Source organism: Ambystoma mexicanum, chromosome 1p (assembly GCF_040938575.1).
Source record: "Ambystoma mexicanum isolate Mex_15411 chromosome 1p, UKY_AmexF1_1, whole genome shotgun sequence".
In the NCBI taxonomy this organism is placed as follows: domain Eukaryota; kingdom Metazoa; phylum Chordata; class Amphibia; order Caudata; family Ambystomatidae; genus Ambystoma; species Ambystoma mexicanum.
In genome coordinates, this window is record NC_090921.1 from 946,035,366 (window position 1) to 946,107,454 (window position 72,089).

Here is a 72,089-nt window from a genome sequence, read left to right on the forward strand (position 1 = left end):
CACCTTGACGGTGTGCGCTCTTGATCGTGTCGTGGGCATGTTCCCTTGTGGAGTGTAAGGGGAGTTGGTGGGCAATCGATGGTATGATTACTTTTTGGAGAGTATGGCCTACAGGTCTAATGACACTCATGCAGTCTGTTATACTTTGAGTTGATTATGTTCTTGCCAGAGCTTTTTCTCCTTTTGAGTCCATACATAGAGACTACAGTGCAAATGAATGCATTCAGAAGGTATTGCTTTTTTCAGTCGGCCGAATTAGCCCTATCAACCACAGATTTTGGCAGTGGTTTGGCTCTGATTTATCTTCAAATTCGATCACACACAGCTTTTCAAGATACTGTTCACCATTTCACCACTAGGTGGCTCCTTGCCATTCAATGTGGGTGGGAACGCTTGCTTCTTCATGTGCTGCCCCTGGCCACAAGTGTATTGCAAGCAGGAGGAGAGTGTGATGTAGGCAGGATTGAACGACTACTTGGTGTGCCTGTGGTAGAATGTGGATCATGGTTGGATCCTGTTGTGAGCCTCATCAATATTGCTTATTTCGTTTACAATTATTTTTAAAGCGTAGAAACTCTGGCCCAAAGGAAGCCAAGTGCCGCACAGGGCAACAAATACAAAATCAAAAGTAATAAAACAGTTCAAATAAAAATAAAATAACATTGAAACAACATAAGAACATAAATAATATTTACACAGAAGCTAAGTTAAATAAGCGAGCTTGAAACCGTTCTATCAATTAGGTGAAACTACATGGGGTCCCGGGATTCGATTTGCATTTGCTACTTTTAACGCATTCATTAAATTGTACTTTTTTAAGGCTGCAGCATTTATTTAGAATGCAGTGTATTTGTGCTTTCCGAGTTTGATTTGCTGCCTGTTTTTCATGTTTTTATACTGAAGAAATGATTACCTTCTTATTTTATTGCATTGCAATTGCTTGAGGACAGCATGCAAAAGCTTAAACATACATTTTTTATAAAGGCACACTCCAAAAGCTGTTGAGGATGCGGGAGCCAAACCTAGCTCTTTTCTAACAGAACTAATCCCTCTCGCCGCTTCACAACTAGCACTGTGACGTTGAAGCCTGGAGAAGTGTAAATGAGCTTCAACCATGTGCATCTCAACCTACTCGGTTACAATCTGACAGTACGTTGAGTTACAGACGGACAATGGCTTTCTTAAAGCTACAATATAATGTGCACTGCCGTCACCTCCCAAACTCACCAACACATTCGGGACCGTTTTTGAGTGTTATCTTTAAAGGAGAGTTCCGGGACTTTTTTTTTATTGTCCCTACGGTTCGGCCATGTGTTTTTAAGCATAACTCGGTAGATCGTGGAAAACTTTCCTATGGACCTTACCCGACTTTTCGTCCATTAACGCACTCGAAATCAGCCGCCATTTTCTGATAATCCTATCACTTGCCGCATCGCCCTGGCTCACCTGCTTTTGCGGCACTAAATCAAATCCCCCGCCCCCGAGGCTGACATCAGCAGACGCGTACCGCCCATTTCCCAACGCCAAAGCACGTTTCGTGTCAACAATCGCTGCGCCTCAGCTAATGAAGTGTCGCCATGGAAACGGCAGGACGCCTCTTTCCTCAATAAGTATAAACACACCGTTTCACAACACACAGCAGCAGATTTTCGATTCCATTACTCTCGCTGTGTTACTTTGAGTATTCTGTGACTCGTTTCTGTGCTCTGGTCAGCTACCTTCGTTGATTGTAGCCCGTGTGAACAGATACCAGTACCACCGCTATAAATTATTTTACTTTCTTTACCACACAATGGCTACAATAATGCCGTATATGTACGAGCCCGAGTACACCGAGGAAGAACTACTGGAAAGGCAAGCACGCGAAAACGATGGGGATTCGGACGGCAGTTGGGAGGACCAGTCAACGGATGAAGAGCCTGGACCATGTCGCATGGACGGCGTCTCCACCTGGTGCACGTGCAATCGTTGCGAGCTAATGCCAACTGAGGAGGAGAACTGCTGCTGCCGTGAAAATTCCGGGTGCTTGGCCTACATTTCGGAAGGCGAGCCAAGTCCGCAATGCATCACCGAGCTGCCAGAGTTCAGGGAAGCCTGCCTCTCACGGACAGTGTTGAGGATGATGATGGTGCTTATGCACGAACTTTGCGGCACTGTTCGTCCGCGTAATCCGAGTAACGAGTAAGTGTACTCTGTTTGTGATGTCAGTGATGCCACTACTATTTCATGGTCGTCTCCCACATATAAAACTACATCTACATATCATTCGAATGCATGTAAATTGGTTCCATGTTGTGCATTTTCTAGATAGAATTTTTTTCAAAGCAGAATGACATTTTTGTACCTGAATCGACAGTGATAAGAAAGTTGTCATTTTAATACAGTTTGCATCTTTCATTTTCACAGGTGGTACAGGCTGGTGGCCTATCGTTGCTTCACTTGGTGGCTTCACGGGAGGCTCGGACACCGCGTTCGGAGAGTAATACCTGCCTGTGCGGTACTTGCCATTAGACAACATTTCCCCAGCGACAGTGGACAATACCGCGGCTTTTCCCGGGATGTGCTGCAACCGCAACTTTACAATGTGTAATGTTTATTATTTATGTTCAATTGAAATTAAGATCTAAAATAAAACCCAACATATATTTTAACAATGGTTGTTTTGATTTTTTAAATGAATCTAGTGTGTCTCCATTGAATAGTCTTCCTGTGCCTTGTCTTGTCACACCACATGTCTCCGGCCAGCATCCTCCCTCACGCTGGCCGCCCACCTTCAATCCACATAACCGTTGAACCCATATGCAGCAGACATACATATGTTATTTTGCGGGTTGGCATCAAGCCTCCCGGCCTTGCCTCCTCCCCCAAAAATACTTACCACACCACTTTGTTCAGGGTCTCCAGGGTGAACTGCACCCATATATTCTCCTGGGAGGCTGAGGTATTTATAAACTCACCCCCCTGCCTTCCATGTACTAGAACCTGCAGCCTGCCTCTTACATGCAGTTAGATGGCCTCTCCTTGGTGAGGCCCTACGGCAAACGAGTCTTGTCTGCACGACCACCGCCCGCACCGGGGTACTTGCGCTGGCAAGTGGAGCTGTCAGGGAGCGATAAAGGCCAAGAGGTGCCAAAGACCATGTACACTTCAAAGTGGTCTATAGAGCATGGGTTGTTGTTCCCATGTCTACCGCCAGACCCCGTGTCTCCTGCCAAGCATCTCCCCTCACGCTGGACGGCCCCCTGCAATCCACATAAGTGTGTCTCCATTCACGAGTCTTCCTGTGTCTTGTCTGCACGACCACCGCCCCAATCCACCCCCCGCCCTATCAAAGGCAGTTCGCACCGGGGTACTTGCGCTGGCAAGTGGAGCTGTCAGGGAGCGATAAAGGCCAAGAGGTGCCAAAGACCATGTACACTTCAAAGTGGTCTATAGAGCATGGGTTGTTGTTCCCATGTCTACCGCCAGACCCCGTGTCTCCTGCCAAGCATCTCCCCTCACGCTGGACGGCCCCCTGCAATCCACATAAGTGTGTCTCCATTCACGAGTCTTCCTGTGTCTTGTCTGCACGACCACCGCCCCAATCCACCCCCCGCCCTATCAAAGGCAGTTCGCACCGGGGTACTTGCGCTGGCAAGTGGAGCTGTCAGGGAGCGATAAAGGCCAAGAGGTGCCAAAGACCATGTACACTTCAAAGTGGTCTATAGAGCATGGGTTGTTGTTCCCATGTCTACCGCCAGACCCCGTGTCTCCTGCCAAGCATCTCCCCTCACGCTGGACGGCCCCCTGCAATCCACATAAGTGTGTCTCCATTCACGAGTCTTCCTGTGTCTTGTCTGCACGACCACCGCCCCAATCCACCCCCCGCCATATCAAAGGCAGTTCGCACCGGGGTACTTGCGCTGGCAAGTGGAGCTGTCAGGGAGCGATAAAGGCCAAGAGGTGCCAAAGACCATGTACACTTCAAAGTGGTCTATAGAGCATGGGTTGTTGTTCCCATGTCTACCGCCAGACCCCGTGTCTCCTGCCAAGCATCTCCCCACACGTCATTCATTCACAAACACACCCCTGTTTCGAATTCTTTATAACCCACTTCATATTTCTAATGAGAACTTCTTTGCGCTTTGCAAGTCAACCCGTGAAGGTGCTGGTTGTCTGCTCTTCGTCTCTGTGAACTTCCGTGACCACTTTGAGCAAACTCATCAGTTTGCAACCTGTGAACTGCTCCCTGTTCTACGACAAGAAACTACTCTGATCCCTGCATCTAACTGTTTGCTCGTCAAGGTAAGGCCATGTACCATACTCATTTTGCGTCCAATTTCTTTTCGTTCAAGACAGTACATGCAAGGAACTAGTCACATGTTCTGAGTTTAGTCAAATTATTTTTGTATTTTTTTAAAGTTATTCAAATACTTATCCGCATGTGAATACCGTGTATAGTTCCAAAAACCAAAACATACCTTGCATTGAACCTTTTATGTATTTAATTTTTTAACACATTGGTATTCATAGAGAATTGTTGATCTTTACTTTTCAGAACTTTCCACAATGCCTGCCTGTTCCATTGGCGGTTGTCCTTCGAAGACCCATAATAAATCTGAAGGTACTATAATGCATGTTTTCCCTAAGACAATAGATCAGATAAGAGAATGGGTCCGATATTGCGGATATCCACCCTCTGAGCTTGAAAGTAGAGTCCTAGAAGTCTTTGCGGACAAGAGGGGTGATCGATACCGCATCTGCAGCAGGCACTTTACCTCTGACATGTACTCCACATCATTGCTAATAAAGAAGAACACACCGCGAGCGAGGCGAAAATTGCTCTCAACCGCTATTCCCACTCTATTCGTCCACATCCCTCCACTGGTGAGTCAAGTTTACGTATTTATCTCTCGGCCTTGCGGTAGTGTGTAGCATTAGCTAACAATAATTTCCCCATTTATGTATCCACTCAATATGAAGGCGGAAGATTCTCCATCCGTGTCGTTATTGCAGTCATCAGCCACTTCAAGCGCCTATCGGGTAATATTACTAGGCTATTCTGCCACTGACTTGTTTTAGGCATGTAAATCAATAGTTTTAATTTATCGTGTAATTATTTTACCTAATGGTACACCCTTGTACTCGTCCTCTAGTCTTTGTTTTCAGTTATAATTATTGTTATCCAAAATAATTCAAGTACTGTCTTTCAGGGAGATGCTGAGGAGTCCAACGTATTGACGACTACCGTTGATGTCACTCAGATGCTCGAGGTACGTTTCAGGACAGTTCCATCGATGGAGATCATCAGATCTTGCATTCTTGTAGCGTGATTGTTACACACAATGTTTCTTTCGTTTTTAGCCATTGATATGTCCTTCTGTCGTCGCCCTCCTATGTGTCTTCTTTTTTCAATATTGTGTTCATTACTAATGAAAGTCCTATGTTTCAGGGAGTCGATGGAGCATTAGTCCAAGAAGAAGGGGGAGCGTGCAGTTACGGGTCGGCGCAACAGCTTGCAGAAGTGTGCACCGCAGTTACATCGTCCCTTGATGTTCTTATGCATTTCGAGGTATGGATACTGACAGCTCGATCAAGCGAGATCATATGACGTGATTACATCCGCTATACTTCCTTCTTTATTAACGCAAGTACTATGTTTCAGGGAGATGACGGAGCTTCTTCTACAAGAACATCACCCCTAGTAGTTGATGCAGATCTCTGGGTGGTGACACTTCCAACGATCGAGCAAATCGAATCATATTTAGATATCCATTATTTATTTTAGACAACTGATCATTTGTGCAGGTCTATTTAGATGAGCCGTTGACGCCTGCACAAAGTGTATGTTCTTTTTAACAAAATAGAAAACCATACTAATGCAATTACTGTGTTTCAGGGAGTTACTGAAGCATCATCTTCAATAATATCATCAATGGAAGTCTATGAGGAGCCCGAGGTATGGATCTTGACAGTTCCATCTAACTAGATCAACAATGCGTGAATAATTGTCGTTTGAATGTTCTACACAAAGCGTTCATTCGTGTTTTGCTATTGAGATGTACGTGGGTATTGGTCCCCAAGTACATTTTGTGTTTTCGATATTATTATACATACTAATGAAAGTTCTATGTTTCAGGGAGTCCATGGAGCGTCAGTGCGTGATGGATGTGCTTATCAGGAAAACATAGTCGTTGCAGCGCAAGAGGAAGTGGAGACATGCACACACGAGTCGGAGCAACAGCGTCCTGATGTTGAAGTTCGAGGCAAGAAAGTTTCAAAGAAAAGAAAGCAAAAGAAGGTTAGTGTCCTGGTCACTATATTATGTTGTTTTTCACTGTTAATAGTTCAATACTGTAAGTTGTGTTTAAACTGAACACCCCTTTTCCAATCTGTCCTCTAGTTGCGAGTGGGTGTACGAACTAGATCTACACAGACAGTGAAGCGAACGAGAGATGTTGCTTGTCAAACCTTTTGGCAGGGACTTGAGACTGGAGAAGCATCGTGCCAATGGGAAGAATATGAAGTGATTGACAACGGAGCTATGCCACCACCAGCCATTGATAGTGAATGTCCTCCTGGTAGTTCGGATGCAGTCGGAGATCAATTCACAGAATCCACACCCGCAAAAACTAAGACGGCGAGAAAGTTGAAGAAATTGTTTTATTCACCCATCGCCGGAGAAGGAACAGATGTTGCAATGGAAGAGAATGAAGTAGACGACAATGAAACACCATCAATATCACTGAACATAGCGGAAGACGATATCAGAGATTCTACCTTTCATGTGAGTGACATGTCCTCAACGTTACAGGCCGAACCAGCTGGGATGCAGAGTGACAGTATAAGGAAAGAGGCCAAATTTATTGTATTCGATAGTTGTTTGATTGATATTATTATTCGGATTAAATGTGGGCATTTGGTAGGTGGGGAAGTATGTGGGGAGCCATTGATTAATGTGACTCGTGCAATTCGAGGCACTAACCTTAAAATACATGCCACCTGTACAAAATATCATCCTTTCACATGGTCTGCACAACCTATGCTGGGACAACTGCCAGCAGGCAATCTACTTTGTGCAGCGGCTGCACTTTTTAGTGGTTCAAGTTTTAAAAAATTAGAGTCTTTCTTTCAGTTTGTGGGAATCCATTTCATTGCGAAAACTCAGTTCTACAAATACCAAACCGATTATCTATTTCCAGCCATTAGCGAAGCTTGGAGAATGGAAAAAATGTCTATTGATAGTACATTCGCGGGCAAACGGTTCAGGCTAGCCGGTGATGGACAGTGCGACAGCCCAGGATTTTCAGCCAAGTACTGCACCTACCACTTTCAGGACATGGAAAGTAAGAAAATTGTGAGTTCGGTGGTCGTGCAGGTGTCACAAAGTACATCCTCAGTGGCCATGGAGAAAGTTGGCTTTGTAGCATCATTGCAAGAACTACAATCGCGGGGAATGGTGATCGACCTGATAGCCACGGACAGACACGTTTCAATTGCCAAGACAATGAGAGAACAGTACAAAAATATAAATCACCAATTTGACGTTTGGCATCTTGCAAAATCAATCAATAAAAAATTGTCGGCTGCAGGTAAAAAAAAAGAATTGCAAGGTATTTCACAGTGGTCCAAGTCAATCAGCAACCATCTTTGGTGGAGCTCAAAAACATGTGGAGGGTCGTTGGAAATTCTACTGGAAAAATGGCGGTCAGTAATGCCACACTGTACAAATGTTCACCGATGGAACACGAACCAACATTTCCACAATTGTGAACATGGCCATTTGTCCACAGAGGAGGCACGGAAGAAGAAGTGGTTGATTCCTTCATCACCCACTCACAAAGCCATTGAAAAGATTGTATTTGATAAAACTATAACAAAAGCTTTGAGGGGACTCACGGAATTCTGCCACACAGGAGATTTGGAGGTGTTCCACAATATGTGCCTAAAGTACAGGCCAAAACGATTGCATTTTGGCATGGAGGGCATGATAAATCGGACTCTTTTAGCGGTCTTGGCACATAACCATAATGTTGGCCGTCAACAAAGTAGGACGACCGGAACTTTAGGGACGCTTCGCTACAATAAGGCCTTCACTAAAAGAAGTAAACAATGGGTGATCAAACCAGTGTTTGAGGATATGCAATATGAGTTTATTGAGAAACTTATTGTTGACGTCCTAGATAGGCACATAAATGGAGTTGTGAACGAACCTGTGCAGGGGACAACTGCATTGCCACCCAACATTGCATCTGTTCCATGTCCACCTAAAGAAGAACTCATTGAGAAATACACATCACGGTTTAAATGATTGTAATTTGATTGTCTGTTCTCTCAAGTCTCCTCATGTCGCAGGCCCATTGAATATGAGTATCTATGTATTGTGTAAATAAAAGTGATTGCTCAGTGTACATGCAATGTGTCTCTCCACCCTTGTTCATTTGCGCATTAAATTAAACCAAACAGTAATAGAAATCATTTTTCAATAAATATAGAATCTCTCCATATTTATGGTTCTGTGTGGCTGCAAAGCACGCAGACAAAATGCAAAGATGGAGTGTAAATTTCAAGTCCTGTGAGAATGCCTTACACTGAATGTAGCTAACTTGGAATGTGTGCTCGTTCGAAGTGAAGGTCCGCTGCTTTGATTTTTTCTCGGGTGCCAGAATGGCCCACGACTCAGAATAAGGTTCTATTGTATTTTGACCTTGACAGGCCTGGACCACGTAAGAAACGATAATGAATATAATTTCAGAAACGAAAGCCATTTCATGTTCGTTCATTAGAAGAAATAACGTCGGCATAGAAGGAGTGGTATTTCGGGGCTGCCCTACGCACAGACGCAATGGAAAATGCAAATATAATGTAAGTAACTCTTTAGATGAGTTTATACCGCAATTTAATTACTATACAGTTGCTTTAAAGACGGGTTAAGTTGTACTTGTTCGTTCTATGTGGCATGTTGTTTTGTACCGCACACTATCTTGGGGAGAACCGTCTACTTTTACGGAAGCACCTCAAAACCTTTGCTTCTGCTTTCTCTCTCCCTCTCCCCTGCAACAACTGGTCCACTGTCTGCGATCTCGGTCCTGGGCCCTTCCACTCTCCACCTGCACTCCCTGTCAACCCCTGCACTGAGGGACTGTCTCAGTATCCTACAGCCCCCCCTTGACGTTTAAAACCCAGTTGCACTGTCCTAGCTATGAAATAATTTACCGACCGAATATATAAAATGAATAATTTTAATAAAGATCTGATGGTGAGACTAATTTCATTGTTTATGTTTTTCAAACAGGTACATCATGCATTACTGCATGTGTCACGAGTACCAGACACCGGCGGACGGCTTCTTTAACCGCCAGTTGCTTCTCCGCGTGAACAACGTTACCACCCTGACCATTTTATGGGACGATCGCCAAGTACAAGTATGCCCTTACGCGGTACTAACGGCTAGATGCAACATACAGACCGTTGTGGTGGCCTAGTGCCTCGTTGTTGGAACAGCCATGCGATTATCAGTGCGACCGAAGAGCTTATTTTATCGTAAACCAACACCATGTCTACTGCACACGAACATCGCTTGCCTCAAGACGAAATATTTTGGATCGAGAGCAAATAAAAATTCATTTATCTAAGACCCTGTGTACAGCAAAGGAACATCGTGTGCCTCGAAACGAACTTTTCGGAACGTGAACAAATAAAAATGCAAATCGCTGAATATTCTCAAAACATTTGATGTCAAATAAATGTACTTTGCCAAATGTACAATCTTGCCGTTTGCTTTTAAACCACTGTTTCATATTCCGAATTGTGGCGCTGTATTGTGAGATGATCTAAGACCCTGTGTACAGCAAAGGAACATCGTGTGCCTCGAAACGGAACTTTTTGGAACATGTGCAAATAAAAATGCTAATCGCTGAATATTCTCAAAACATTTGATGTCAAATAAATGTACTTTACCAAATTTACAATCTTGCGGTTTAATTTAAAAGTACAGTTTCATATTCCCAATTGTGGCGCGCTGTGTTGTTTGAGCTCATCTGTGTTGATTTCCTGGTTCTGTGTGGAGTCGCGTAGAAGACGCCTGGGCGCGTTTGCCTACGCAGCTCAGTCACGTCACGGATAGAGGCGGGGAATATGAATGTTTTGATCAAGTCTGTTTCAGGGGCGGGGGATTTGATTTAGTGCCGCAAAAGCAGGTGAACCAGGGCGATGCGGCAAGTGATAGGATTATCAGAAAATGGCGGCTGATTTCGAGTGCGTTAATGGACGAAAAGTCGGGTAAGGTCCATAGGAAAGTTTTCCACGATCTACCGAGTTATGCTTAAAAACACATGGCCGAACCGTAGGGACAATAAAAAAAAAGTCCCGGAACTCTCCTTTAAATACAGCATTGCTGAGGAGGCAGTACACTTTTTGTTTCTTGCCTCTTGCTATCTGCCCGACCCACTGGCCAACACTTGCATTCTTTTGCCTCTCTACCCATGACGGCTCTGACAGCAGAGTGGTGCATTCACACCTGACTTTAAGCTGCTCCCCTGCCATGTACTTGCTAATGGCTGTATAACAGGACTGTAGTGAGTGAGTGATTGTGTCCAGGGCACCAAAGACTTTGTTCCTGCCCTAATGCACCTTCAAATTGGTGTCCCATGAAAGTGATCATATAAATTGCTATACCTTTTATGGCAGACATTGAAGTTGCTTCGAGCGCCAACCAACTCCCTAATGGGTGTTTGGTGGCAGCTCCAAGCTAGCACCTGTGGACCTACGGGGCATAAATGTCATTTCGACGTGCATTCAACGCAACATTGAAATTGAACAATTATATGTTAGTTTTATTTCTGAACAGGTCTTCATTACCATGGAAAATGCAATATTAAAAGTTTAAATCACAGAGTCTGTGATAATGGCAAGCTGATCTCTCAGACACACAGCTTCTGTTCTGTCAAAGAATAAGATTTGCATAGTCGTTCTCAGTGGCAGATTTATGGTGCCACATAGATGCTGTTGGGATTCAGGGACGTAGGAACTGGGCGGGGTGAGGGGGTTAAACCCCCTCACATGCCAGAGAGGAGGTATTATGTTGACTTGACCTCGCACGTCCACAGAGCTGTCGGCAGGCGGAACAGGGCACAGATGATGCACGTTGCATTGTTAACAAAGGCGTAGCAATTACTTCTGCAAAACATTTCATTGTTAGTAGCAACTGTACTTTTTGCATGCATTTTTAGGCAATTGAAATCATGATGGGAGGTTAGCACTTGCATGTCAGGGGAGTGCTTGAAAGTTACAATAGTGGTGAAGGGGAGAGTTAAATGCTTTTAAATCTACTTTTCAATGAATATTGAAGATTCGCCAAAAGGATCTCACTAGAATGTGTAAAAAAAATGTGATGCCCCAAATACCACATTTGGTCAAAAATATCTACAGATAGAAAGTTTCTAAAAAAAAAAACGAAGTTACTTTTTAATGCTGAGTTTATAACCATCAGGGCTACGAGTTTAATATTAGGCTTTGCATATTGTAAGGTTGCTTTGGGTGATTTGTGTACTTGGTAAAACAACACTATAAAACCTTACTATTGTGGTTCTTGAAAGCCAAAACCAAGATGTGCACTAACTAGAGCTTGGAAGGTATGTGGTAATTTGCCTAAATTGCTTGGTTTAAACCCTGGCTTCACTGATTAACTAAAGTGTGTGATCCTGGGCAACATATTTTATTCAAGTATTACTGTGCTGGCAAGTGCCACTAGAAATGTGCATTTTGTCCTTCAATTTTATCATGTTTAGAGGCAGTGGCCCTCATTACGACCCTGGCGGAATTCGCGGTGCTAAATGCACCGCGGAGCACGGCGGAAAGCCGCCGATAGCGCCATGGGGGTTGGCGGATTTACCACCCCATGCCGACCTTGGCGGAGCGGTAAATCCCCAATCCCCATTTTGCCCTTCCCCATTCCCATTCTTGCCCCATAGGGTATAATGGGAGTGGGGAAGGCGTTAATTACGCCACCGTAAAGTACGGTGGCGTAATTAACAACGAGGTCCCTTAGCGCCATGGATTTCTCCGCCCGGAAAAACCAGGCGGAGAAAGGCTCCATGGCGCTACGGGAACTCGTAGTAGGGCGGACGGGTCCGCCGCGAATAACGCTGGCGGAAACCCACTCCGCCAGGGTCGTAATGAGGGCCAGTGTCAGTGGCCTAATTTTTTTTTTATTACGTTTTTTATTCCAAATGGGGGGGTTCCCCCACAACCGCCCTTGAATTTATTTTTGTTTTACCCATTTTATTTATTCCCGGACCCCAAAATAAATATATAACAATAAAAAAAATCGATTTTTTTTCTCGATATTATTGTTTTGACATTATTGTCTTTTGAATTTTTTTTTTCGAAATTATGACTGACCACCATGGTGTACACTGTAAGTAGGCAGAGCACAATCTCCCACAACTGGGAGTTGGCTCAGGAAGTCCTTCTAGAGATCTTCACTATTTGGCAAACCACTCACGTGGATCTGTTTGCATCCAGTATCAACAGGAAATGCGACCTGTTCTGCTCCAGGGAATTTCCTCCGCGAGGAATTCTGGGGCATGCATTCGTAGTGGACTGGGAATTTCCACTTCTTTACGCGTTCCCACCAGTCCCTGTCATTCCTTATGTCATCAGGAGGTTAAGGAAGTTTGGGAAATCCATGATCCTGATTGCTTGGGATTGGGCTATTAGGGCGTGGTACCGGGACCTTCTAGACATTTCCACCTGCTCTCCATTCTGTATTCCCTAGAGAGTGGACCTAGTCTCCCAAGAGGGAGGCCATCTTCCTCATCCAGGCATCAGAACACTGAACCTTCGCGCCTGGTTTCTGAGAGGTTAACAAATAAAGATTGAGACCACCCGGAAGATGTTATGCAGGTGTTGCTTTGTGGTAGAAGACCAGCAACAAAAGCACTATGCCGCTGCTGTTGGAACAAGTTTTGCAGCTGGTGTTGAGTTAAAGATATAAACCCTTTCACATGCAATACACCAGCAGTGCTTTCTTTTTTACTACACCTAGGCCATCAGGGGCTGCAGGTGGCTAACGTTAAGGGATTCTTGGCAGCGTTATCCATTTTTAAATGCACACCAGAACAAGGCTCTTACTTTAAGATGCCTATTGTCACACAATTCTTAAAAGGACTTACAAATGCATTCCCACCGGTCCCTTTTCTGGTCCTGTCCTAGGATTTGAAACTGGTACTAACTTTTTTAATGGGAGCTCCATTTGAACATCTCCATTCTGGTCTTCTCAAGTTATCAACCTTAAAAACTCTCTTTTTTGTGGTCATCACTTCTGCTCGCAGAGTAGTGAGCTACAAACCTTGTCATGTAAACCCCCATTTACTATATTCTCCAAGAAGAAGGTAGTTTTGAGGGTTCGTCCCTCCTTCCTTCCCAAGGTGGTGTCTGAATTCCATCGGGCACAGAAAATTACACTAACAGCTTTTATCTACCGCCTCACCCTTCTAAGGATGAAGAGAGGTTACACATGCTTGATCCAAAAAGTGTTCTTAGCTTCTACATTTCTAGAATGGCAAATGTCAGACAAGATGACCAACTATTTATTGGTTATACCGGCCACAAGTTAAGCCACGCTGTGACCAAACAAACTTTATTACATTGGATCATTCTATGCTACTTCATTGCAGGCAAAGATTTCCCTGAAAGCCTAAGAGCCCATTCCACCAGAGGAATGACAACCACTTTGGCTTTTTAAAGAGGTGTACCAGTGCAGGACATTTGCAATGCTGCAACTTGGTCCTCACTGCACACTTTTTCAAAGCATTACTGCTTGGACACACTGTTGGGCCAGGACGCTCGATTTGGAAGTGCAGGTCTGCAGTATATTACGTGCAAATAAAAATATTATACAAACAATCCAGTGCTCCCACCTCCATTACAACACTGCTATGTGAGTCTGTTAAAGATGAGGAATCCGTGGGAGGACACAATACATTAGAACAGTAGTATTCAAACTTTTTCATTCCAATCTCCCTCCCTTCTTGGTAAAAGGGTTGCCCCCCTAGGGGTTCCAAAGGATGTCCAGGAGGGGGCCAGGCTCTTTAAAATATAATCAGACTGTCTACTGCTTACATGTTCTATTACACGCAGCCACCTTAATCCTTTTTTTTAATATTTAAAACAGTCATAGTAATCCCTTTTTAAATAGTCTGGGTACCCCCTGGGCATCCTTTTGTCTCCCCTGGGGGTGGGGGCAGCCCCCCCAGTTTGAAGACCACTGCATTAGAAAAACGATTTCATGGGGGCGTGGCTTGCGCGCAAAGCAAATGGCCGCCTGAAGGGAGAGCTCCGGCTCGGCCAGAAAATCCTTTGAATAAATATCCTTCCTGAACCGTTCTACACACGAAGAAGTTGAAGTTTCCAGTGGCGAGAGATCTCCTGCAGACACCCTCCAAAAATTGGACAAAATCGCAGCTGTTCGGCCGAGAAATCCTGAATCGAAAGAAGCACCGGCTGGGAAGAGGCGGCGTCGCCGGCCGACGGCTCCGCGGCAGAACCACTAGAGGCCGCAGGAGGGACAGGCCGCAGTGGGGGAGGGGCACGGCGGAGAGGGAAGAGAGGCGTGGAACCTCCTGGAAGAACCAACGACGGCCCGGTTTTGCTGATCGGTGCTCAAGGGAGGAGGGGGGCACGACTGGGGGCACGCCGTTGGAGTGCTGGTGAGCACAGCGGCACGAGACCCGGACCTTCTGCCTAGCGGCCTCTTCCGGAGTCGTGAGGAGCGCGGCCGATAATACCGCCGTTCCGGCGACGTAAGTGAGTACGGGCCCCCATCGCCTCCCTCATCCTCTACAGGCACATTACGTGGCCCAAAATACACGGAAGTAGCCACGCGTCGCAGAAAACAACTCGTAGTGCAACTGGCCTCCAAGGGAGGACATAACCCACTTTAGGGTCGCTCACCATCCTATATGGGCCGCACTGAAAGGAAGGGGGCAGGAGGCAAAAAGGTGGGCCCAATGGACTCCTTCGCTAATTCTCAAGCATGCGGGGTGTCTGGTGGGTCGCAGCACCCCCCGGACAGGCAGGAAGAGGACCCCTTGGAACGCCTGGCGACGATGGTCCAGAACGGGTTCATGGCCGTCAATGTCAAGCTGGATGACATAGTGGCAACGATTGGATCCTTGAAGGCCAGAGTAGAGAAGGAGAGTGCGCGAATAACGGATACAGAAAACAGAATCAGTGCAAGCGAAGATACGATATCCCAACATGGCCGAGATATAGCCCTACTCCAATCTGAACTGCGGAGAACCCAGAGTAAGTGCGACGATTTGGAATCCAGATCCCGCAGGAACAACATACGAATCGTCGGAGTAGCGGAGACCTTCGGCAAAGGGGACATGGAGCGGCAGGTGGAACACCTTTTGAAAACTATCCTTGGTTCTGACTCTCTCTCGGAACATTTTCTGGTCGAAAGGGCCCACCGCATCCTGGCGCCACCGCCGAAGCCCGGAGCACCACCGCGTACCATTATAGCACGCATCCTCAACTATCGAGACAGAGACGCAATCCTCCGGCTCTCCAGGGAGAAAGGCACGTTACACTTCGAGCATGACAGGATCCACATTTACCCTGACTTCTCCGCTGGAGTGCAGGCTCAACGCAGATCCTATGAGCCGGTAAAAAGACAACTCCGGATGCGGAATGTGCCCTATGCCCTGATTTTTCCCGCGAAGATCAGAATTCAACATGGAGGTAGGGCCCATTTCTTCGAAAACCCCAAAGAAGCCATGGCATACGTGGAGGCCTCTATCCCTCTCCCTCCCAGGGACAGAACACACGATAAAAACGCCGGAAACCAGCCAGGGGCAGAGGGACTGGAAGCGGCAGACTGAAAGGCCTGCACTGTCGTACTATGCCGCCGGGAAACATGTCTCAACACAAAGAATGGCCTGGACATAAACTTAAGGTAGGACCGGGCCGTGAGCCCCCGACAGGGTGGTCGGACAGCGACGGCAGCTACCCTCAGGAAAGTTCCAAGGTTATTTCAGGGGTATGCCCATCGGGGAAGTCCCGAATGTTATTGGGCAACATCGTCAAGTTGGGGTGGATGATGTGGGGAGGGATCCAACAGGGTGGGATAAAACCATTTATGTTGGGATATACGGGACTCATGTAAGGAGCTTGGGGAGTTGGGGGAGCTCAGTTGGGAGGGTGTTTCAAGTTAAAAGTGGTGGACACAACGCTACACAGGACATCCGTTCTGGGACGATCGGAATGAATATGATGAGTCTAACACACAGAGATGGCATGTAACGGAGTAAAAGATAAGAGATTGAAGTTGAGACTACTTACTTGGAACGTTAGGGGCCTGAACAATCTAGCTAAATCAAGAAAGTTGGGAGCCTATATTACTAGACACTGCCCACAAGTGATCATGCTGCAAGAAACTCATGCACTTCGCAAAGTTAACACGGCCTTCTTGAAGAACTGGGGTCATAACCGATACTATACGGAATACTCCACACAGGCGAGAGGGGTCCTAACCCTCATACATCCCTCGGTTGGGTTTCGATGTGGGAAAAGTAAAGTGGACATGTTGGGTCGTTTTGTCATAGTATGGGGGAGTATAGCGGGAAGGGAGGTGGTGCTGGTGAACACGTATGGGCCAAATCTGGACGATCCCGACTTCTATGTAACTGTGGCACTTGAAATAGGATGCACGGGTAATGAACACATTTTGTGGGGGGGAGACTTCAACACCATCCTTGACACCACGCTGGATCGCTCCAGCACAAAACGCCGGACACCCTCCAGAGCGGCAGAGATGCTGTCGCAGATCTTGTCACAAATGGCACTGGTTGACTCCTGGAGAACACTGCATCCATGTAGGAGACAATACACATTTTATTCGTCGGTACATGATTCAGAGTCCAGGATAGATTATTGGCTGGTTTCTCTAAGCCTCATACACCAGTTAGACAGCTGCGAAATACTTCCCCGTACTTTTTCAGACCACTCCCCTGTTATGATGACAATCACGCTAGAAAACATAACACCCCCCGCCAGAAGATGGAGGATGCCACCAAATATCCTCAGCGACCCAGAGGTAGTGGAGTCTTTACATATAGAGGTGGGGCATTTCCTCGACACCAACAGGGGTTCAGTGAATAGCTGCCACACTCTATGGGAGGCCTTTAAGGCTTGGGTGAGAGGTATACTGCTTTCTAAGTCCTCGGGTATGTTGAAGGCGGTTCGGATAGAGCTCGAGGAAGTGGAGAAACGCCTGACGAACCTGGAGGCTAGATACACTAAAAAACACGATAGAGAAACCCTTTCGGACATCAATCGTAATCTGCTAGAATTCAACAAACTGGCTAACAGAGAATTATTGTACATGTCAACCCCCAGCAGAGCACGCAGATATGGTGAGGGCAACAGAGCGGGACGCACTCTAGCCAACTTGTTGAAAGCTGAGAGGCAACACACACCGATTTCCAGCATACTGTTGGAGGACGGTTCAGTGGTCACCAGTGAGGAGGGGATAAATAGGGAATTCACCCGGTTCTACTCTAATCTATACTCTAATCATGACTCGAAAACGCCCGAGGAGGTGGAGGCATACCTCCGTGGCATCACCCTCCCGTCGCTACCCTCCGAATACAAGCTGGCAATGGACCAACCCTTGACCACTGAGGAAATCGCCGATGCGATAAAATCTTTGGCCAACGGGAAGGCGCCGGGCTCGGACGGGCTTGGTGCAGAATTCTACAAGGAGCTTAGTGAGGAACTAACCCCGGTGTTGCTGTCGGTGTGGGAGGAGGCTGTGGAGGTGGGTACTCTCCCGCCATCAATGAGAGAAGCCATAATCACAGTATTGCTGAAACCCAGGCGACCATCCAGTGAGATGTCCTCTTACCGCCCCCTTTCTTTACTTAATTGTGATGCAAAAATTTTTGCTAAAATCCTGGCCACTAGACTTCTCCCACACATGCCCACGTTGATACACCCTGATCAGTGCGGCTTCATCCCTACCAGATCGACGGCCCTCAACCTTAGGAGGCTGTTCGGTATAATGGCCCAGATAAAACCGGAGGCCCAGGCAGTGGCAGTCTCACTAGACGCTGAAAAGGCGTTTGACACGGTGTCATGGCTTTACCTGTTCAGGGTGCTAAATAAATTTGGTATAGGTCCCTACTTTCTAAGATGTGTTGGGCTGTTATACTCGGACCCGGGCGCCAGAGTGCTAACCAACCGCGTGCTGTCTGACTGGTTTAAGCTGGGCAGGGGCACGCGACAGGGATGTCCATTTTCCCCTATATTGTTCGCCCTCACGATGGAACCGGTTGCAGCAGCAATCAGGGAGCATCAGGGGCAGAGGGGCATAAAAATGGCAGGTCTGACTCAATCCATATCCTTATATGCAGACGACACACTGTTATATATTAGAGAACCAGATGTACATTTAGGCCCTGCGATAGAGACAATACATGAGTTTGCCGAGTACTCGGGCTACAGAACCAACAGGTCTAAATCCGAGATATTCCCCTTAACCCCCGCCACGAGATGCCCAACCAACACATATGGTTTGCAATGGTCCCCCGCCAAGCTGAGATATCTGGGAATAGTGGTGTCCACTGGAGCAGCCTCTCTTTATGCTGACAACCATGATCAGCTATTAGACAACATATCTGCTAAACTTAAGTTGTGGACACGGCTCCCCATTTCTCTCGTTGGTCGAGTGGCCATACTAAAAATGGTAATACTCCCGAAATTGCTATACATATTCACCAACATTCCGCTGTGGCCGGGGGCACAGTTTTTTGCAACCCTCCGATCACTGGCGGTGGAATTTGTCTGGGGAGGGAACACGGCCAGGATGAAATGGGAAAAGATGGTGGAACCTTATGACAAGGGGGGAATAGCTGCCCCGGATTTCGAATTATATTACCTTGTAGCACAGGCCCAATTTATCAAATACTGGTACGACGACCTGGACACCTCCCCACATGTTGTTATCGAAAAGCACGCCGCTCTCCCTACCGATATAAGGTCCATAATCTTTAATAAAAAACATAAGGATGACTGCCCATTCCACCCGGTTAGCGTTACAGTACACGCGTGGTCTAGACTCTTCGGCAGGCTTGGAATAGTAGCCCCTTACTGCCCGGAAGCACCCTTCTGGAACTTTCCCGGTATAGCACCGTCCTACGATCCGGGTATCCGCACAAACTGGGACCCAGATGGTGAGTTTAAACTCCGGGACATATACCCTAATGGCAAGTTCATAACTTTAGAGGAATTTAAAGTAGGGATGGGAAGAGATCCGCTGAAAATATTGCAATACCATCGCATGCGACTATCTTTTAAAGCTAGATGGCCTCTGTTCCCGGAGGAACCACCTACCCATCCATGCCTGGATGTGTTGACTGCCCAAGGGGGAGTTAGTGTCTCGGGGCTATATGCAGTTATGCAGGCAAACACACCCACAACAAACAGGATCAGACTGACATGGGAATCTGACCTGGGGATCACGATCCCGAACGAGAAATGGGAGAAATATTGTGCTCTGACAAAAGGAGTCTCCATCAACGCGGGTCTCCGCCAAATCCAATTTAAGGTGTTAAATAAGTTACATTATACCCCTCAGAAGGTAGCGAAATTTATACGAGATGGATCGAGCAGGTGCCTGAAATGTGGAGACGAACAGGCCGACTCATTCCACATGTATTGGAGGTGCCCACTCATATACAAGTTCTGGGGTGAAGTGGCATCCATCCTAGAAGATATTACACAGATTCCAGCGGACCTAGCTCCTCAGAAATATATATTTGGTGACATTGGTAAGATCTCAGTAGTGGCCCGGCGATTATTCAACGTTGCGTGCGCAGTGGCCAAAAAATGTATATTGCAACAATGGAAAAGCACGAACGCCCCGAGTGCAAACCACTTCCTTAAAGAGCTGGCCTATGTCAACGAATGTGAAGAACATTACATAATGTCCTTGCCAGGTACATGCAAACCCAAGGACATATGGGGCCCATTCAGGGTATACTTGTGTGAATTGGGGTCGGCTGGAAACAGCCCCGGGGGAACTGTTACTGTGCCAAGTGTGTAAAATCGTTCCACTGTAACCAAGTTCCGATATTGGAGAAACGTAATGTGAAATGCTATGGTATGTTATGTTGTGTAGTAAGTGTACCACCACGATTGTTAAATAAAGTTTAAAAAAAAAAAAAGAAAAACGATTTCACCCTTGTCAGAGGAGTAGGCTGGGAGGGTGATGACGAATCCGTGGGAGGAACATTCATCAGAAAAAACAGGGGTAAGTCATTTTTTCTTTGCTGCCAAGTTAACACCAGTTCCCACAAACATGCCTTGGTCGGGAATGCCCCCACGGAGGTATGTTGGCTCCCTCCCCACACTCTGAGAGTTTAGCCCCTATCCCAACATATGAAAAGTTAGCCCCCAAATTGTAGCCTAGTTACGCCTGTAAGAACGAAGCAGCTTGTGAATGCCACACTGAATCACGCCGGTCTTTTTCTGCTGTTGGTCCAGGAGCTCCCCACCCCATGACCAGTGACCAGGTTAGTAAATAAAATAGATTAATTGAGCCCATCCTGAGCGCCAAATACAGTGAACACCTGTCAGATGCCTCTATAGCAGCAACAGCACACACTAGCATCCCGCAAAATGGGATATAATAGAATCACCAACATTCAGTCCAATATCACCAAACCATTTGATGTGCCCTCCCCAGTCCCTATCACCACCCAAACCAGCCCAGCCCTCTTGTAAAACATAAGAACCCAGACACGTGGCGTGTGGGAAGTAGACGCTCGCTGTGTCCTTTATTAGGCAGGATTTAACTTTTAAGTGCTCTGTCTAGAGACATCACAGTGTAAGGATGCTGCTCTGAACTGGCATCCTGGATGCGCCTGTGAAGAAGTCCATAACCTCTTCCTGAGGTCACTTGTGCACCATCCCTAGGGTCGGCCGCTTGAGCACTCTGCTCAGAGGAGTAAATCTCTCCCAAGTAAGCTGCTGACCATTCCCATTCCGTCACTAAAATCTCTCTATAGAACCACACCACACCCACCTCTCCCTTCTATTTACATATTTTTTATTTGCCTCTTGTGTTCCTGATCATCCTCACAGCCTGTCTGCTTTCCTTTTGTTCGCCTCCTTTGTCACTTAATTCTTCATGTCGCTTAGCACACGTCCCACCATCCACCCTCATTTCATGCCCAGTCGCCTCCCAAAAAGTCTTGTACCCCAGCGCCTTCATCTGGCTCTGGGCAGTGCTGTACCTCTGTGCTCACAGCCAGCTCTTTTTCTGTGGATGCACCATGTAACTCTGGCACAACTCTTGGGTGGCTGCCATCATCGAAGAGTCTTGCCCCTGCGATACGCTCGTTTGCACATACTGTCCATGGCCCACCTTGGAAGTGAAGAACAGAAGCTGAAAGATTGCATAGACGGAACAATCTTTATTACAACACACAACCAAGAACAAGGCACTTTGAACAGCTGTACCTCATGTTGTGAATGTGCATGAGCAAAAGCAAAGTGCTGACATCAGACACGTGCACCCAGCCCACTACAGGGTAACCAAGGGTCCTGAGACTGATCACAGGGTGCCTGATCCAGCCCATATACATAGATTTCATAAATGTCCCCATCTCTGTGTTAATCTGCATCCTGGACCCTTTCATCACCTACTGGGATCTGCCCCCCTCCAATTCTGCCTAGGCATAGTTTCAGGCCAAGCTTTTTCTGAACCAGAAACAAAATTGTGCATTAATGGCCCCCACATCTGTTGTAGTAAGTTTTTCCTTCGCAACTGTATCATATCGTTGCTCCCCAAGTGCTGTACCAAAATGTGCAGCTGTCTGAAAAAATGCACATTATTGAGCACCTCAATGACCGATTCGTCCCACTGCATCCCCCCCCTTTCCCACCCAGCGAATGCTAGTACACACTAGATCCAGTTGCCATCCATAGTCGACACCCTTGCTCCTCTAGCCGCCCGCCATGTGAACGAGTGTCCCATGATCCAAACTCCTGGCGGCCTGAAAAGGAACGCACATTACATTGAATTGGAGACAGTAGGCAAAATGTACCCCTGGGACGTTAAAATGCTGATGTGCCCCAAACCCGCTTATGTACACCACCCTTATCATTCAGTGAAACTCTTGGGTACCTGAACAACCTGTAGCCATAAGCACACGTAAATGAGAAAGAGCAATGCCAAAATGGAACCGCATGACACTAAAGTGTTGTAAATTACCTGAACCCTTAACACAAAATGAAAACATTTAGATTCCCCGGCAACTGGTAGCCATGAGCACAAGTAAATGGGAGAGTCAAGCCCTGACACTGGAACCACCCCATGAGAGTAGTCTGTCATAAGACCAACATGCTCACTTTCACAAGCCCACCCCAACCCGCTCAATAAAAAACCCTATCATACCAGCCAACCTGAGCCAAATAAGATGCGCACCCCACCCTCCTGTTGGGGCCCAAGACAGTTGCCTGTCGTAGGTGACAGACAATTGGTTTTGCCACCAGCCTGCCACATGTTCGAGAGCGTTGGCCTTCCTTCACATTGTTAGCACCCTAGGTCTATACCCATGCCACGACGCATGTAGAACATGACCCTGTCAGATTTCTGCATCTGGTCTACATTCGTTACCAGCAAGGAAAGAGCCAACCAAAAACCTAGTTAAAGAGAAACCTTATACTTTTTTCCTAAGAGTCAAAAATCCTAGGCTCGTTAGGCTAATAGGTAAAGTGTTCCAAAGGCTCGGCCCCCAAATAACGAAACGTCGATCACCTTGAGAAATGTAGCATAAAGTGGAAACATCTAACAACAGACTGGCTAGATCTGAGATTTCCTGTAGGCTAATAAGGGTGAATCTTTTCAGCAAGAAACTGTGGTCCTAGATCATGCCAGCACTTAAATGAGACGCAAGATCTTAAAAACAACCCTATGATCAACTTGAAACCAGTGAATGGACCTTTCGGAATTGAGAAATTGATGAGAATTTAGATAGGTGGTGCATACACTAACAGACACCTTTTCCGCAACCTGAAGCCAAGCAAGTTGCCACTATGGGATACCCATATAAATGCATTAGCGTAGTCTAACCTCTAGTTAACCACAGCTCCAACCACATGATCTAGAACTGGGACAAAAGAGAGAGAATGGTGTAGCAGCTGAATCCTGTAAAGAATGGACTTAACAATCTCACTGACCTGTTTATTTCAGTTCAGATCTGACTGCAATTCCAGCCTACATTCTTTACTGACCGAACACAAGATGTTGAAAGTTCCAATAAAGGCAGGGAAGGTGAAATTTGTGATAGGTTTGTGATTAAATGCTTAGGCCGAAACATAATAATTTTAGAGGGATTTAGTTGTAATTTGTCAAGAATCATCAATTCTTTTACTTCCATCATTCAATAAATTATATTTTGAGTTGCATCATGTGGCAATATTGGCTCACAAATATGCTTGCGTACCATCTAGATATGAATGATACTGCAGGTTAAATTAAGAGAATATGGTCATTATGGGTTGCATGTAAATATTAAACATTGGGGCGAGCGAAGAGCCCTGACTGGCCCCACAATAATTGGGGATTGAGTCTGACAAACAGTCTTCAAGTTGACCAGTTGAGTATGATTTGACAGATAGGAGCGGAAACAGCATAACGCATGTTGGGAAATACCTGCAAAACCCGACAGCATAGACAGGAGGACATCATGCTCCACTGTGTCAAATGTTGCTGATAAATCCAATATGACCAGCATGGTACAGGCTCCTTGGTCTGCATATTTCAGTTTAATATCCCATACTGCAACCAATGTTTTCTCTGTTGCATGAGATGGTCGAGAACCTGATTGTAAACAATACAGAATCTGATATTTTTCAATGTGCTCTTGAAGTTATAAAGTAACCACTTTCTCTAAAAATGTTAGCTAGCTCAGACAGGCCTGCTATAGTTTGCTAGTTTTGTGAAAACCCTGGATCATGATGGTTTCTTCAAAAGAGGTGTAATCATAGAAGACTTTAGGGCCTCAGGAGTGACCCCCTGTTCAAGAGACAGGTTGACAAAAGTCATTACAAATTTGGCCATTTAAGAAGCTTGTTTCTGAATAACGCAGTCCAGTGTCGGGGTCTCCATTTAAATTGGTTCTTTTTAAAGCTGAGAGATGATCGAGAATTACTTCCAAAGAAGAGAAATTAAACTGAGTTTTAGTTTCCGAAGCCATATTAACAAGAGGCGAGCTCAAGGACTCTGGTACTTGCAATTTCTTGCTGAATTCCATGTTTTATCTATAAAAAAGTTTTTGAAATAATTTGCCAGTTTTCTCATAGTGGAATTTCTACGAGTTACATCATGAGGATTGCAAAACGTTTTAATAATAGAAAACAATTCCCTACATCTATTTCACGCACTGTTGTTTTATTTTGTAAAAACAGGATTTTGCCATAGAAATAGTTTTTATAGGATTTTAAGGCCAATTTAGACGTATCAAGGTATTTCTATGTTTTTGGCATTTCTTTTCTATCCTGTAATAGTCTTTTTTTATGCATTCTCGATGTTACAGCGTTATAAAGTGTATTTAGTTTTCTACATTTGACTTTCATAGGAGCAAGAGTATCACAGACAAATTAAAAACATTTTCGAATTAGTTGCGAAAGGACCACCTGCCTAGATCCTGAAGAGTCAAAGTGGGCAGGCCTTCAGAAAACACAGTTGTTGCGTCGCAAATACTGTGCGAGTGGGTAGTGTAATCTCTACTTGGTAGGCGGCTCCGTTCACTGCCATTTGGAGCACCCTTCTAAATTGGGACTGGGTCAAAGGTGAACCATCAGCATAAAGAAGCAAGTAACCCTTCACCGCTGCCCAGGCAGTCAAATACCTTTTTACAGCAGCGAACGAATAGTACACCTCAAGTACACCTCACCACCAAGATTCTTGAGACACAGAAGCATTAAAGGCAGTCCAGTTAAAAAAAAAAAAACGTTTTGGCTACTGCCATAGCTTGGTCCAGAGGTCCAGAATAGAAAAAAAAAGTTGTCTGCTGCAGCAAGAGACAACCTGTTGAATCACATTACGAGCAGCATGCCTGGACAGTAGTAAAGTGCCTTAGTGACACATTTGCCCAGTACGCTATATGCCTGCTTTTCTCTCCACATATGTCATCTGAACTTATATCGACCGAAATAGCACTTTGTACTCTTGAGGTTTATCAGAGGAATTTGTCATGCTTTTAATGTGATGAGAGGAAGACATGGGCACCACATTGGGGAGGTCCACAGTTATGTGTGAGGGTAATAGGGAGTGAAAGAGCAGGCTGGATCGTAAATATCAAAGTAAGTAGCCAAAGCAGTGTTTAATTTGACAAAGGCAAGTTTGATGGAGTAGAGAGAGTTTGTGAGGTGGTCCTCGCTTGGTCAGTGTAGAGGGCCATGGAGTTGAGCATGAATCTCTTTTTGGTGGTGGATGAAGGAGATAAAAGTGCAAGCGGGGCGGAGAAGGTAAAATGAATGAGTGACTGGTTAGAAGGTGAAGCATCAAAAGTACATCAGAGGACATGAAAGTATGAGAAAGCAAGTGTGCACTTTTATTTGAGTACACGTATGAGTATGAGATCAAGTGTGTTTGTGTGAGTTTGTGAGCGGAGGGGGCATGCATCATAATTACAGGGAAATGCTGGCAAATATTGTGGGTACAGGTGAACGAGGCAACATGACAATGGGCCTCATTATGCGGTAGGCAGTAAGGGATTACCGGCACCGGTAAGGGCGCCGGTGCCGGTAATCCCTTACCGCCCTACTACGAGGTCCCTTAGCAGGTCCCTTCCCTTCAGAGCTAATAACGGGCCCGCTAATAGCCCGTTATTGGGAGCTCAAATGGGAATGGGGAATGGTTCCCGGAATGGGGATTTACCGGGTCCTCCAAGGTCGGAATGACCCGGTAAGTCCCTATTCTGGGAACACGGACCCGGAATGCGGTAAGGGGGTAGCCATGGCGCTTATAGCGCCATGGCTACTGCCTACCGCGTAATGAGGCCCAATGTCTTACCTTTGCAATGTTGGCATATATTATAGGCACATCCAAAAATGAAAATATTTTCTTTAAGTGGAATGCAGGCATATATTGGGCACAGACAGCTTAAATCAGGATTGCCCAACTCCAGGCCTCGAGTATCGGAATCTTAATGGGTTTCCAGGATATCCCTCATTAACATTCATGAGAAAAAATGTGCATACATTTAGAGTCATTGGGGCTTATTACATGTTTGCCGGTCTAGAAAATAATTGCCAGTATTTCTGTATAGCAGCACTTTTCCGGACCACTTTTCTGGGTTCACTGGGTTCACTCTAGCCAAGAGCTGAAGTAAATCAAGCCCCTACCAGCAACAAATGGCAGGTATTTCTCCCCCATGGAGTCCAGTGACGGCACCAGGAATATCCTGGAATAACTGGGATATCAGGCACCAGTAACGATAGGTCCGTTTCCCGGTATTCTGCTGGAATTCCCAGCGGGATACCTGAAAACCTGTAATGAGGGCCATTGTAAGCAAATCTGTTGCATGCATATTAATGAGGGGTATCCTGAAAATCCACCATGTTTCCGGCCCTCAAGGCCTGGAGTTAGACAATCCTCGCTTAAATATTTGTTCTCACAGGGGGATGCTGGTGTAATGTGGACACGTGCTTTAATGTGTTCTTACAGAGGCATGCTGCATATTGTAGACCCAGCCAGCAGAAATGGTATGTATCCTTACAGTGCCATGCTAACAGACATTGGGAACATCCAGTATTAAGTTCAATTAAATGGACATACTGCCATATATTGAGCACAACCAGCAGGAAAGTGTTCTGACAGGGGCATGCTGAGAAATATTGGGTACTGCCTGCACGAAAATGAGTTCTCAAAGTGACATGCTGATATGTATTGGTCACAGCCAACCTCAAAATATGTTTTTGAATACTGGGACACAATGTTGGGCACTAGCAGGATTAAAATGTGTTTTACAGGACAACACCGGCATATTGTTTAATCCTTTTCCTATGTATGCAGCCAGCATTAAAAGTTATAAACACATTCTCCTATGTCCTGTTGGTTTGGTGACCTGGCATCTATTGGAGTTTGAATGTTGTCCCCGTACAGACCCAATTGTAAATTGTATTGCTTTTGTACCCAGTGTTTTTTAAATGCTTTTTTAAACATGTGTGCTGTAAAATGCAGCATTCCAACAAATCCCTTTTAAAAGAAATAATGTCTGGGAACCCCACTTAGACACCTTCTCCCCCCGCCCCCCTCAGTCTGTCTAACTGGCTTGGGCATGTTTGCTGCGTTTGCTCTTGCACTGCTACAAGTTCCAGGGAAATATTTATGTTCCTCCACTAGAAAATAAATCACCAGCCTCCATTGTGTCCATTTCGGCTTTCTTGCTACCCGCAATAATAATTTGGCTCTCCAGATGGGTTTGACTACAGATCCCATCAGCGCCAGCCAGCATGATCAGTGGTGACAGGTCATTGGAATTGTAATATATAACATCAATAGGTTGCAGTCCTCAACTTTTATTGCTACAATATGTGCTTACTTCACAGTCCGTGCATCAGGCAGAGGGCTCGCATGCCTTGCATCTTGGTGCCAATGGATCCGTTTTCGTATTCCTGAGGTGGGATCTGCAAAAAATATATGTGTATACTTCATTTCTATATTAATGAGGGCAAAGGCAATATCAGAATAAGTTGTCTAAAATCCTGTAAACAAAGCTACAGTAAGGTTATATGATCTACCTGCATGCACAAACTGCAAACAGGTCTCTCTGCCGGGAATCTAGGGTTGTTGTAAATATTAAAAGAACCCAGTCCTGTCCCTGATGAATACAATGAAACATTGGTTCATGTCAGCTGCAAGCTCATACTGGGGGCAGGCCTGTTCTCCATTAGGTATGAAGGCCACAGTGAAATGCAATGCAATTCCTCCCCTCTTTTACACTAGAAAGAACACAGAATCAATAATGTAAGAATGGACAGCCACTGTCTTCCCATGCCATCTCTAACCAAATGAAAAGAAGGCTTACTATACAGATATTTTTTGCTTCAACTCCACCCCATGCCCCCTCTCTTCCCCGAGCTATTTGCCCTTCACTTTTATCTTTGCACACCTGAGGGGGATGCCGCAATCAGCATATGAAGATCTCAACAACAATGTCTAGAGTGCGTTTAAAAGCCCTGGAAATATTCCAGTGTATCACTGTTATTCCCGGCATTGCAATACCATGGAAGCAGAGGACATTTACAATGTGTGCACCCTGCCATGCCCACTCCCACCCATGAAGCAAGACTGGCCCTGATGCCCAAACACCCCGAAAAGCCACCAGTCAAACCTGCTAAGGTGGCATGGAAAACTTCATGGTTTTTAAATGCTGTGTCAGAACTGTATCTGACTTCTTTCTTTCTTTGTCTCGTACAGAGGTAGAGGTAGATGTTATCCCTACCCCCTTAGAAGCCTCCATTTGAACCTTGGAAGTTCCACAAAATGCAGGCCTTTTAAAACCTCTGTCTCAACTATATCTGACTTTATTCTTTCTTTGCCTCCTCCACAGGTAGAGGTAGATGTTACATTCCAGCCTCCTTAGAAGCCACCATTTTACATCTTGTAAGCTACCTCCACACCCTCCCTTCAGCCCCTTACCTCAGTGCTGTGATCCTGCTGCTGTTTTAGGGAGACTGGAAAGAGGTCTGCCTTCTTTTCCCCTGTTTATATCTGTCTCTTGTGGAACTACTTCTGGTTTACTTTGGGAATAGAAGCACTTTTCTTAGGACAGACAGAGCTAAGGTTTCCTGCGAATATTCTTCTCTGTTTTCATTCCTTTCCCACTGCTAGCCCCTGTTTGCCATTGGGTGTCACACAAATGCATACAAACAACATATACATTAAGCTCAAACAAAGCCCTCCACTGAAACAACTACCCATATACACTTGCTTTATCCTCAGCTGCTACTCTGCACCTAAACACACACATGAAATCAATTAGCTCATTAGCACACACTCCCATGACATGCTCTTTCTCACAGATACATTGCTCAAACCCCAGCACATACATATCATCCCTGACATGCTCCCCACCCACTATCACCTGCACCACAGGGATGGCACACACAAAACAGGTGGTGGCATTGCCATCATTTACAAATTGTGACAAATCCATAGATGTCGTCACTTCTCCCTGAGGGGGAGCCAATTACTGTGAGGCCAAGGAGGTGAGGCCTCTACCCGATAGTCCCCCTGGGGGTTGTACTCAGTGGGGGGATCTCATGGGTAGAGACTCCCCCTCTGGGGACAAGGACGACTATCCAAGGAAAACACAATATTTCAACACTATACCCACCTCCCATACATCCTCATATCCCTCACACCCCACATCCATGTTACCTAACCACTCCATGTATGTATTTAGGGCCATAGGTCTGACCTCTACTGAGACGAGGAAGAGGACAGATGACCCAAGTAAAACCTTTGGGGCTCCAACTGAGACGAAGAAGAGGCGCGGAGCCATGAAGAATACCTGGTGGAATGGTAATCACCATTCTAGCTTTCTGCAGAGGCAGGACTGGGAGGTTAGGATAAAAGCTGATAAAGGACCTATAGAACTGACTGAGAAGTCGGAGGAACTGTCTTAGGTAGAGACACAGCCACACCTGCAGCCAAACTGCCCAGCACGGGAGATTCAAAGGAGATGTGGAGAAGAAGAAATCCCTCCAGTGTCGGGGGAACCAAGAACCCGGTTGCCTGGAGCAGACCTAGAGCCGCATTGGGGGCAGGAAACTGGTACCGTAAACAAGAAGCATGCGACCAGAGCCGGCGGGCAGGGAAACACCCACGCAGTCCATCGAATGACTGCAAGAGCCCAAGGAGGATCACCAGAGCGTCCAGAGGCCTTCAAAGGGCTAGAATCCAGTGCTGGTAGGGGCTTGGAAAACAGGGTCTGGGACCCACATACAGAAACCAGATATCTTCCTTGTGACAGTACTTGGCGAGAGACGGAGCCAAGTTGTTCGGAACGAAACAGAAGAGAAAGCAGGGTCTTGGACCCACATGCAGAAATTAGGTATCTTCCTTGTGACCGTACTTGGCAGGAGAGGTAGCCAAGTTGGTCATATCAAGGAGAAAGTGAGACCAGGGTTAGGGACACCACAGAAAGGACATATCTTCCTCACAGTAATGCTTGGCAGGAGAGAAAATCAAGTGGGCCGACCCAAAAAGAGGGAGGAGAGGGTCTGAGTTCCCTTCAGCAGTTGTGAACTGCAAACCAAGCCTGAGAAAGAGCCAGGGGAAGCGATTCACGCCCCCTGGCATTGTGAACTGCAAACCAAACCTGAGAAAAGGCCAGGGGAAGGGAGTCATTCCCCTAGCCTTTGTGTATTGCAAAGTAAGCCTGAGAAAAGGCCAAGGGAAGGGAGTTGTTCCCGCTGGCCTTGCGAACTACAAAATAAACCCAAGAAATGCCAGGGGAAGGGAGACATTTACCCTGGTGTTGTGAACTGCAAAGTAAGCCTGAGAAAAGGCCGGGGGAAGCGAGACATTACATCTGGTGTTGTGAACTTCGAAGTAAGCCTAAGGAAGGGCCAGGGGACGGGAGACATTCCCCCTGATGTTGTGAAGTGCAAAGTAAGCCTAAGAAAAGGCAAGGGGACGGGAGACATTCCCCTAGTGTTGTGTACTGCAAAATAAGCCTGAGAAAAGGTAAGGGAAGGGAGTCATTCCCCTGGCATTGAGGAAGTACTGAGAGCAAGATACCTGGAGAAGGGAGGCATATTCCAGGAACCCAATAGAGAAGAAACAACGATGGGCAATAAGAATATTGATGTTTGAATCAGAACTTTAATCTGGAGCATTGTTTTGTGCCTTGGAAAGGGATTGGGACCTGGGATTGGAGTGAGTCATTCCCTCAAGTAAAGATCCCCCCTCACCCTCTAAGCAGTGGAACTTTATCTTTTGAGTTTGAATCAAGAACATTACTGCTTTACAATCTGGGACATTTTTCTGTGCCTTCGAAAGGGATTGGGACCTGAGGAAGGGAGTCATTTCCTCAGGTAAAGACCCCACCTACAGTTGGAACTGTTATCCCTTGTCCACAGGAATTGAGTCCAAGAAGACCCACTACATCTTTAGTTTAGTTACAAGTGTAAGGGACACAAGCAGGGTTTTTGACAGTGGACTCTTGATTTATGTGGACATCCTGACGCAATCCGTAGTACCGTAGTTGAGGTAGGGACATCTCTCTAAGAGTTAGCGAAAGATAGATTTTCTATTTTATTTGTGGTAAACTATATGTTCATGCCAACAGCCATGCAACAGTCACACTTCGCAACCCCATTCATCCCCCATACACTTCCTTTGAAGCCCTCTCTCTCACATGCTCCACACAGTCATCCACCTCATTTACTGCCCAAACACACAACCCTAACTTCCACACTGACTGGACTAACTTTGCCAGCAACAACCACAGTTCCCATTGCACCAACATCTACCATGGATATTTCAACCAAGGCAGTTCCCGCCCTGACAATCCAATACTGAACACTATTTGTACCCCACTCATTCTCTATGCTCATTATGACCTCACACGACACATCATCTACTTCACACACTTAGCTGTAAACACCTTAGACCTTCTGATTTTTAGCAAAAATCACATCTCTGTGGAAAACAGAATCTGGGTATCATGGTGTGATCACTTTGTGAACCACTTCACTCTCACTCTGCCACACAAAATCCCCCACCAACAGTACATTCCCCACACCCCAGTGAGACAAATAAAACACATTACAACCACATCCTCAACACCACTGATGACACCCTCTACACCCCTCACACACATCCCTCCACACTCCTCACCAATTACAACACCATCATCACGCAGACTAATGAAAAAATAGCCCACTTCAAGACATAGAAAACCCACAACCACCACCATCACCATCAACCATGGTCCAACGGTTCCCTCGTATTCATCCAACTGGAAGTAGACCACCTTGAAAGAGCCTGGCAAAAGAACCCTTGGCCTACCACTAGGACACTGCTGCAACAAATTCAAAGCTGCCCACCACAAACTACAATCCGCACCACAATCGGACACAGAAACATTTTTGAATCATCAAGTCCAAGCCACCACCCACACCTTCCACATCCACTTCTGTAAGCAACTCACTCATGGACTACATTAACACTAACATAAACAACATCAGACAAGCTCTCCCCTCTGATCTCCCACTACAACACTGTTCCCCCAAACCTTCCAACACATGGAACAGTTTACACCCCATGGACAGACGCACCCTTATCAACAAATCAAAACCTGCATACTTCCTGGATGATACATGGCTAACTCAAGCGGCTCGATTTGATTTGATTTGAGGAATTCCGAACGCGCTCGAAATGGACCAAACCATATAATGGCGCGGACAAATATCCCCCCTCCTCAAAAAGCCATCCCTCGACCCCGCCCTCCATGAAAACTAACACCCAATCACTATCCTACCTTACCTCAACAGAATCGTGGAACTCTTTGCCACAACCCAACGTCAACAACATATCAGCATTAAATGACCTCCTCAACCCTTTCTAATCTGGAACTGGGCACAGCACTGATAAGGCAACACATTATACCCTCGATGATCTCCACCACATCCCTGACAAAGGTCACACAGCCCTACACATACTCCTTGACCTCACTGCTGCCCTCTATGCCATAACCCTTGCCATTCTTCTCAACATCCTATTCCACAGGATTAAACTCTCAGGCACTGTGCTTGACTGGCTCACCTCCTTCCTCAATGACATGACATACTTTGTCTCGATGCCCTCTTATTGATCTGACCCCACCCTAGTCAAGCACAAGATCATGCAAGGATCCTCCCTCTCTCCACTCCTCTTTGACCTATATGTGGAACCCCTTCGACAGACCTTTCGCAATCACAATGTCCATTTCCACCAATACGATGACGACGCACAACTATACCCCCAAATCTCATCCCCCACACATCGTCACATCCTAAAAAGCTGTTTCTCCACCATCACCACCTGGATGACCATGGCCACCCACTTCCGCAAACTCAACCTTTCCACGACAGAATACCTCCTCACCTGTCCCCTCTGACAGAAACCCAAACTCACCCCTTGGATCAAAGAACTTGCCACAGACAACCCACACAAATCCCTCTTGACACTTGTCAAATCCCTAGGCTTTGCCATCAGCCCCCACCTTTCCTTCACACAGCACATAGCTGCTGTCACCAAAACCTACAACTACAACTCCATCTCCACCACGGGATAAGACGCGTCCTTCCCCCTGGTGTCCTCTGCACCACGGTCCAAGCTCTGGCACAGTCCAAACTGTACTACTCTCAGTAACTCTCTCCACACTGGACACCCCAACAGCACTCTTGACCCCCTGCAAGCTATACAGAATGCAGGAGCCAAACCCATCCTCCGCCTACCCAAACACTCCCACATCACCCCAGGTCTTGCCCAGCTCCATTGGTTCCCCATACCCTAGATAATTTCCTTCTAAGGTCTCTGTATTGTATTCAGTTGTCTACTTCAAAACCCCATTTTACCTTTACACTAAACTCAAACCCATAACACACACAAACACCAGACAAAGTAGCAAGCACCTTCTACACATTTCACTCTGCAAATGTGCATGCACACAAAAACAAGCATTTAGCAAGTGGGGAGTCAGAGCCTGGAACACCCTAGCACTTCACATCTGCATTGCACCATCTATCACCTCTTTCCGAAAAAGCTTCAAAACATATATATGTCCTTGCACCTAATCCAGCCTCACCACATCCCCAGTCTTCACCTGTCTATCCTACTCTTCCTATCCTGTCCTGAAAGAATGTTGTGATTTCTGTTTCACCTCCCACCTTTTAAACTTTTTAATCTTATAAGGCATTCCGAGACCCTCTGGGTAGGGCCAGCGCTGAACAAAAGTTCAAATAAAATAATAATCACCACTTAAGTAGAACACTCTCTATGCTGAATTGTCCCTTTGCTTGCTTGTTGCTCCCTACAATCGACTGTGGGCTATGGTTCTCTTAACAGAAAAGTGAAATAAATGATGTAATGTGCTACGTTTGACAGGTGAGGGTGATTGACTGGGGTGTGAGACTTGAGTGTGGAAGGAGTCCGTCAGTACGATTACTTATTTTTCCCTCCCATGGCCTAGAACCTGGTGCCATGGCGTCTTCACTGGCAGGGACCAAACTGGTTTTGGGCATGGGGCTTCTTAGCCAGACCAGGGCTTGCCTCCGCCACAAATAGATTTAGTTGTTCTCCACGTTCTATTACCACCTAGAACATGTGGGTGCTAACTGCTGCTCACACTTTTTCCTCATGCAGGTTGAAAAACCTCCCAAAGGCCTTAAGCCTGCCAGAACGTTTTGCTGCAGTCTTTTTTTCCACAGCTGGGAGGGCATGCGCCAACTCAATATTACTTACTTATTTTACCAGCCTCAGAAGAATGAAATGCTTTGCCAGTTCATTTAAAATTCAAACTTGTGGCCAGAAGCTTGCACCAAAATCCCTGCAGCAAATCCATCAACACACTGAGGTACCTTAAAAATCACATTCAGAAGATATATTATTTGGGTTTACCTAGATAGGTAAAAAATAGGTCTGGTAAATGAGAAATGTATTTCTGGAGGGGTGAGCGGTGTAAAATGTGTTCCTGTGCAGAGGGAACATGCCCTTGCAGTTCAGCCTGGACTGCTCCCAATGCAGCAGGGCCAAATCTGGTTTGCAAATTGCTGGTGCCCTTCTTCAAAGAGGCAGGCTGGCTAAAATAATTATGACATGGAAGGCTACCTAAAGCAATACAAGTGTTTATGATTCTTTTAAAACCTGCCATCCAACACTTTGGAAAGTGTAAACTGTCATTGCAAGATCGAAGTGTAACCATTGTGCCACCCAAAGCCACGTACCTGTGATGTCATTTTCTATTACATAACCAGGGTTACAGTTTGCACTATAAGGCTGGTCCACTCCCCCCAACCCCCAGCCACACAACATTGTATTTAAAACGTGGCACCTCTTCCCTACGTCTAGGTCTACTGTTTCATTTTAGACAAGAACGCCACTGTAGTGCAGATCAGAAATGAAACTGCAGAGGAGGCCAAAAAAGCTAATTTACTTCTCAACTTAAGTAGGTAGAAAGGTATTAGTTTGTGCAATTCCTCTCTGAGTGATTTTTTTCCATTCAGGGATAATGAAGAAAACCTGCTGTGACGAATGTTGCCTATTCCGTAATTAGGTCTTAGCAGGGCCTTTTACTAGATGCCATTTGCTATGCAACCGGCCTACTTTCATTTTCCATAGCTCTGAAGATTATTTTATTTCTAAACTCAACTAACAGACAACTCATCTGGACTGCCTGTGTCGTTTGTTATATTAGAAACTGTTCATGCTTTGCCAAATCACCACCGTAGTGTTGTCAACGTGCAGAGGCTTGTCTGGATGATTGTGCATTGTGCAACTGGCCAGAGGATGCAGACTGTAGTCTGTAGAGGAAAGGAAAAGGGAAGGGATGAAGCAGCGAGGAAAATAGTGCACAGATAAAATGAACAGGGGTGCGGTGGGTGTGGCCAAGCGGCGAAGCATGGCGGATGTGCTCCCGTGAGCTCCGGAGCATCCCATTGTCTGGGGCCGCCTGGCCTGGTCCAGGAGAGCGACAGCCCATGTGGGGTGATCCCCCACCCCATACTTGAACCTGACCGTCGAAGCTTGAAAGCCGGTGGGGGTGTGCAAACGACCTGGAGGCCTCCCTCGAGTGATTCACCATGCGGCATGCCAAGATGGCGGCCAGTACCCATTAAGGGAAGCCAGAGGTGGACAGGCCATGGCGGGCTGGCCCTGTAAAATTTAGCCTGGAGGAGAAGTGCCTGGAGGGAGGAGGATGTCCTGGCCTGAGGGACCAATGTTCAGCACCGAGCGACGTGTGTGTTCGGCATTCTGACGGCGGCCCCCCCGGGTGTGCTGGCTGCAACTGGGGGCAGGCTCCCTGGAAACGCTGTCAGAGCGCAGGGAGAACAGCTTGCGAGCCGATGTTCCACGGCCTTCAGACAAGGATAGGACTTGTACCACTGCTGGAGCATCTGAATAAGGACGCAGAGCGGGGCTCCCGATCCCAGATACAGCACAAGCAGAGGAGGACCAGACTGCGCCCAGCATGACAGGGGTGAATGGAGCAGGCCGGATTGAGAGCACAGGGAAGCTCGGCCAGACCATTGAGCCCTAACACCGGGGGACGTGAGGGCCTTTCCGGACATGCCATTGAAGAGGAGGAGGTAGAGACTGTGGGAGCGTGGGGGACAGTTTGGGGAGAGATTGAAGGAACCCCCCTGCAGGTGAAAGGCTGTCCTGTGAACTGAGGAATTGGTACCTCGGGGGCAGTGGCCAGCACACCCCCTAGGAAATACACATTGGTGAGTCTGGGAACCCCCTCAACCTGCATCACAGCCCTCGGGAGATCTGAAAGGCAGGTCTGGAAACTTGATAGTTGGAGAAAGTCAGATCCCGGGGCAGAGGTTGGCTACCCCCCCCCTTCAGACAGCTAGAAATCCAGTGGGACGTTCATTCTGTGACCTCAACTGGGTGACATAGGTGCATAATTCCCTGAACATGGCCGCAGCAAAAACTCCAGGCAAGAGCAAGAGAGCACTAGCCGGGGACATTAGGTCCCTCATCATGGCGCAAGAAGGAGAGAAGAGACAGACGATGCAAGTGGTGGCCCAAAGTCATACCCCGAAAGATACCCTGGAGGAAGCCGATGCACCGGCCACTAAAAGAGACATCCAGCAACTAATGACTTACCTGGTGAAAGAGATCAAAACTAGCACATCTGAACGGAGCAACTCTTTTGCGGATTTGAATAGCCATGTTAGAGCTGCTGAGAAGAGACTGGACGACCTAGAAGACAAACTCTGTGAGCAAAACTTTGAACAAGGGAAAATGGGAGATCGACTCCAGAGACTGGAAGAACGTGTGCAGAAACTGCTCACGAATCAAGAAGACCTAGAAAATAGATCACGATGAAGTAACATTAGAATTCGTGGCATATCCAGGACTCAGAACTAGAGCAATATGTGCAGGACCTTTTCCGCCAAGTGCTGGGCATCCCAGACACAGTTGATATCCTGCTGGACCGCACTCACAGAGTTTATTCCCAGCTCCAGAAACAAAGAGGCCTACCCGCGGATGTCCTGATGAAGGTCCATCTCTTTAAGACCAATGCAGAAATAATGACAGCGACAAACGTACTGGGATTTTAACCTGTGGGATTCCCTCCCTCAACTTTTCGAGCATTATGAACTGAACCTGTCGGGACAGTTGGCCGGCGCTCTCCAAACCCTCATCCGACCATTGTTGGGTATGCCTAAAAGTCGATCTGAGGACCCCACACCGAGGTCTGGGGTTGAAGGCCACGTGGACAGTTTACTAGTCTCTTTTTCCCCCTCCATATCTCCCACAGTACCCCCAGGGCTGGATGATTTTTTCATTTAAATGGAATTTTCTTCTGTGAGGCACATAAGAAGTCCCTTACCTTTCTAGGATGTGCCACCAGATCTTCCAGGAACCACCAATAGGTTCAGAGATCCTCCCGTATATGCTCCAACATTACCCTCAACTGAGCAGCCCGATAATAGCCCTGGAAGGCTAAATCCTCCATATTCCCTTGGAAGGGTTAGAGTCAACCTCTTAAGTCTCAGCCTTTTGTTTCCCCAGATAAATCTTGTCACCATGGCGTTTATTCATTAAAAAAGCCCTCAGGGAGAACCACTGGGAGAGTGACGAAAAAGCAAAGGAGTTGGAGCAGGATATTAATTTTCACTGAGGTCATCCATCCATACCAGGGCAGTACGGCTCCCACTGCTTCAGATCCAACATAATTCTTACCAACGTTTGGGTGAAATTTATCTTAACTAGACTCGACAGGTCGCTAGTAATGCAGACCCTAAGGTACTTGATACCAGTAGTCTACCTACCCTTACTTCAGAGTCGATGAATGAGTTTCCCTTCCTCAGCGGCATTACCCAAGATGTATCTGCATTAGGGGTGTCACGGTATTAGTTTTATGACGGTACGATAACCTTCTTGCCAAATGACGGTATATCATGGTTATCGCGGTATAGCAGGTGGAGTTAACTAATTAAAAAAAATATTTTCTAAAAGGTCATAAATTGTCAGATTCATCATCACAAACAAAACCAGGCACCCAGGGCCAGAATTGGACTTTTCAACATACTTTCCACTGAAATGCCCCCCTTGCTTCCACCAAACACACGTGTGGAGAGGAGGTGTGCGGGGGGAAGGGAGCCTTGCTGGGACTGGCAAAGCAAACGGAATAGCTTTTCTTAAGTGGTCGTTTAGGCTTTTAGCTCCCCCACTGGCTACTGGTGAAGATGAATATGTTGCCATCTTGATAATCTGCATGCCACAGATCAATGGAGGCTGATGGTAGAATAAACTTGTGCGCATACACGCACACACACTCTGTCTTTACGTTACAGCCTTTAGTTTACTTGCGGGCCAAAAGGTGTTCAGCAATCACGGACATGTTTCCGTTTGGTATGGCAGAAGGGACTACCCGCAGAGATGAGTGAATTTCGCAGTGTGACTTATTATATGTAAATTCAATGATGGAGCCAGGGAAATCCCCCAGTGTCATATGTTTAGCAAACCTTATCCATTATAAATATATAAACCCCAAAGCCGCCATCCCAAAGTAAACCCTTTTCCTTCTTGGCACTGTATTTATTCTTGCTATTGCTAATATATTGATTTTATGCCAGGCATGTGTGGTTTATGGAATGGCATTAAAAACTGCTCCAACTGAAACTACTTGGTAGACGGCACATCCAACAGTGCAAGACCAAGACTGTGCAGCACTTGCTTACTGCAGCCTTTCCAAATCAGATTGAAAAGCACACTTAATTGTATAAACGGCATACCGGTATAAACAATGTGACGGTTATTATTGTTCAATTAAGTGGTTCACGGTATCTTTAACGGTATACCGTTATACCGTTACATCCCTAATCTGCATTCACTTTAAGACCCGAAAAGGACCCAAACTGTGAAATCTGCATAACCAGTTCCAGGAGAGAGGACTAGATATCAGTCATATAGGCCAATACATCGTCCGCAAATAGCGAGAGTTTGAATTCTATCCCCCACATGTAATCCCTGGTATTTGTGGGTTGGATCTGATCGAGATTGCTAGTGGCTCCATTGCTAAGGCATACAACATTGAAGACAGGGGGCATCCCTGCCGGGTTCCTCTGGAGAGGTAAAAGGGTTCTGTTAGAGATCCATTCACCTGGATACATGCTGTTAGGGATCTGTACAATGCCACAACCCACTTCCTAAGGTTTTCCCCAAAGCTCACCCTGTCCAAGACCGTCATCATGTACCGCCATTCCACCCAGTCAAAAGCTTTCTCTGAGTCTATAGTCACCAACCCTGCTTCCACATCTCTCTCCCTGACCCAGTTCATCAAATCTAAAGTCTTCCTGATATTGTCAGTGCCCTGCCTTCCCCTTATAAATCCCACCTGGTCCCCATGGACTAACGTTGGTAAGACCCCTTCGATTCTATTACCCAGTAGTTTCATCAAAATCTTAACATCCACATTTAAGAGGGAAATTGGTCTATAAGATGAACATAATCATGGGCCCTTACTCTCATTTGTAACACCACTATGATTGCCCCAGCATTGAGTCAGGGAGGGAACCACCTGCTGGGACTGCATTAAACACCACAACCAGATATGGTTCAGAATGGATCTATATTGTTTGTAAAACCATACCAAAAAGCCATCACTGCTTGGGCTTGTGCCCCCCTTCAAATCTCTTATCCTCCACTTCTACTGGAACCTCTATGTTTGCAACCGTTTCCCCAACATTCTTTGGATTGACAGCCGATCTAAGTACTTCAGAATGTGGGAGACATCTCTCAAGTACTCTGCAGTGTAAAAGTGACCAAAGAACTTTCTGAATTCCTCCCCAATCTTCTCCATATCGTCCATCATGGGACCCGCCAGGACCCTAAAACCTGTCACCAACTTCCTCTTCCATTGCTTCCGCAGTTTTCATGCTAAGAATTTGGCTGCTTTATCACCCTTTTCATAATATTTCTGCCCAGGAAACAGGAGCTTTTTCTTAGTGTCCTGAACTAATAACATCTTCAGCTGTGCTTCATACCTTCTCAGTTTATTTCCGTTTGGTATGGGGGAGCCAGCTCGGTTCCCTGACCATATTTCTGATATTGGTCCACACAGTTCCTCCTCCTGTTGGAGCCTCTCTCTTTTTTCCGGGAGCCTATTCTTATGAGAGACCCTCTTATTGTGGCTTCAAATCCCTTCCACAAGGTCTGGACCACCACTTCATCCTTATTGTTATGCTCAAAGTATTCCTTAATATCACAATGCAGAGTTTGCGCTGGTACTTTATCTGTAAGGAGGCCACCGTGACAGATCCATCTCCCACTTGGTTTCCGGGTTGTCCAGTTCCCCACCACTATGCTCACTAAGTCGTGGTCTGACCATTGGACTGTTTCTACCTGGTATACCCTTCATATATCGCCAACCAATATTATATCAATTCTCAAGTAGGAATTGTGAACTGAAGAGTAGTAGGTAAAGGGTCTACTTCCCCCACCGCCTGTATCAGTGAATCCAAAATCCCCATCTCTTATCGGCAGGGTCAGAGATTTCCCCATTCTCTTACAATCCTTGTCAGGGTCCAAGACCATATTAAAATCCCACCCACTCAGAAGACGACCGTCTACAAACCCCCTCAATCTGTCCCGTACCCCTTCCCAGAACCATATTTGGCCCAAGTTGGGGCAATAAATTGCTCCCAATGTCAGGGGGTTCCCCTCCGTGCCATTTATAAACACGGACCTACCATCCTTTTCAATCATCTGCCCCTCCACTTTAAGATTTAGTCGGCTTGACAGTAAGATTGCAATTCCTCTTTTTTTGGAATTAGCCGAAGCCCTATAGATTCCACCCACTACATAGGTGGTTCTTTTCACAAAATGTCCAATTGCGACCAGTGGAATTCCTCCAACATGGACCTCTTTGACTGTTAATTCACCCCCCTAGTGTTCAGGGAGCCTATAACTATATCAACCCCTATAATCCAAACTTTGGTTAACCTCTATTACCACCTCACAAATTCTCTCCTGTCTTGCTATCCCCTATACGATCCACCTCTTCATCGGCTTTGTGTTACAGCTTTGGGCAAATTCCCTTAATCAAGACTTTTTATAAAACGTCCCCCAAACTTCAAACGTCCCCCATACCCACCTCTGCCCTCCCCTGACACACGACCACCCCCCCTAGCATCCAGTCCTGATCAACTTCCAATGTGATCTCAGACCGGACCACCAGCGGTCATCCCTGCATCCAAGCAGTCCCCCTCTCCCATCATCTCCACAGAGCCCCCAACTCCCAAAAAATTACCATAACTTTAACAATTGACATAGTCGCCCCCCAACAGCTCCCCGCTCTCCCTCCTCCTTTCCTTCCAAAGTGATTCCTTTCCTCCATCCACTCAATTCAAGTCCAATTTTCGGCCCCCATCCTTCCTTTTGGTACTCACTCCCCTCCCTCCTCTGTATTGTCTCTATAGAAGACCTAGTCTAGTCTCTACATAACATCCATCAGGTAGGGCCTCTAGGCGGAGTGTTTAACTTCTACTTCCGGGAGCCCAGCATATAGAGCTTATTAGTCTGATTGATGCACCACTGCTCTCCCCACAACTCGTTCCTCGTTCCCCTGCGTAGGCTTCTCTGGGGCTCCCAGCACTTCCTTCATAACCCTTTGTCTGTCATCCTCAGTGATCAAGTGGTATTTGTAGCCTTAATTCTCAAAGGAGATTGAGAAGGGGAAACCCCACCTGTAGCGAATACCTTTTTCATTGAGCTACTTTGTTAAAGGCCCACACATTCTGTGTCTCGCTTAGGTGAAGGAGGACCGTTCCTGAAAAACAGTGATTCTAGCTGCTCCCTGTTGTATCGAGCGCACCTGTCAAACTTTCTCAAGGATTTTCATCTTCTCATGGTAATGAGGAAAGCGCGCCAGCATCGACCTCGGGCTCTGTGCTGTTCCCCGGCTGTATGAAATGTCTGCAATGAGCCTCTCCAGTGCATTCGAGGGTTAGGCGGGCCTCCAAACACTGGTAATCTGGTCCAGCTTGCCTCTCTCTTCCGACAGGTCGGGCTGCTGAGGGTGCGGAGATACTCCCTGGTCAGGGGCGCAATCGATGTTCAATGGCCAGGGAGGAGGGACCCTTTTATACCACATAACCCTTCACTGCGGTCTCCCTCAGGGAGTGCATCCAACCAGCCCCGCAGGGTTCACCCCAGGTCACTACCCAGGACCTGCTGTAGGTTTCCTGTGGTCCAGGCTTGGCCATCGACTCCTGTCCCCCTGAATTGTTGCGGGGGGTGTGCTGATCTGCCTCCCCGCTCCGCAAAGGGCTACAGTGTTGGCTCTGGTTTTCCTCATGCTCTAATCACCACTCCCCTGCCCCAGATTAGGGGGAGACAGGACACCAGGCCTTTCTTTATTTTGGGTCCTGCTGGAGGCCCTCCCGCACCCACAGGCCTGCCAACCTGTTGATCTGGCCTTTTCTTCCCGTTACTCCTACTGTCTTCTTCAACTCCTTTCTCTGGCCTGTGTTATCCCACCTTCAAGTCTCCAACGGGACCGCCGCCGCTCCGTAGTCCCCACACCACAGGATGTATCGCTCCATGTTATATCGGCATTGGGCACCCCGACCCTCACCTCTGCTCCCAGGGTCGCGTGAATCTCTGCCAGGATCTACTCTCCTCCCCGCTGATGGGTGCTCACCTCTGCCGCCCTCGGCAACCTCCTCACCAGGAGACGAAGGCCTTTGGGACTCTGTGGGCTGCCGCCCTTTGCTGTCTCGGGCTGCTCAGAACTGAAGAGCACGGCCCGCCACTGCCGTCTCCTGGGCCCAGGTTCTTTCACCTGTAGCTCCTGCTAGGGGAGCTCAAATTACCTCAATTTCAGGGGCCTGGGGGTGCGCAAGTCAGATCACCCCTGCAGGATTCAATGGGGGGGGTGGCTCTGACCCTTTTCTGCCCAGATTACTAGAAGCTTAGTACTGAGGTGCCTTTATTGGCGCGCCCCCTGGTGGCCAACCTAAACTACTATCTAGCAGCACAGATAAAACCAATCACGGACTGGATCTCCCCGAGGGAGATAAAGAAATGGAGGGACATTGAACAATGGGCATAGAATATCCCCCTGTCTACCCTACCTTTCTACATGAGGGCATCTACACAGAGTAGGGAAGCTCCTGTCCTCGTCAGAACACTCGCTGGCCTGCTGGGACAAGAGATTGAGGAGCACCGGTATACTTCCAGTGGGACCAATGACCCCAATTCTGCACAATTACGAATTCTATCCTGCTGTGGGATGAAAGGGATGGGAGGCTTGGGAGGCTCAAGGTACCCTACGACTACATTACATGTATCTAGGTGGAGTGCTCAAGACGTTTGAACAATTCAAGAATGATCTGGGGATAGGAGAGAGGGAAAGATACCACTATGTTCCGCTTTGCCACAAGATAACAGAGAGACAGATCAAGGAGACAGGGACTAGAGAAGCAGAGGGGATAGGACTGGCGATGGCGGAGCGGATGGAGGGAAGGCAACTCTCCAAACTATACAGGCTGCAGGAGAATACCTCAGATAACGGGTTGCCCTCATATGTGACCAAGTGGGAATAGGAATTGAGAATGACAATCCCGGAGGAATCATGGGGCCGAATACAGTAGAGCGCACAAAGGGCATCTAGATGTACCACCATAAAGGAATGGATGTATAAGAACATTCAGAGATGGTACATGACCCCATCAAGGATCCATAAAATTACTCCCTCAACCCCATCGACGTGCTGGAGGGGATGTTCACAGATCAGAAACATGGCTCACATGTGGTGGACATGCCCAATAGCCCAGGTATGTTGGGAAAAGATTGCACAGTTGATTAAAGATACCACAGGATGTGTGCTCCCAATGTCACCGCTTATTATAGTGTTGGGGGATGTTGTCGAAGAGGGTGTGTACAGTATGACAGGGGTCACATCCACCTTAGTCACACACATATTCAACGCAACTAGACACAACCTGGTCAGTTTTGGAAGGAATTGGGAGGGCCCATAGTAGCACACGGTTGGGTAAAGGTTTGGGAGGTGGTGTTCATGGAAAACATCACGGCACTGATGGACAATAGCTTTTCAAAGTATTACCACATCTGGGCCCCATTTATTGATTACGTGACAGATAAAGTAAACTTCTACCACAGACCATTGCTCTTCAAACAATTTGCACTGGTATAGTTGAAGGCCCCGTGTGGGAAAAGGGCAGTGTCGCGGTCCCTCCCCCCTCCGCCAAATCGCTACTGAGTTTGCTCACCACTGGTCCTGGGGAGAACATAGTAATTCTTTGGAGTTATTGAAAAAAACAAAACAAATGAGGAATGGAGATATACAAGAATGAATAGACTTGTCTAGGGGTTACTGTAAGTACATTGATAATACGCTGCAAATGATGTATTAGCTGAGTAATGTTATGACAATTAACTGTTCGCTAAGATAAATAAAGGTTTAAAAATATTTTTTTTAATGAACAGGGGGTTTTAAACAGGGTTTGAACTGGTTAAAGGAAGAAGGCTAGTGTATGTGATAGATTGAATGAATGTTGATCTAGCCAAATTAGATCAGATATCATAGGGTCACTTCTGAGATGCCTGAAGGAGAAGGGAATATTTATCGGAGGGCAGTTTCAGAGAGAGAAATAGGTCTAACTAAAAGTTGTATAAGGTTGTGTGGCAGACTCAAGAAGAACCTTAAAGCATGCCAGATTTTTGTTCGAAAGGGCATTTAATTTTCCCATAAACATTGTAATTATGGGTCTGCTAAGCCAAGTCACCAGGAGAGGCTAATCGAGAATCGACTGTGTAAAAGGAGAATGTGAATGGAGAAATGGGCCTAATAATGCCTGCACCCTTATATGTGAAATGTTCTAGTGATATGGGTATGTGTTTGGTGCAGGAAGGTCAGGCTTTGAGGCCTTACACAAGAGCTGGGTGTCACTGTTAGCATGGGTCTTTTGAAACAGTGTTTAGTGTAAAAGGACAGTAAATGCCCTTCTACGTAATCCCTTTTCCTGAAAGTCCCCAAATGACCAGGTTCTGTAAACCGGAAAACCGTAAGGAATTAGATCACTCTTAACTGAGCGTGGGCTTTAAACAGGGGCTTGCCTGAAAGTGATACCCTGGACCGTTCATGCTGTAATCTTAACTGTCACACCCCTGCCTTACACGAGTTGGCAATGGTTGACATACTGACCGAGACGGGCAGGAGAAGAAGGGTTTCAGGTAAGTGTTTGTCAGTGTGCCTGTGTGTATGAAAGGGGACAGTGTAGTGGGGAGGGGGCCTGGGGAGAACGAGGGTGTCTGAGTTTGAGTATATGTACGTGAGGCAGGGTTGTGGCGGGCAGAGGTTGAATGGGATGTCTGGGTGAAACCCCTATTTTCAAAGGGCTGGCCGGGGGGCAGGGGAGTGTCCGGAATTGATATATTCTGAATATTAAAGGCCGCACAAAATCGGCCGAAAGAAATCGGTCATCTTCGGTGCAGCCTTTAATATTCGAGATTATCACATAGAACCTAGCGTTGGTTTCAAAAAAGCTCATTACCTTATTTTTCTCTGCTCCTCTGCAATCTAAATTTCCTTTCTTACTTTTGACAACGCTACACTCTACCTGCGTTTATGCCACAGGTTTATTTGAACCTTTAATGAGTATAATGAAAAGCCTATTACATAGCAACGTTACTATCCGAGGTTAGCCAGGCTTCAAATAGGAAGAAGCCCTTGTGTTCCAGTACTTTGATCACGCTGCTTATGAAAAAGCTGCCTGGGATGGCAGAGCAATTTTTCAGTACTTTGTTCAATAGTATGCATCAGATGTTGCAAGGAGATTATGGAGGGATAGAGTGAGCACTGAGGGGTTGCCTCCTTTTGGGGATGGTTTAGGAGGTAGGAGGTTTGTCTTTTTTTAATGGTAGGTTAGATTTCCATGGGTGCATCTTGGCATAGTACTGTACTGGTGATGTAGTGTTAGTGCTTACAAGGTGCCCTTTTTGGGGTTGATCCTGGTTGTTGTGTCTTGTGCATGTGGTGCAACAAGTCAAGTTTGACTGGCTGACTGAGTAGCCATATATCCAAGGGCTGCCTTGTGGGGTTCATAGGCCAGCACCTCAATAAGTACCTGTGGGCCATGGAAGAGGGGTGTCGTGTTCATATCCCTGGATGAGGAACAGCTAAGCGCTCACATCTATAGGCTTTAAAACCCTGTGGCAAGAGGATCTCTGCCACAACAATGTATCCCTTTAAGGCGCTACTCAAAGTGTGATTATCACAACATGAAATATAAAATATCTTCTGATATGTTTTAATGTCACAAAAATATAACATATCCAATTTTCCAGTTTTACACTTAAAGTAAAAACTACTATTGATGTTTAGCATCAGTGTACTTCGCATGAGCATTATTCGATGCTATCATATAATAATATCATCATCATTGGCTATCATATTTTATAACAGGATAAGAAAATGGGCTTACTTTTTTTCAGGCATACAATTGACACCGTTTATAAAAGGGGTACATTACAAGTCAAACCTCCAAAATGAAAACAGTTCTCATCAGAACTCTAAAAGTAAGTTAATTACATATTTTTTTGCTATGTTAAGATACAAGATAGATTTTATGCATGCATTTCAATGTGAGCAATATGAATAACATAAGTTTGATTTTGACTCTAATTGAGAATACCAACTCAAGTCCATTGAATCAAGAAGGTTATTTAGTTGTAGAGATTATTGTGTACTTTACCTTTCATAGTAAAGATCCAAGTTGTGGTCTTGGGCGGGTGGTGTGGGCAGTCAAGTTTTCAAGCCAGGTTCATTAGTCACTGGTCCATGGGGCATGTTGTTCGGGTAGTCATAGACTCATAGCACGTGTCTGTTTAGTTCCTGAGGCCAATGGAATGCAAGAGCTGTGTTCAAATCCCTGGAGCAGGAAAACCTAAGAGCTAATTTCACCCCTGCTCTGCTTCCAGCTTCTGTTCCATTAGCTTGCTTGCTCTGCAGTACTGGAATGCTCTCCTTGCCTGCATCAAGGCAGTCCAGCAGGTAGAGGTGATCAAGACTAGAACGAAGTCCCAGCTGCTAGACAGTGAAGTTGCACGTTCTGGTACTCATTCCAACCCTTTCCAAGTAATCCCCTGCTCTGTCCAAACCTACAGATGCCACTTCGTTGTCAAGTATCCCCTTCCATGTCACCATACTCTACCCCTCCAGCACACAACATATCAATATCCAAATATTTTCAGGAACTCTGTTAAGACACCGAGAAATTGAGCTCTTCCGACACTTGTTGTGCTATGTAGGAGGATTCTGGTCTATGTGCTAACCCAATCATCCAAATAAATGCAAGAAATATAAATAAATAAATCCTTAAGCTGCTAAACTGGGTGGCAAGAAGATATTTGCCAAACCAGTGTATCGCTTTAAGGCAGGATTCGGATAATAATTTCTGTAGCATGAAATAACACATATCTATATCTATTTTAATGTCATCAAAATGTCCTTAATGCAGTTACCCAGTTAAATATTAAATACGTTGTAATATTTACGTTTAGTTTCAGTGTGTGTAGCATGGGAGTTAATCACATTTTTTATATATTGATATCAACATCAGCAAAGATATTTTACGATATTAGGACAAGAAAAAGTGGTTCATTTTATTGTATTGCTTTTCAGCCATACAGTTGACACCGTTTAAAAAAGGGAGTAATTATAAGTCGTGCTTCCAAAATGAATACAGTTCTCAACAGAACTCTCAAAGTAAGTGCATAGCATGTTTATTAGTATGTTACGATAGATACAATCTTGTATGCATGCATTTTAATGTGGCCATTTGAATACTACAGGTCTGGTTTTGACACCTATTGAGAATACCAAAGCAAGTACATTGAATCAAGTTGAACAACCCAATAAGCGTATTATGCTGACTGGAAAAAAACTGTCCATCGACTAACAGAAAACGTGAGTAATCCCTCATTGAATTAATTTGTTAAGTGATACATTTATTTCTCCAACATTGGATCTTTCATGGATTCACATGCTATTGCATATTCCCCCTCATCAGGCTGGGAATAATCAGTAACATTAAAGCAGTTTACCTTTAAACTGTCACTCTATCAGAGTCATTCTGGGTCATAGACAGCCAGGAGTCCTCAACTTTTTCTCTGCTCCAACTTCAAGGTTTTTTGTCTATTTTTGTATGTTTTTCCATCTAAATATTCAGGGTTGGTTCTACTTCACTCCTCGCCTACGGCAGTGAGGTTTTGGGCCATCCCATTACCTCAGGAGATCCCATCTTCTGTCTTCGGCCTTCAAGAGTCAGTGGAGATGACAGAAACCAGAAGGAAGAGCCTGTTCAAGGCTTGCACGACATGTAACCTAAAGAACATTTACATAGAGGATGTTCACCAACAGTGTCTGTACTGCCTTTACCCAGACCATGACTTGGCGAACTGCACAATCTGCCAGTAATTTTCATCCAAGACCAGTAATGACCACCACCAGTGGTTAATGGCGTGGTTAGAAGAGGTTGCCGGGGCCTGTGACTCAGCTTCAGTCCGTAGTTATGCCTCTGCCAGGCTGAGTAAACCACTAGAGTGAACTCCCTCTTCAAAGAGGTGGAAGTTGCACGAGGAATCTTCCCCGGGGAAGAAAACTAAAAAGGGATATGGACCACATGCTCAGGCTAGACCCTCGTCTGCAATGTTTTTGATGTCCTTATCCATGTCTCATTGACCACTTTGGCTCCTAAAACACCATTGTCAATGGTTTTGTCATCCGAACAATCTTCGGAGAAATGTAGCTCTTCTAAGACTACAGTCCATCCATTCGCACCTTCATCGTAGACAATGCTGTCGACAACCCATAGTTGACCTAGATCCTCATCGACGACACCGTCAACGATCCCATCAACCACCTCTTTGACTACCAAGTCTTCATCTACATCAAAGACTAAGTCTACTACCACTAATATGCCATCACTTTGCACATCTGCAGCATCAACAACACCTATCCAACAGTCATTGGTCTCCACGTTCCCAGAGGGAATGGCTGTGGACAGGGAGGTTCCGTTTGCACTGGCCTACCTTCCCAGGCCAACGCGTGCACAGCCACTGTTTTCTCTGTCTCCTTATGTACCACCAGAAGCCCCCTGTCCATCCATTGCTCCTCTGGCGCAATTACTACAACGGGTGCAGACTCAAACATGAAATTGGATATACAAGAGGTTGAGCCCTCCGAAGAAAATAGAGAGAAGACTGTGCCTCCTGTGGTGAACATGGCGCTCCCATTCCCATCAACACAAGGTCTTCCCATACCAAGAGGCCTCAGGGGACCCCTGCTCCAAGGTACAACCCCACTGTTCCTCCAAGGTCTGGCTCCAGGGATATGTCAATACACATACTCTCCACACTGCATACATTAGTTTCTAAACTCCAGCAACAACTTCCTGCAACACTGTTACCTTCTCCAGCGCTACCTGGCAGATTCACAGCAAGGGAAGCTTTAATGCCACCGCCACCTTCTGGATCTGCTGCGGGATGACCACCTGTAACTCTTACGGATACGGACGTAGATATCAACGACTACCCGACCAATGGTTCTTCAGGCATGCACTCTACAGATAAGTTTGATAGATGAGTTTGAAGATCTAGTGCCAGGCGATGGTAAGCCAGCAGACCTACTGCCAAGATGTTTGCCCCTAGACATTGGCTCCTTTTAGGCTCTAAGGTCACGAGCGGCAAAGATTTTTGACCTTCTGCCCGAAGAGCAGAAAAGGGAGGGATTTCTTTACCAACGACAGGAGTCTTCCAGAAAATAAATAGTGGCTATTCAGGTATTGGAGGATATTTGGGAAGACTAGCCACTAGTAATGAGAACCCCCCTTCTTATCGCCTCCCAAAAAAGGCTGCTTCAATAAAAAATAAAAACAAGTTACAGAGTCAGCACCCAAATGCCTGCACATGCAACCTTGTCATTACTCAGTTGACTCTGCAGCTGCCCGCAATCATTCTGCCAATCCTTCCTCTCCCTGAATGTTTCCTCCAGATAAAGAGGGCAAGCAGCTGGATGCCTTTGGTATGAGGGTCTTATCTACAGCCGCAACAGCCATCAAGGCGGTAAACCTGCTTGCGATTCACTCCGGCAACGATTGTGAGCTATGGTCCAAGCCCGGACCAATACTATACTTCCTCCCAGATGACAAGCGGGATGAAGCACTTACGCTATTGCATGAAGGTTTGGTGGCATCAGACAACGCTATTTCTATCGCAGTGGATATAGTGGATACTGGGTTCTGCCAAATGGGTAATGGAGCAGTGCTGCAATGTCAAGGATGAACGTCAAAGCCACCAATTTTAGACCAGAAGTCCAATCAAAGTTGTTCGACATGCCCTTTGATGGCACTGACATATTTGGAAAGAAGCTTGATGAAACCCTACAGGCCATTACGACTGAAACCGAGGCAGTGCATTCTCTGAGCACTCTACAACAGCGCCACAAGTGCGTTTGTTCAGGTAAAATGAGATTCTCAAGAACTTCAAGGGACTACAGATACTCCTACTGCCCACAAACATCCCTGACCGGTGCTTCCGAAGAGGGGGTGGGTATAAGAGTAGATCTCAGCCCTACCAAGGAAACTTGCGACAATGCCGAGCCTCCTCCAGACGTTAGGTACCACAGCAACCCTGACCAGGCCACGGTCCTGACCCCCCATTTCTGCACCACTGTGAGGGGGTGGCCAGCTGACTTTGTCGATATGATATATGATATGATATGTTATTTATAACGTGCTTTATACCGAGAGGTTTCTAAGCACGGACCCAGGCATCGAACCTGTGTTTCTCTGTGTCGCCTTGCTTCCAAGGCGAGCACGTTACCCCTGAGCTATCCTCTCAATCAGTGGAAGAACATCACCACCATCATCATTCAGCAGGGCCATACCCTAGAGTTAATTGGAAAACGCCCCTCAATTCCTCCCACCCCAAGGCGGGAAAATCACCACTCCTTGCTTCTCCAAGAAGTTCAGTCCCTCCTATAAAAAGCAGCGATCAAACCTGTGCTGCCGCACATCCTAAGCACCGGAGTATACTCCAGATACTTTCTGGTAAGAGGTCAGGGGTATGAAGGCCAATACTAGACCTCAGGAAACTCAACAAGTTCCTCAATTCCCAAAAGTGGTGGGTTCAGTGTTTTTGGAGATATGCATTGGGATGGAATCTTTATAACTGCAGGAGATGTCCCTGCAACCTAGTAGGGGAAATCTCTGCAGTGTTTACGTTATCTTAGATTGTTTAGTGCATTCAAGAGCATATGGCATGAATTCCCAGTGGAGCCCGAGAATGATACGATACTGGGATACATCATGCTAGTGAGACCCGGGGTCTGGTCTCTTCCCTACATCGGCTCGTGCAAGATCTTTTGCCTGAATCATTACAAAAATACACTCCTTATGGGGGAGGGAGCTGCAACTATACATAACGGATGATATTTGGAAAGATATGTGGATGCAAACACACGGTATCTCACACAACTCTCGATTTAGGCTTATTGAATTTAAGATGCTTAACAGGTATCGTTACACTCCAGCCTGGCTGCGACTGTTCTCCCTAGCGGGATTCCGTGGCTGCCCTAGGTGCTGGAGGGAAGACACAGGGTATCTCCATATGATATGGTAATGTCGAAATGTTGCCGGGTTCTGGAATGAGTTATGTACTGTATTGACGGATATAACTGCAAAAGATGTTACCGCTATCCCTATGCAATGTCTTTACCATGTACATGAGTAGGAGATAGGCCATATGCGGAAACTTGTCAGTCTTGTTTACTCCTGGCTGTGAAAAGTATTTTAATACAATCGACAAGCTCCGGAGCGCCAACGAAGAGGAGCTGGCTGTGGGCGATCACCCGGGCAAATGACATGGAGGAGCAATGGGCTGTTACGCAACTAGCTCATTCCTGCCCAAATGATGTATGATCCCCGTTCAAAGTATATCTTATGCGCATATGCCAACCGCAAGACAATACTGCGACCTCACCCAGGGGATGGAACTGTGACCCAAGCCATAACTGGTATGGAACTATGCGAGTCTGATGCTACCACCATCATGTTTACATATGGAAATTGGCCCTGCTATGTTTACCTGCTCTTTGTTGTTCCTTTAGGACGATGATTTCCTTCCGACTCCACATGTCATGTATTACTGTTATGTTCTATGAGATGCTAAGGGCCCTAATATATAAATATATTTTAAAATTCCCAAAAGTTCTGCATGGTAACACTGCAACACATCCTGGGCCAACTTCAAGAAGGGGATTTCCTCTCCTCTCTCGACTTAGAAGATGCTTACTTTCACATCCCCCTCCACCAGGGCCACAGACGCTTCCCTCGGTTTCATGTCCTAGGAAGACACTACCAGTTCAAAGCTTTACCATTCGGCCTAAAGTCAGCACCAAGAGTATTCACAAAATGCTCATCTCTGCTTGTGGTCCGTCTCTGTCATTCAGGCATCCATATTTACCCATATCTGGATGGCTAGTTGGTGCAAGCCCCATCTCCGCCATTAGCGTCGCAACACACTGTAGATACCATCCAGTGTCTCTCATTTATAGGGTTCTCAGTGAACTTTGCAAATTCATGCTTGCATCCTACACAGAACTCTGTTCCTACGCTTACGCCTCAACACTCTTGCATGTGTCACCACACGTTCAGAGGAGAGAGTGAAAACAGTGCTTAACAAAGTCTGGCAACTGTCCAGTCTCCAGATCGCATCGGTCCACTCACTGAAATCCCTCTTGGGAATTATGTAATTTTGCATCCTGTTAATCCCGGACTGCAGGCTCCAGATGTGGCCTTTGCAAGAGTTCCTAGATGCCTCAGGGACTTGGGAAGATAAACTTCACCTCACACCATCTTTCCGCCATGCTGTCCAATGGTGGAACTGACAGCTCAAGCTCGCTCAGGGAGCACCCTTTTGTCTTCCTGCACATCAAGTCACTGTGACCATAGATGCAACCCTGGAGAGGTGGGGATTCCATACAGGAGAGTTCCATGCCAAGGGTCTATCGTTACCTGAGGCAACCCATCTACACATCATTGTTCTGGAGTTGAGAGCAGTGTTCTGGGCCTTGAAGTCTTGCAAACTCAAACTAATAAACAATGTGGTTTGCATCTTTACAGACAACACCACCATGATCTATAGCTGCAAGCAGTGGGGGTTGCGCTTGCCAGTTCTCTCAGAGGAAGTAAAAGCTCTTTATGCCTTTCCCCAACCCCACTGCTTCCCAGAATTGTCAGTGCACTCAAACAGACCTGCTTCCAGATGATTCTAGTGGCCCCAGCCTGGCCGCAGCAACATTGATACTCAGACTCATTGAACCTCTCAGAGACACCCCATATCAAGTTACCTCCTCTACCCGACCTGCTCTCCAGGGTGGGCGGATCAGTGCTGCATCACGACCCTGCATCACTCAATTTGACGGCTTGGCTCCTGCAGCCCTAGAATTTACTGACATTCCGCTGCCCACTGTAAACCATGGTATCAATAGTAAAACGACAGACACAAGTGATCACAGTTCAAAGGTGTTTATTGAACTTCAACTGGGTTTGAAAAACAGCTATCTAATCCTAAATCTAAAGATGGGCGCAATCTATGACCATCAAATAATAATAATGTAGTCTTAGTGGTGTCTTGTCAAAATCAAAGGGCCTCTACTAATAAACCTACTGCCAATCCTTACTTCTAAATACAAATAGTGTGGGAAACAAAGTTATGCAAAAGAAAAGTGTTCAAGAAATGATATGTCACAATATTCAAGCCATTGGTTTCAGTTCCCCACGTTTTCAGCATGGGACAAGGCGGCACACTCAAGCTTAGCACAGTCTCTGGCTTCTCTAGCACGAGGATGCAGTTCAGATCTCAGTATCAGGGCATTCTGTACCAGAGTCTCTTTGCCATTCAAAGTCTCTTGCTTGAGAGGGCCTGATACGACAAACAAACAAAAGTTCCTTTCTGCTGAGGATTCTCAGCGATTCACCCTGGGTCCCCCTCCACCGGGCTCAGGCCCACTTTAACACACAGGGCCTCATTACCCGGTAGGCGGTGAGCCATGGCGCTATTAGCGCCATGGCTCATGCCGGTAAAATACCGGCACCGCCTTGGCGGAAAGGGGATTTACCGCCCCATTCCAAGGTTGGAGGGGCGGTAAATCCCCCTTCCGCCATTGCCCTTCCCCATTCCCATTTCTGCCCCATAGGGCTCTATTGGAATGGGGAAGGCGCTAATTACGGCACCGCAATTTTGCGGTGCCGTAATTAGCTCCGAGGTCCCTTAGCGGGTTGGATTTTAACGCCTGCAAAAAGCAGGCGTTAAATCCCCCAACCCGCAAAGGGACCTCGTAGTAAGGCGGTAGGGATTTACCGGTACCGGTATTTTACCGGTACCGGTAAATCCCTACCGCCATCCGTGTAATGAGGCCCACAATCTTCAATTGGTCTCCCTCTGTCGGGCTCGGACCAGATTCATGTATTTTTCCAAACTTTCTCTAGTTCATCAAAATCGAAGTCTTTCGACTGTGTGCAGGATTTTGCTTGACCTGTCGCAGGACCACTTCGATTCACATTTATTCGTTCACTTTCAAATTATCTCCCTCCACTGGGTTTGGATCAACTTTATCTGCTTTCGTTACTCCTCGGCTGGATACCTTACAGAGACCTTCGATTGAGCACCGACGCAGTGCCGGACCACTCTGTCAAAGGTATTGACAGTTGGGTCGATCTTCTTTGGGCAGCTGAGTATGCATATAACAACAGTGTCGACAGTTCCACAGGTTTTTCACCTTTCTTTTTCTTACATGGGAGAGATCCACGCACTACAGCCCTCGATCCACCTACACCCTTGGAAATGCCTGCTATAACATTGCTACATACCAGTATGTTTGCTTTAAAGTTCAATCACTCATCAGCAGTTTAACTTCACTCAGGCTTCCCTCAGTCGGACTCGAGTCTGTCTTAGTTTCAACAGTTCATTTTAGACACCTTCAATCACAATTTCTCTTTCACTTTCTCTGTTTTCTAGAACTACAGGTTCCACAATACAAACTTGTTACGACAATTACTTGAAATGTCACAAACGGGGCTCTCTCCCATTGTACACGAGAGCACACTGGTTGTCTTGGCCTTCCTTCTTATCAATCTTTGCCTTTGCCTTAGGTCGGGGCCTCCGGTGTCGGCCTTTTTCCTTCCCAACTCCGTCGTTCACCAGGGAGGGAACCGGGCAGGCTCCAGGCACCCGTGGTGGGAGAACACACACAATTCAATGTAGGGGGAAGGGTTTGGAACCCTTCACCCTCTGCCTTTTCTGCCTAGCAGACCTTGCCGGAAGCGCCTGCTCTGCTCCACACCTCTCCTTCCACCAGTCAGTCCTGGGCTGAAAAGGATCTGGAGTTCAGCTGTCTGCTCTGTGGCGCCCCTTCACGTCTCGCCTTCTTCTCCGGGCTCGCAGACTGCCAACACTTGGGGATCCTCTGCTGGTCTCAGTCGTGTAGCCACCCTGTACCAGTGCTGGGTCTGGTCCACTGCTTTCTCCCAGTGCTTGGGCTTCAGGTAGGGATCCTCTGGCAGACTCAGCCTTGCAGCCTCCCTCCTGGCATGCCAAGAGCAACTGACACTTCTGGAAGATGTTAACCGGCTGCAGGAGTTGAGTCAGTGTTGGATCTGCCTGACCTGGTCTAACTCCAATAGTGGGACAGCATACTATCAAGGTGTGATAGTGAGTTTTCTGTTTCCTAAGGGGGTTTTCCTTGGTAATCCTTATACTCTTAGTCCCTCTCTTCTTGGTCTCAGTGCTTGGGTATTTCAATGGGGAAATGGGATTATGGGAATTGTGATGTTCTACAAAAAAAGAGATAAAGAGATAAAGATGTAGATTTTTGTCAGGCAAGGAGTTTGAATGGAGGGTTGTTGAAAAGTGGGTTTCGAGGAAAGTGGGGTAAAACTCATATTGGAATTTAGGGATGGTCTTTGTTTTCCTTGATGGTTTCGCCTTTTTCTTACAGAAAGGTACTGGGTTATGATGGGACTCTGCTGACAATATTCCATGACAACAGAGAGGATGTCGGATAGAGGTGTATTGGAACGGGAGAAATACCATGTCTCGCCCAAGGGCGTGTCTCCCATAGTCCCCAAGGACCCCCTGCCCAGGTGATCCTCCCTCGCCCGCTCCTAGGGTTGGGAACCAAGAGCGATGGCCCTCCCCTGGCCACCTGAACAAATGATCCCTGGGAATAGCTTGGGAGAAATGCCTCAGGTCCGGCCTTTCGCACTCGTCCATCAGAGTGCATTTGGCAGCCATTTCACGCTAGAAGCGCACCACATGCCAGCCGTCTCTATGTCTCAAAGATTGGTAAAAGAGTTCCTTAAGGGTCTGTTTCATACTTTTCCTCCAGTTCGGGACCAAGCACCAACATGAGAATTGAACATTGTCCTCTCAAAAATACCAGGATACCAGCTTATTTGCGTTTATCATGGCGTACATCTAAACTTTAAAGTCTTAACATGGACTGGTCTTTAACACAACTTGGCATAGGATTTCCATTGAATTAATTGGATTACCTGTAACATTCACAACCTATTCAATGGACAAAATAAGTAATACTTTTTGAAAAAACAAATTAGAAATACCCTTATTGTCTTCTGATGAACTATTTCCACAATCAATGGGGAAACACGTGTTGAGAATATCGAGAGTATCATTTGCTTTATAAGCTACATTGTGATAACCTATATTCACCATTAATCTGATTGGAGCATACAATATAAGGTGTGATGTAAACCCAACTTTTTCATTATTCTTTATGCAACAAATAAAACTGGATTCCCCCCTCTTTTTGACCTCAACCGAGTTTTTATGTATTATTTCTTTAATTGACTCACCAACTAACATCTCACAAACCAGGTTGGCGCACTTGAGTTTCCTTCTCATCAATATATTTTTTGACTACTAGCATGTGTCGCAGCCACACATCTTGGGAAGTACTTGTGCTAGACAAACATGATTTTTTATGACTATAAACACAATCACCACAAATTAAAAACAACTACTAAAAACTATAAAGAGGAAGCACCAAGGGAGAGCTTTATAGTTCTCAATATCTCCCCCTTTCCAGCATCTTCACAGAGTTTCTTTGCAATTCTCGTGGACTACAGCGTTTCTAGTTTGCATCACCTCAGCCAGAAGGTTCGTCAAACTGCAAGCTCTCTCCTGCAAGCCTCTCGACCTAAGTTTTCACCAGCTTAAGGTGGTATTACAAACACATCCGTCTTTCATGGTAAAGGTCCCTTCAGCATTCCACCTGAATGAACCCTTAATTCTGCCAGTATTCTTTCAGTCTCCTTCATCACTGGCGGAGCGATCCTTATACTTGCTTGATGTCCCTGAGCCCTCAAATTATACTGGGCTAAGGAGTTTCGGAAATCATCGCAACTATTTGTTGCATTTGGACCTGTCGCCAAGGGAAATGCCCTTTTGAAGTCTTCCATTGCAAAATGGCTGCCTGGATGTATTTCCCACTGCCATCGTCTGACCAAGAGGCCCCTTCCAGGAAGACCTAAAGCACACTCTGCATGGTCAGTGGTGTCCATGACGACTTTCCTGTACGGTATTCCCATGCTCGAGATCTGCAGGACAGTCACGTGGAGGTCAGTCCACCTACACAAGGTTTTACTGCATCAATAGCGATTCTAGGGAGGAGTCCCGAGTCAGCCAGGCAGTGCTCCGCAACTTGTTCACATAAGGTGAGTGCTCCAGAGGTGAGTTGCTTACTTCTCTTAAGCTTGCCTCTGCCCTTTTTGTCTGGTTGTGTATACGTACTGTTGTATAATCGTATTCAAGAGCATGTGAATCCATGAAAGGTCCAATGCCGGAGAAGGAATAAGTTACTTAACCGTAACTCCTGTTCTCTAGCATTGGTATCTTCCATGGATTCACGTGCAACTCTCCTATCTACCCCTTCTTGGCTCACACTGCCGCACCACGTGAACTACCACATCTGAAGATGGGCACCAGGGATGCAGCGAAGGGGGTTCTGTCTGATTGGCTGTGGTCAGTATGATCCAAAATGACGCTGATAGAGCACCAAAGTGACAAGCAGTTTCAAAGTTTAAAGGTAAGATGCTTTAAAGTTGCCAAGGATTCCCAGACTGACGACAGGGCATATTCAAGAGCATGTGAATCCATGAAAAATACCAATGCTGGAGAACAGGAACTACAGGTATTTTTATTTATTTATTTACTTATTTGTAATGCGCCAGTAGCTTGCAAGCCTCAGGGCGCAGAGACATGAACACGGGGGACACATGAGACGGACAGTGGTGGCACGAGACAGCAGACGGAGTCAAACAGGAAAACTGCAGTGTGGGGTTAGTCGAAAATGTGGGTTTTCCCCAATTTGCGAAATCGCATGTAGTTGGCTTCCAATCCTATATGGTTAGGGAGTTTATTCCACAGGCCTGCGACTAGTATGGGGAAGGATCTTCCCATACCGCATTTAAGCTTGTGTGCGGCCACTATGATCTTGCCTTGGTTGGTGGATCTTAACTTTCTGCTGGGCACATATAGCTGTATTTTGGTCTTTAGGTACGCTGGTGCATTTCCATAGATACATCTGTGCGAAAGTGTTAAGGCCTTAAAGTGGACCCTGTCTTCGATTTTCAACCAGTGTAGCTCCCTTCTGGAGTCACTGATATGCTGAGATCTAGTTTTATGCTTAATGATCCTTACAGCGTTGTTCTGAACAACCTGATAGCTGTGGAGGCATTGTTTGTTAAACCCCAGAATGAGTGTGTTGCCATAGTCCAGGCGTCCAGGCAGGTAAGTAACGTATTCCTTTTAAGGTGCACTCTGAACAAAGCAGTAAATTCAATGTGAGTTAAGCATTCTTTTTGTAAAATTTGCCTGAAAAAACATTTTCTAATTGATAATTTCTTCACATGGGTTCTCATTTTGCGATGGAGCTGCACGCACTAACGGCTCCAGAAATGATGAAACAGCCCCTAAGAGGTATAAGAGCAACTGCAGACTGAGCCTTTCCTGATGCTGTTGGCTCCACTGCTGCTGTGCGTTTGGCCCCATGTAGTTGAATGCAGCGATCCTGGTCCATTAACCTCAGTTGTTTGCATCTGATTGACACATATGTCAGTCCTTGATCCTTCTATTGTGTTTTTAATGTTTATTTTTATGTTTAAGGTTTCTTATATCTCACCTTTATTCAAAGCCCTTTCCAATTTCCTTACAAAAGCAGTACATAAACATGTAAAAAGAAATATTTAATGCCAGCCACGTCTGACTTAATATAACAATGAACAAGCATTGGTAATGCCAACAGTTTTGGCTTTTGTGTAGCCAAGGGAAAGGCACTTAGCAGGTACGATTTACTGCTATTAACTGGCTTTTGATGGTAGTGGGTGCAAAATGGTGAGAGAACCTGGGCATCTAATAGCAATGCCTGGCAAATTCCTAATAGTTATACACAACCCAAAACTGTTAGCTTTTCCAATGTTTGTTTTTAACAGGACTTCAGTCAAGGACACGCAGAGTACTTTTAAGGCAAGTGACTGAAGGCAGACTTGGTGAAGACATTTTTATTACACCAGTAGCAGGAGCAATTATGTCATTAGCTTGCAGAAGACTGCTTTGAAAAACCACTGGCAGGCACTTAAGGCTTGAGTAAAGCAAGCTCAAAGAGTTCCCATGGAGAGATGTTTGGGGTGAGGAGGGGCTGGAACTGGGTGGGAATGGCCATGGGCAGTCAGAGGGTGGGCAAATAACCAAACAATACTTACAAGCTGTGTGCCCCTCCTCAAATGCATTTCTCCCTATCTGTACTCTAATGCAATAGTTTCAGCTTATAGGTGTTGCAAATGACACGTCATAGCCTAAACTGAAAATTGTCACAAGAAGATTCCCAAAGCTAAAACATAGGCAGCATATTTAAATTCCAGCAGTAGATGACCAGACATATTTTAGATGCTTTTTAAGCAAATATAGAGTAGGGGAAAAATGATGATCAAAAGGAGCCAGTCATTGAAAAGACAGAATCCAAGAGGAAGTACAAGGGGGACGTTGAGTCGAAAGAAGAAACTAGTTGCAGAATGAATAGAAGGATGATAAAAAGAAGCCAATCCCCAAAGATAATCAGGGGCTAATGCATGAACACATTTGAAGACAATGCATAACAAGCATTGGCAATGCCAACAGTTTGGGCAGAACTGGCCCATTTGGTTGCAGGCCCATTTGTTTTGATGCCTGTTTGCTCTTTTTTTCTTTACACAATTCACTGTAAAAGTAGATGGGGTAAGTTTGGCTACTTATTAAGGTGAGGGGTCGTGGGGTGGTCTCTCCCTCTTTTATTGCAGTGAAATGTGTAAACAAATGTTTCCGAGCAAATGGTCTTCGAACAAATTATCTTGAGAAAAGATCATAGAACTGTTTGGGCTATTGATTGTAGCAGGTGCAAAATTGTGCATGTAGCTGGACCTCTAAAGCACACGCATAGGGGCTCACTCAGAGTTGGCCGGTATACGGTAAAAGTGCCGGTAATAAAACGTTAACCAGCACTTTTACCAGACTGGCCAAGTCGGAGTATGCTGGAACACAGTTGCTGAAATTACTGGCACCGGTATCACCAAAAATACTAGATAGTCCTGAAACTATGCCTGTAATACCAGCATAATGGTATCACCAGCATATCCCGGGGTTGGAGTTGCTGGTAATACTGGTGATATTTGCTGGTATGACCGGCAGAAGCAAGGCATAGATACCTCTACCTGAAAGCAGGTGGTAAATGCAATCAGGTGTTGGAAATTGGGCCACAGGTGCACCCATTGCACTCAGGTGCACCCAATTCACCCCGAAAGAGTACAAAAAGGGCCACACCTTCCCAAAACACACTTCCATACACCACCATGCTGCCATCGGCCAACATAGAGCTGTAGGGGCTGGAGGACCACCAGAGGGAACAAGAAGCAGTGGAAAGGAGGAGGAGGTGGAGGATGATTGCGAGGAGGAATTGCCATGCACAGCGTGTGCCCATACCCAGTGTAAGTGCCACACCATGGACCCTCACTGACATGCAAATCATCACCCTGTACCGCCTTGACAGGGAGAGCATTGCAGATCTCCTCAACCTGATCCAGGAAGACATAGGGAGCAGGTTTGGCATCAGGAAAGCCATACCACCGCTGGTAAAGCTGGTGTTGGTCCTTCACTTCCTTGGCACTGGCACGTTCTAGCACACTGTGAGCCAGCTGCATGGCATTTCCCAGCCTGCATTCTCCAAACTTCTGGGTCAGGTGCTGGACGCACTCTTGCACCATGTGGCAAAGGGTATTGAACTCCCCACCACCCTGGAACAGGTGAATGCCACGAAGGCAAGATGCTATGCCATTGCACGCATGCCCAATGTGGTGGCAGGCCTTGATTGCACACACGTAGAGCTGGTGGCACCTCTGGCCTCGGAGGAAGTCTACAGGAACCAGAAGCAGTTCCATTCACTTAAGGTCCAGGTCAACTGTGATGCTGACCTCACGATCACCCACTGCTGTGCTAGGTTCCCAGGATCAACTTGGGAAGCCATGGTCCTGCGAAACAGCACACTGCCAGCGTACATGGAGGGGCATAGAGGCCAGGGCATTGGGTAAGTACATGTACCATCACACTGATCTTGCTGTACAAGTGGCATGCAATGGGGCGGGGGGGTTACACACTGTATGGAAGGCATGGTATCAACAGTAAGACAGACACAAGTGACCACAGTTCAAGGGTGTTTATTGAACTTCAACAAGGGTATGATAACCGCCTACCTAAACCTAAATCTGCAGATGGGAGCAAGCTGCGACCACCAAATAATAATAACAAAGTCCTAGTGGTATCTTGTCAAAATGAAAGGGCCAATACTAAAAACCTTATTGCCAATCCTTGCCTCTAAATACAAACAGTGTGGGGGATAATGTTACAAAAAGAAAGAAGTGTTCAAAATGATATGTCAGGATGTTCAGGCTGTTGGCCTCCCTTCTCCACGTTTTTAGCACTGGACAAGGCGGTTCACTCGAGCGTAGCACAGTCTCTGGCTTCTTGAGCACGAGGATACAGTTCAATCATAGCATCGGGACCTTCTGTATGCAAGTCTCTTTACTCCTGTAAATCTCCTCATTTAGAGGGCCTGATGCAACCAAACAAAAACAATGGCCCTCATTACAACCCCGGCGCTAAACCATGGCGCTATTAGCACCATGGTTGGTGCCGGTGTTGTTACGAGTCCGCCATGGTGGAATGGAGTAATACCGCCCCATTCCAAGGTTGGCAGGGTGGTATTTCCCCATTTCACCATGGCCCTTCCCCATTCCCATTTTCGCCCCATATGGCTCAATGGGACTGGGGAAGGCGCTAAGTACGGTACCGCAAATTGCGGTACCGTAAATAGCACCGAGGTCCCTTTGCGGCACCCTACTTTAACGGCTGGTAAAACCAGCCGTTAAGGTCAGGTCCCGCAAAGGGACCTCGTAATCAGGCGTTAAGGGTTTAACGGCGCCGACACCTTTTGCGGCGCCGTTAAACCCTTAACGCCAGGGTCGTAATGACGTAATGACTCCCACTAAGTTCTTTTCCTCTTTGGATTTCTTTTTTTTTTAAAACTTCTGTTTATTGGCAGGTGGTCAAGACAGGTACAGTACATTTATCGTGTAAGTGAGAACAAAATAGGAAGCAGTATTACAGCATCAATATACATTGCTACCATGATAGCGAAAGGTTTACATTGTAGTGGGGCAGACATATATCAGAAAAAACAGATTCGTACTCCCATGGCGCGTGTCAGGAGGAGTCAAGTGGTGCCGGGGAAGGGGCTGATGTTTGTACGGCACCATCCTTGCCATTGAGGTAGCTACGGAATTCAGTCCATACATTTGCAGGTCGGGATGGAGCTGGCAGGGTGCCGATGTACTCCTCCTCGCATGTTTGTACCCACGTAAAGGCGTTCAGCCACATGCTGAGGGTGGGGGGAGTACGGCGCTTCCAGCATTGTAATATGCATCGTTTGGCAACCATAACACTGACATTCAAGAACCTCGACATTTTCGTCACATTTTCTCCCGTCCACATGCCAAATAGCAAGGCCAGCGGGTCCATCTCAACCGGGGCATCTATTATCTCAGTGAGCGCTTGTGTCACCTCCCTCCAGAACCTGCGCAGCGCCACACAGGACCAAAACATGTGAGCGTGGTCTGCTACGTTTGATTCGCATTTCGGGCATTTATGTGTCGAACTAAGCGTAAATTTTGCCACTCTGTACGGGGTGTAGTAGAGTCTGTTGAGTAGCTTGTATTGGATGCAGCGGAACCTGGCACTGAGTGATACCTTTCGCGTGTGTGCACACATCTTACCCCATCAGTAATCTCTGTTTCGAGCTCACTGGCCCACAACTCTCGTGGCGCCGGAGAGGCATTCTCTATTTTTCCCATCTGCATTTTATACAGGGAGGATACTATGCCCCTACAGCCTGCGGAGTTCGCAATGTACTGGAGTTCAGGTGAGTCAGGAGGCTCCTCTGGAAAGGAGGGCCACATTGTCCACACCGCTGCCCTCAGTCTGTAATACTGTAGTATGTCGAGTGCGGAGCCGGAGTGCCCGGGGCGTAGTGTTAGAGGTGTAATGAATGAGCCTTCATGGTACAGGGCAGTCAGGGCGCGGTACCCCAGGTTCTCCCATCGCTGGGAGAGGTGTTGGTCGTGCGTGGGGGTTAGGCCAGGAAATTGCCATAAGGGAAGCCACTTATAATATGGGCGCCGTATTGGACTGGGGGAGAGTATATTGTTCCATGCCCTAATCGTGGATGCTACCGGGTCCCATGGGGCATCCGCGCGGTACCCATGGTGCAGTAGCAGGGTCATAATGTGGATGCCATCTCCCGCCATTTTTTCCAACTTGACATGTGGGGGCGGGTCGGGGTGTGAGTACCAATGGGTAGCATGCTGGGCCTGCGCTGCGTTCCAGTAGAAAGCTAAGTCGGGGGCAGTGAAGCCTCCCTTCTCGTACGGGAGGGTCATGTGTTGCCACTTCTTGCGGACCGCCCCCGAGTGCCAAAGGAACTGGGCGAACGACGCATGGAGTCTCTTGAAATACTGCTTGCCGGGCCAAATCGGCACATTTACAAATATATAGAGTAGCTTGGGTACCGCGATCATCTTTACTCTTTGGATTTCTACAAGTATTCACTTTAGGTGATTCACTTTTCACCCGGATCCCCCTCAGTTGGGCTCAGATCTCTTAAGTACAATATTCGTTCCCTTTTGATACCCCTCAGCAGGGCTGAGATCGCTTAAGCACAATCATCACAGGATATTCTTTCGGGTGACTCACGGTTCACCCTGGATCCCCCTGAGCTGGGCTCAGATCTCCTTTCTTTTGAGCCCCCCTCAGTCAGGCTCAGATCTCCTTTTTAAACATAATAAGTCTCCCTCAGCCGGGCTCAGACCAATTTCAATCAAGTATCGAAGACTTTCGAATGTGCTGACCCGTTGCAGGACCACTTCGATTTTACAATTCATTCTCTTTACATTTGTCCCCTTTGGGTTTGGATACCTAACAGAGACTTTCGAATGAGCATGCACGCGGTGCCCGATCACACTGTTTACGCTATCTATCTTTGTTTCATAGTTCAGTCACTCATTTAGTGCATCAATTATGTTCACATAACTTGCCACAAACGCTTCATGCACTGTGCTCTTCAAATTCCTTCATACAATGTTGCTGCTTGCAACCTTGGATTCCAGATAGCCCAGGTTGGTACGTGTCTCGCCAACTCACTGGCTGAGCTGCCTTCACTGGCTTTTCTTTGTTGTAGGAGCCAAGGACAGTACCACAGCGGCAACCACTTCTCCTCACCTTGACTATCGACGCGGGAAAGCCCCGGGTACCTCTGACACACAATGCAGGTGTCTTCAGCTTTGATTCCAGGTCTTACATTTTCTATCCTCAAAGGCTCATAATAGTTACAGTGTTATAGGGAAGGGGATATCTCCTCTTGCCGTCTGATGTCCCACTTCCACTTCCCGAAGACCCCCCATCCAGGTGATCCTCCTTTACTGGTCCACCCCCAGGAACTGGATCCAAAAGTAATGGCCGTGCCCTGGCCACCTGGATGACAGATCCCCAGGGACTAGCGGGTGAGACACCTTCAGGTTTCTCACACCACACATAGAGATTGCATGCTCTGACAAGGCCACATACATGCAGGACCCAACTGCATACCCAACGCATGACATGCTGCAACCCACCGGAGTAGGATATGACTCACGATGCAGCAGTGAATGGCCAAGACATGCTCCTCCCACAGGCCAGCCACACACATTGGACCACAGGTACCAGAATGCAACATCACACATCCCACTACATGCCCGGTCTGCAATGGTGGGGAGCTGGCCCATCTAGGGGTGCCCAAAGTATGCCCAGGAGGAGCCCCAAGAGCCATGAGAAGTGCAAAGGTGGCAGATGGTAACATATCCAATGACCAAGGTTACCCTCCAAAGTCAAACCATACATTACAAACTACCTAGATGGAGAGTAGTTACTACTACAGCCCCCTTGAATTCTGAACAGCCTCCCCAGCCCCAGGCACACTTGTTGTAAGCTTGAAGGGAATGGGGAACAACCAGGTGTAGGGACCACCAACACCAATTGAACCCATGGGGCGTCCATCATGTCAAGGCCTGAAGAACACTGCCATACATTAACAACATCATGATAAACTGTGGGACATGACACTGGCATTTGACATGGCATTTGACGTGGCATGAAACCAGGGCACCATGTATTTGAAACCATCTACTGATCCACACAGATGACCAGAACGTGTAACCCAGACCCCTCATCAGAAACAGTGCTTGGGAGCAATGCACAGCCCCAAACCACCCAACATGGTATGCTGCCCTTTCAATCACTGATCATGGAAGCCACAAGTGTCAGCTGTGAGGTGTGTGCAAGATTTACTGTGACATAACGAACACCCCCACTGAGTAGTTGACTCCACATGCAAGGCCGGAATGTGTAAAAGTGTAGTGCGATGGCACATGGGACATGCATGCACTGACTATTGAGATGCTACTGTTACAGGCAATGCATCCACAGATCACCATGATTAACACCTATGCCTCATCGCCTTGATGGTGACTCAGAATACCCACAGCTTCCGTGGCTGATGAATGACTCCTCTAAGGAATCCCCTTGATGCCACATGGGGTGACATACAACCAGGCCCATGTCAGGACCAGAGTGTCAATTGAGCACACCTTTGGCCTGTGGAAGGACCGCTTCCAATGTCTACACCGGACTGGGGGTGCGCTCATGTACAGGGTGGACAATGTGGGCCAGATAGTGCTGGCATGTGCTATGTTCCACAACATATGCATCCGGCGCAACATTCTCCTGGCCCCGGATGTGGACATGCCACCCCCCAAGGAGGATGACGCAGTGGCAACGGGTGGCACACATGCACACATTGAGCATGTACATGCCAGGCTCATTCGCTAGGAACTCATTGATAACTCCTTTGAATGAAGACACAAAATGCCATTACACTTGCACCTTTGTGAAGTGAATATTAACTGTGCACATTATACACTTTCACTCAATAAGGAATGTCCCCTCATTGTTTCAAGTGATTTTTTTTTAAAATCGAGCAACATGCAACATTAAACTAACATCCCCACAACAGTATCGCCCCTCCCAAACACCCACTCTCAGAACACCCTCCCCACACACCCATCCCCAGAACACCCTCCCCACACACCCACCCTCAGAACACCTTCCCCACACACCCACCCTCAAAATCACCCCTGCAGTGTCAAAATGTAATTTCCTTGACCTCTTGGACGTGGGGGCCTGCTCCTGCTCCCTGGTGGTGAAGTGGAACACTGAACAACACCTTGGGGTGCTTGGTAGTGAGCTCTCAATGGATGTTGCGGAAGTGAATGGCTCAGACCCATAGGTATGGATGTATTGGAGGGACCACTGAATTGCCTGGTTCAGCGACTCCACTGAGGCCGAGGACGAATCCGTGTGCTCACGCACCCTTTAGCCCAGTGTCACCATGGCCGCTGTGGCATGGCCCAGTGAGTGTGTAAAGTGGCGGGTGCATCCCTGTTGCCAGTCCCGCATTGCCTGCATTTCCTGCAGCTTCTGGCCCGCAAGTGTGTGTTTTTCTGCCTGCTGCCTCTCAGTGGTATCCAGCCTTTCACGTATTGTGCACAAGTTGGACTCAGGCAGTGGTGGTGGGCTGTGCGGACTTTGTGGCTGGGCTGGGCTGAAGCATCTTGTCGTATTACCATCGTACTCCTCCTCCTTCTCTTACCCTTCAGTGGAAGGTACATGGGCCCGCCGCAAAGTGCCAGGGGATGCACTCCATGCGATGGGTATGCTGGTGTGCTGCTCCCTGTGGTCTGTGCACCACTGCTTTCACAGTTGCAGTGTGTGCCACTGCAGGAGGTATCTGTGGCATGGCACCCAGGACAGTAGCGGCAGCTGCGTCACTTGCCTGGCTGGTGGGGGGCACTGTCCGCTGGCATGGTGTTGTCCCCCTCAGGGCTTGATGGGATCTCCACAGCAGTGGGTGGTGGTGGTGGTGGAGGTGGGGCTGGTGGTGGCTGGGCAGCCCTGCCCTGCTGCTTGCTCCTGCTGGCGGGTGGTTTGCCCTGTGCAGGGCTGGGGGAAGTTGATGTTGCTGTGGTCAAGGGTCCGGCCTCTTCACTGTCTGTGGACTGTGTACTTGTTGGAAATGTAATAACATGTTGTAAGTCATCTAGCGGACATGTGTGTGGGCTTGCATTACACTCATGCCACATAGAATGTGTCCCAGTGTTCAACATTTCATGTAGGTCGCTTGGGTGCTATTGTTCTGATGGGTACCCATGCATGTATGTGGTGGTGGTGCCTGCTGAGTGTGTACACTGGGCATGCATATGCACGTTGACTGTTGGCCTGCCAAGTTGGGTTTTTGTCGTGGGTGTAGTGGGGCATTACTTTCTGATGTGGATGGTCTTGGCACACATGGGTGCTTGTCATGTGTCCATGTGCCAGCATGCATGTTTCAGCTTCATTGCATGTGCATTGGTACATTCACCCACATCCCCTGGCATGTGTGTGTGCACTCACTGCCCATTTGCTGTACCTGCCATGTGTCAAACCGTTTCCCATGCCCATTCTGTGCAATTATGTTGGTGGATGCATGCAATTGGGGAGTACATGCACATGTACATGCAGTTGTACTTGGGTCCCTGCTCCAGCCTCAGCGCTTCCCATACCCTCGATGCCCTTCTTATGCAGGATGCAATGCTGCTGGCTGCCTCCTCCCAGGGCATGAGGCAAAGGAGGTGCACCATGCCTCCTCCGGGGACAGCAGCACTCGTGTGCTTGGAAATGAGGCTATGGACCCTTAACTTCAGGTCATCCCACCTTTTCCTTCAATCCATGTTGGTGCGGGGGACAGTTCCTACAGCCGTCACCCTTGCCACAACTTCAGCCCACATGGCACTCTTCTGCTGTACGCTGGTATTCTGGTGCTTGCTCCCGAAACGTTCTTCGGCATGTTGGACTACTGCATCTATAAATGCAGTGAGCTCTGCATCAGAGAACTTAGGCTTGCAGAGCCGGGGATCTTGTGCCCAGGGCCTATTTTCCTGTGACAGCAGGAACAGAGGGATTGTGTTTTTAAAATGGCTGCCACAGCCAGCCCCGTTCTGGGGCTGATGCTATTTCCGGTGCCAGTAATACCGGCACCAGTATTACAGGCATTCCAGTATTACTGGCAACACCATCTGTTTGGGTACGGTATTGGTATTACAGGCACTTCTCTGGCAGTAATTCCAGTCCTTTGGTGTTGTCGCCAGTAATACTGGTGTGCCGGTACTACCGTTTCTGGTGGGGGGATGTGCACGCACTTGCGGACTCGTAATATGCTGGTAATTCCAGCAATATCCTCGCCGGTAGCGGCCAACTCGGCTGTTTCGTCGGTCAACTCGGAATTAGGGCTTATAAATCATGTAGATGAAGGCAGAACTAGTTAAGAAATTTTTATTATACCATTAGCATGATTAAAACTCCAATTAAGTCATTAACTCTCAGAATACCCGTCCTGGAGTGCATGACAAATGTTTTAGGGTGCTGTACAAGTTGTGTAGAGTATGCAGTAACAGGGCACCTCATAGCCACAGTGACTCACCTCTGTCACAGATGGCTCAAGGAATACTCAGAGTCTCAGAGACAGTTGAAGGGTTTTTATTAGATGATTTCTCAGGGCCCGAGGGCTTTCCCTCACTCCCTTGTCTAGAAAGCACCAATCCTCTCCAGTCCAGGCGTCTCTCCTCTCCAGGTTAGGGCGAAGTCTGGCAAAATGGTTGCTGCTCTCTGCATCTGTGACTGTGTGTGCTGGCCTGTCGTGCTCCCTCTCCAGGAAATGCTGTTCTACGCCTGTCGCCTCTAACATCTCCTGCAAGCCCGATTTTAAGGGCGAGTGAAGTTACACAGTTGCTGCTCCAACGGGTTGCAGCCCACTTACCTGCCTGCTCGTCTGGGATTGTACAGTGTTTCAGCATTCCTTTGCAGCATTTCCATCTCGCGGAACTGAAGACCTTGGCCTTGCACTCTTTCAGCCTGCCCACCGGCCCCGGACCTGTATGACATCACGTCCGGCATAGTCCGGTTGCTGCTGTCTGTGACAATGGGCCTCATTACACGGTAGGCAGTGGACCAAGGTGCTATTAGCACCTTGGTCCATGCCGGTAAAATACCGGCACCGCCTTGGAGGAAAGGGGAATTACCGCCCTATTCCAAGGTTGGCGGGGCGGTAATTCCTCCTTCCCCCATTGCCTTTCCCCATTGCCCTTCCCCATTCCCATTTTTGCCCCATAGGGCATAATGGGAATGGGGAAGATGCTAATTACGGTACAGCAAATTGCAGTACCGTAATTAGCACCCTGGTCCCTTTGCGGGTTGGTTTTTAACGCCTGCTAAAAAGCAGGCGTTAAAGTACCAACCCGCAAAGGGACCTCGTAATCAGGCGGTAAAGGTTAACGGTCACCGGTACCATTACCCGTGACCGTTAACCCTTACCGCCTTCCGTGTAATGAGGCCCTTTGTGTGCTGGCCTGCCGTGCTCCCTCTGCAGGAACTGCTGTTCTGTGCCTGTCACATCTAACATCTCCTGCAAGACCAGTTGTGAGGGCGAGTGAAGTTGCACAGCTACTGCTTCCCATGGGGGGGGGGCGGCACACTCACCAGCCTTCTCCTCTGTGATTTTGGCAGTGTTTCAATGTTGTGGAGCTGTGGACATTGGCCATGCCCCCTTATGGCTTCCACACCAGCCCAGACCTGCATGACATCACATCCTGGGCCAAGCCCAGGGCAAAGTCTGGTTGCTGCTGCCTGCAGCTGTGACTGTGTGTGCTGGCCTGCTGTGCTCCCGCTCGAGGAACTGCTGTTCTGTGCCTGTTGCCTCTAGCATCTCCTAATCTTACATTTGCTATACCCACTAAGGGGTAACCCGCCTTCCTACTGCGTGGGAAACCCACATTCATCACAAACCAACGGAAGGTTAACAAATAAGTGTCAAGAATGTTTTGTTTACCTCATTAATAACCAAGGGAGGCCTAACATCCATGTTCAAATTATACACAATATTTCTCCATTTTATTACAAAGACACAATATTAAAACTGCATAAAACACAAAAACTTCAAGCCAAAAACCAAATTAAACAATTCATTATATATTATTGTTACAAAACATTGCAAAAAAAACATCACAATGTACATAATTTTCTCACAGTATCTAAATGATCTGGTTCACACCAGTGTTGGTTGACTGCACACTATTCGCACACTGTGTTTCTTAGCCCAACTTGTACAAGTTTCTGTCCTGTATGACCTAAGAGTGCCGGACATTCATCAGGGGCATAGTGCTCTTGTGTATATCAAAAATGTAACTGACTGTTGCTTGCAGCTTTCTGTCTCTCTGGTCTGTAATGAGGATCCCTACTGGGATAAAGAAATATTTTTAACGTACTGCTATAGTATCATTACTACATCGTACTGCTCACCCTTTCTCCAAGGGTGCATAGATGCATAAAACCATGGTGTACCTGGGCGGTGTCGTATAATCACACATTTATCAGCCACCTGCAAACTTATGTGTTACTGTAGTCCTGCCTCCCTTATCTCAGAATGGGCAGTCTGTCTTCCACTTGCTACCCTAAATCCAGCACAAAAAAACAACCTCAATTGGAGTCTGATCGTGTATGACCCACTCTTCTTTCTCCTCTTGCCTCAATTCTTACTTCGAGCTGTGGTTTTTTTTTGGAGCCTAAAGCCTCTATTTCCAGAGGGCTCTGTCTCACACCACACTGTGCTGTCACTATAAGTGATAGGTGAAAGGGAAAAAATACAAAAAAACTGGGTAAGGCGATAGCCAGTCTTATTTCACCCACAATACTCTCTTCATTCCATACCCCAACCACATAAATAATTAATGAAATCTACTCACTCATGGTCCATTTCCAAGGTAAACTCAGGGAGGATTTTTCTTTCTTGCTTCCCAATTTCGATAGGAATAATGACAACATTCTTCTTCTGTTATCCTGAGGGGAACATCTGTAAGATGACCCACAACAGGTCATTATTAGCTATTCTACTCCTTGGCATTCCCTCTAGTAAGAGCATAGGTGGCAGCGCAGTCAAAACCAATTATGCCGCCGCTTTAAAAGTGCTTAATTTTCAGGTTGCATTGCGTGATGA

General features: G+C 46.8%; 1 long non-coding RNA gene across 1 annotated transcript; it reads left to right on the forward strand.

Annotated features, from left to right (window-relative positions):
- Nucleotides 1–46,741: 46,741 nt before the first annotated feature.
- Nucleotides 46,742–48,212, forward strand: LOC138566525 (uncharacterized). Its single transcript, XR_011301954.1, has 3 exons — nt 46,742–46,828; nt 47,934–48,017; nt 48,104–48,212. It is a non-coding gene; the product is annotated as an uncharacterized lncRNA (long non-coding RNA).
- The last annotated feature ends 23,877 nt before the right edge of the window (nt 48,213–72,089 follow it).